General features: G+C 46.9%; 1 protein-coding gene across 1 annotated transcript; it reads right to left on the bottom strand.

Annotated features, from left to right (window-relative positions):
• Nucleotides 1-15477: 15477 nt before the first annotated feature.
• LOC144145442 (monocarboxylate transporter 13-like) lies at nucleotides 15478-69063 on the bottom strand. The gene is made up of 4 exons (XM_077677066.1): nucleotides 68743-69063; nucleotides 42094-42237; nucleotides 37440-38327; nucleotides 15478-15702 (listed from the first exon to the last, which is right to left on the bottom strand). The coding sequence occupies exons 1-4, from the start codon at nucleotides 68969-68971 to the stop codon at nucleotides 15542-15544; spliced, it is 1422 nt and encodes a 473-aa protein (XP_077533192.1). The 5' UTR covers nucleotides 68972-69063; the 3' UTR covers nucleotides 15478-15541.
• Nucleotides 69064-72089: the final 3026 nt, after the last annotated feature.

Below are 72089 nucleotides of genomic sequence, written 5' to 3'. Positions count from 1 at the left end.
TTTCATACTTGCCAACACTGTAAAGCAAAAAGAAAACATTGGGCTTATTTCAGGAAAAATGATATTGCATAATTAGTGCTTGTAGTGTTCCTTTAACAGAAAGTAAGTGTGCGCCCACTTCTTTGCAATAGCAATTAAAAAATACGCGTTAACATGTCATTTCAACGGAGAATACCAAAAAGCTCGCGCGAGTCTCGACCTCGTGACCGCGTTACAACGCCCAACAGTAACAAAAGGTTACACTAGACGGCGCGAGCAATGGGGCGCGGGAAAATTGAACTGTCTCCAGCAGCCCTCCTCAGTGTGTATCTCGGGATGATCGAAGGGGACGGAATGAGCATGAGTGGTTGGCGGAGGAAAGGAAAAAAGGCATTTACCTGGCAGGGGCAGCCGAAGACTATCGTCTTTCGACGACATTTGGAGGGAAGCGAGCACATACGCGGCCAATGTTTATCTAAGTTATGAATTCTCCTTGCCGAGTACTATTCTCTTTTGTTTCACACCACGGGTCATGTCTGCTCAAGGTAACATGCCCTTTCCCTTATGGTGCGAGCCTGTTGCCACCATGCTTCTTCCAAATACATCAATCACTCGCCCGAATCAATCTCGAAAGCATTGTCGCCGATAATATTGCTGACCTGCAAACGAACTTGGATAACATTTCAATGTGCCGTAACAAATGGCACATGTGCTTCAACTTAAAAATTCTAGCAGTTGCAAGGACGGCGAATGCACGCCTACTAACTAGGATTCATTGTTTTGTGCAGTTGGCGGTTGCTGGTGACTCATCCTGATTTTAACACGAAAGTACTTTATGACGGGGTACAGCAAGACCTCACCGACGTCATATCTGTCACGGAAATGACATCGTCAGAAAAAGATCCATTGATCACTCACGATCACTCTGTCCGCAACGGGAGGTCTGAAATGCGTTAGACGATTTCTGATAACATGCTCCATTCACGTGATGCTGCCGTTTAGGCGAGGTGACGCAAAGTAGTGCGTCATGACGCTAATGGACACAGACAGTTGAAGCCTCGATGAGACAGCGTTTACCAGCGTAAGCTCAGGTGTTCATACATCCGCCGCATATGCTCCTGGGATGATGGCCCCATGCACGGTGGAGAAATAACTTATTCCTCCACCCTAGCCACGTTAAGGTGAAGTCTTGCATTAAGGCATAAAAGCAACGACGCCGACTGGAGAATGTCGCGCTCCTGACTGCTTTGGTGTGACGAGAGGTAAGGCAGCGGGAAGAGTAACGCGTTCACGCATTCACGGTCCAAGCTACAAACGCTGCCTCTCGCGTTCCATAAGCTCAGCTCATCGCAACGCAGGCGTCTGGCGTACACGCCATGGCGAAGGACTGAAGTGGTCGCACCTTCGCCAAAGCGACCCGCCAGCAGGACGTCGATCGCCAAGTACACCCACGAGACAGCTGCCGACCCGCAAATCATGCTGCGTTCGTTGTAGAGGACCGTCAATTCACCAAACAATTCGCTGACAGCCCGTTGGGCTTCGTTAGTACAGTTTGCGAGCGCCTGTGGTTCCAATCGGATTTACGCAGTGCTTCGGCGAGTGCAATCTAGTGTGTATTGTTTATGGGTGTAACGGTGCAATACTGATTAAATATAAATAGCGTTCATATCGACGCACAAACATTCAAGTGCTCCTATAAAGGCGCATTTAACTTTCATGTTTTACTGATTTCTATGAAATCGCGCAGCGATCGCGAAGCTCGAGTCGTATACGCCTCGAGCTTCACGATCGCTGCGCCGCCTGCCGCCGCTTTCCCGCGGCGTTGACGGGATTTGCGCTGCGTGACTGATAGGGGTTCGTGCAGTGTTTTGGTTCTATTTCGCTTCTTTTCGCCTTTCCGCGCCCTAAAAAAACTTGTTATGGTGACGACTATAGGCAAAGAGTACGTTTAGGTCACTTAAAAAGTAGCTGCGTCTTCGTAGAGTACGCGATCGCCTGCAAGAGCTACCCGGGGACGCGGTTCTGCGCGCTTTGTCGCCGCTCTTCCGGGCGTCGGCGACGGCAGCAACATATCACCCATGTCACCTCCAAAACATCAGGCACAAATGAATTCTACTGACGCCTCGTCTAGACCTGATACTGGCACAATGAGATGTTGGCTTCATTTTGCAGCGTGGACAACGAATGCGGCTTCGTTTCGCATATATACGCCGCAGAAAAAATGTTTCGGGGATGTGATTACCCAATCCCGGACAATAACTTAATGCCTTTTATAAGAATAAAAACCATGCGAAAATGTTAAGTATATTCCAAGCCTGTGCGTCGTTAAATATGTGCCCACACACGCCATGTAGCAAGAACCAAGGAAATGAAACCACAGAAAAATAATTGCTGTGCCAATGCGGAATTTAGAAACATAATAGCTCTAACGAAAATGAAAAAAAAAATGCTAAAGACGGTCGTCTAAACTTAAGCCAGGTAGGTTTTACTAGACCAACTATACGCGAAATGCACTGCTATTTCGCGAGAAATCGGTTGGGGGGGCGGGGAGGGGGATGCCGTGTACAAATGCGGAGCGGAATCAAGCAACGAACGTTTTCGTAATCCCACACATAAATCTCACGTTCACTTTTCTTTGTTTTTTCTTCTTCAACGAAGAGCTGATCGTACGGCGGACGCATTTTTGGAAGTATAAAGGGTAGGCTGTTCAACAAGCGATGAAATGTGTCGTTGGAAGATAAGGCCCTCTGATTTCAGTTTCTGGCTCATTCTGCAGTCTCCCTGTGCCATATGACGATATTTCGAAGAAGCATTTATTCGCGGTCGCGGATTATATTGTGCGCCCGTCTTCGCGCTGCTCGCAGAGGATATATGTAGCAAATGAAGGTCTGCGGGCGCGCACCTCACGACAAGACGACTCTGGCTTGTGCTGATCCCTGAGTATAATTATGCATTGTCCACCGTACTTTTGTTGAATATTCCCGAAATTAACACAGACTGGCTTGTAAATGGTGGTGATCAATATCTGAGGTATAATATTGGCAAACGTAACTGGTGTGCTGTCAGGTATGAGTGCTCCGCTGATTATGTAAGCGCACAAAACCGATTTAAATCGTAGTGTATAGATGTAGCATGAACATCTGAGGAACCGGTGGTTACAGAGACACGGCTAGTAAATTCATGTCAGTGTAACTACAATCGGCTCCATCATACGCCGGTTCCGCAACGCTGGCCTGTGACCCACAACTGGCGCATATACAGACCGAACATACCACACTAAGATCGCGTCGGAAACATTTACACTCTCGTAAACACATCCCATTTGCAAACAGAGTGACTGATCCACACAAACATGAATTTCAAACGCCCACAAACGGTGAATCTCAGTCGTGAACGAGCCGCAAAAGCAGCGGCGGCACTGGGGAGCGGGGCGCGGACTCCCGCGCCTGCTTCCGAAACGGGCCGCTAGGGGGATTTCAGTGGCGCCCCTACAGGCCGCGCTCGAGGCGTATAGTGTAGTGGCCTGGCTGGCGCGCCGAGAGAGGGTGTTGCGAGCTGGAGAGTAGGCGAGGGGGGAGAGGAGGCGCTACGCGAGCGCCCTCACGCGTCGGAAATCCGGCGCCGTTGCTAGGCACGCTAGCTAGCTCCGTTGCTAGGCTGCGGACGGACGGACGGTGGACGCGTGATTCAGGGTCGCTTAAGAAGTGCATTCGCACTTAAAACTGCACAGCAATAACTAAGCGGCGAAGGTTCTATCAGGTTTGGTAGGAAAAGTGGGTGCTTTGCGAATGGTATGACAACTGGGGTGGCAAAGGCAAAGGGTTCCTCAGCTGCAATTCGTGCAGAACATCTTGGAATCCGAGATTCTCTCAACCTCAATAATGAAAACGTCGAGAAATTTAAGAAAGGCGTTTCTCCCATTTTCCGCGGACTCGCGGATGTAAAGGGCCAGAATGACCCCTTCAGAAGCGACATTGAAGTGCTCCGAAGGAACTTTTATATTTTAAAAAGATGAAAATTTTACAGAAACCTTACAGGCTTTAGGTGGACCATGGGGTAATGGGGGCTATACAAACCAGATGAACTTGAGGGCTTACAGCCAACACAAGAAAGAGGAATATCAAGAGGAATATTAGAACATCACAATAGATTTTAGTAAAAAGTACCCTGAAAAATTCTTAACAACCACATCAAGAGCAAAATTCAAGGAAGGAATAACCATGAATACCAAGAAAGGAATAACCAAGGATCGATGAATATATCGGAGCGCTGTTCATCAGACTTAATTTCCGTTTAGTCGTTGATGTGTTCTACCGACCTCATAACTTGTTAATGGCACCTATCCTGAGCAGGTCTTAAGGATCTGGTGACAAAATTATTACGGTTGGTGATTTTAACATTGATTTTGCTTGCGATGCTCAAAACAGTTATACGCTACTTATTCAGTCATCTTGCTTGCGCAATATCGTCACAGAGCCTACTCGCCTAAGTGACACGTTCAGAATTTTATTAGATCGCCACCCCATCAATATAAAAGCTGGGGTCTGTGCTGAAACTTAGTTTGATTTAATAGCTGATTATTTACCTATATTTTATTACATTTGAGGACATGACCAAGCACGTTGACGGTTTTGGGGAAAAGTTGCATTTCTTTTGGTTGCAGTTCTCTAAACACGTGCATACTTCGCTCAGACGCTGCAAATGTTGAGGAAAAACGCGTGAGAGCATGACAATACCACCTAGCTGACATAAACACGTCTTCCAGTTTAGCTTTGCTTCTTAAGAAAACGTATGTGAGAGGCGCTTCAGGTGCAAAAAGGGAAATACCGCAGCCTGCAAAGCAATTTCTTCGCTCTTCAGGAATTAAGAAATTAAGGACGGAAGTACACTGCTGGGTGAGGAATATTTTTGTAATAGTAATAATAATGCTTCCACGGCCCCTCCCAACCTCATCAAACATTCTTATGACCCCATGTATAGGCAACAATAGGCACGTTAACCGAGCTTGCCGTGGTGGCTCAGTGGGTGAGGCGTTGCCCTGCTGAGCACGCGAACGCGGGTTCGATTCCTAGCCGCAGCGGCCGCTTTTCTAATGGAGGCAAAAAGCGAAAACGCCCGTGTTTACAAGATTTCACCGCACGTTAAAGATCCCCGGGTGGTCAAATTTATTCCGGAGCCCTCCACTACGGCGCACCTCATCTCCTGAGATGCGTCGACGCGTTAAACCCTATAATATAGCAATCAAATCAACGTTAACCGAGTCTGTACCTAAAATTGCGGAGGGTTGCACAGGAAACGCACCAGTAGGGAAATGATCATTAAATCTACGCAATTTCTCCTGTTATCTGCCCTGCAGGATACATGCACTGCAGATCTGCTCCGGGGATGGAAGGCGTTCCAGTGTACAATTATACCAACAGAGCGGTACTGGTTGAACAAAATATGCTAGCTCAAATATCCCAATTCCAGAGCGTTGACATCCCGTAGAATGTTGTCGCCCCATTTTCCTTTAAAGAGGTAATGACACAGTATTTTTCAGGCGAGATAACTTCATAGATAGAACGTATATACATCATCTGGAAAATATCAGCGGAAAATGGAGCCTAGAAAAATTAAAATCAATTTTAAAGCGTGCGAAACGCCACCGAGCAGCCAGCGTCGGGACCTCGCGCAATCGACGTTACCTGGATGTGGTGTAAATAAACAACACCCAAACACGTCACAAGTTTGTGTTGGCCGCTTCAACACGGCCGGCGTTCCTTCCAGCGCGCCGCTCCGATCGGAGGTCAGAACATCTGCTCTCGAGGAACGAACGCTCCCATCGTTGACAGTGGAGGCGCCGGGATTTCGTTGGCTCATCGGGCTGCGGTCTGCGACCTAAGTTCTACAGCGATTCTGGACACTTTTTTTTATTCCTTTTTATTACACTGGGCGCGAAAACACGCCGGGGACACGAAAAGCACACTGACTGAGCCGCACACTCGCTGCGCAGGCGGCGGCCCCGGCCGCGAAGTGGCACAGGCCAGCGCAGGTAGCTAGAGCGATAGTTTATTACCTCAACAACGTGAGGGTTCGAGCTAGTTGGTACTCCATAGTGAAAATTTAAAGCGCAACAAATTTAGACACAAGACGAATGACACAGGGACAAGCGCTTGTCCCTGTGTCATTCGTCTTGTGTCTAAATTTGTTGCGCTTTAAATTTTCACTATAGCTTATTACCGCTGCACGAAATGAGACTCAAGGCCAAAGAAGGCAGCACACGCGAAAAAGGAGTTAGTGATGCGATGGCGGGTTGCATGAAAAATCGCTGTCTCCACCGCTTACGGGAGCAGCAATCGAATATTCGCCGCAGTGTTTAGCATAACACATCTGGGCCTGTAGGCAGGCTGGCTGACTGCTCCCAGCGTGCGTCTCCCCATCCACTGTCTCGATCGTCTCGCACCGTTCTCTAGCGGGGGCAGCAATTTGCCCTCGCAGCGCCTGCGTCACGTCCATGGTTGCTTTTTAATTAGACGGCTGACGATATCAGTACGTAGAGGCAATCGCAGAAACTGCCGGCGACGTAGGTTCGACAGAGCTATGGCAGCTCTGCTCTGTGATATCCCTCTGACGGTCACCTGAAGAGGTTTGTTTATACGCAATCCAATGTTTCGCTGCACCCGCTGAAACCGAAACTGCGACTGCCTGCCTTTAAAATATCTCTAATTATACAGCCGTCATATGTTGAAGCAAATAAGGTTTCCACAGGTTATAAGTAGGTCATTAACTACTTATAGCAACTAAAAAAACCAAGATGCAAAATTTTTGTGTCAGTGCCCCTTTAAACAAGATGCACATAGGATATACATAATTACATATATAGCAGCCCGTAACCCGCTTTGCACAAATTTATTCATTCATTTTCTCTCGCGAAGCAGCCAGACAAACATAATATGCATACCATAGCAGGGACCTCCAGAGCCCCCCATGCTGCTTGGGGTTATTCTCAAAGTACAAAGAAGTCACATCCATAGATCTCCACTAGAATGTGCAATGACGTCCAAAAAAAGTCTTCTCCAGACCATACTCTGCCTCACAAATTGAAACGCTTTAGTATAACCTGCACCTACTCATCGTTGGGGACCGATCACCTAGTTATGCAAATAGTCATCTTCCTCAATATCACAATCATGGTGTGACTGAGGGGAACCTATTTTAATGATTGAGATAATGTTTCCAATGTCCGTGGTAACAATCCTTTGCATGAAGTTATCCCTGACAACTTAGAAGAAAAATACAGACCCTACGAGCTTAATTTCTCGAACTGAGGACAGAAAACGCCGACCTCAAAGAACATAGTCTCTTACAGAACAGACAACGTCCACACTCATCCTCTGAACAAGAAACATGCAACGAACAATCCTGCCACGAATACTACCCCACACAATCCCCACTACTCAAACTAAAGGCAACAAGAGTGAGTGCAAAAAATGCAATGCAATAGATTGAGCTCCAGAATTACGGCCACAAAGGCAAGAATACCTACAACTTCACGGATAAGTGTACATGCACAAGCTGCCATGCAGGATTCTATACCTGCTCTTGAAAATGAACGTGTGACATGCATAAAACAGCTTCTACCACAATGACAAGCAATGCAAACATTCGACCCCTGCGTCACAACAGGCTACCAATAGAAATGGAACCAGACACCAACATGGTAATCAGACACTGCCTGGCAATGGAATTGCAGAGGCTTTCGCATAAAACGCACCGCACTCTAAACACACCTGTCCATCATGCAGAATCCCCCCCTTGGCTTTAGCACTAAATAAAACGGGTACTGTTGGGAAACGAACAGCATACCGTACCTTTCAACCCCCGGCGTCCCCGCAGCAAGGAACACTCGTACATCGAAACATCAGCGGAAAACGTCGGGTCTTCTCATACATAAATATTCCACATAACTTCGTCACACTATATCCTCTCTTAGCGGAACACACCAGGTTACACGTGCTGAATGTATGCAGCTCCACAAAAACATCCAACACAACTTCAAACATGACCTCATGGGAGCACTGCGAGAAGCAGGCAATCAACCCCTCCTCTTAATGAGGAATTGTAATGCCCTTCACGTGTCATAGGGCTACACGGGAACAATAAAAAATGTGATTGATCCCTCTTTCATAGCGATGGGTAAAACGCTGCAGTGAGATGTGCCTTCACAGGATCAGTTGATCTTTATTCTGCATCGATTCGCAAACCACGCAAACGAAACCGCACGGATTGCCAGTGAATCGTTTGGTGAACTCACGGTGCGCTGCAGCTGAAGAGCATGATTTGCTGGGCTGTCTTGTGGGTGTGCTGGGCGAGCGACAACATGCTAGCGCATCGCTTTCGCAAATGTGCGACCACTGCGTCCCTGCTCCATGGAGTGTACGGCAGACGGTAACGTTGCGACGAGCTCAGCTGGCGCCAACTGTCGGGGCTCATTAGCATCGTGATGCACTACTTCACTTTACTTTTCGCAGACTGCAGCACCATCATGACAGAGGAGGTTATAGGAAAGATATATGCGCGTTCATACGGCAGTTAGTGCTTCAACTCGTAGCGGAGTCAGTGAAGCGCCTGGCACCTCCTGTTGTGGCGACGGAGTCCCCGCCTCGAAACCTGGCGCAGCCGCATTTTTCTGGCGATGTCATTTCCGTGACGGATATGACGTCAGTCAGATCTTGGTGGAACGCGGTATAAAAGACTCGTGTTAAAAAGGCTGACTCTCCCGGAAAACAGTACAAGAATTACAATTGACTCTACCCACAGGACCGGATATACCCACGCGTATAGGCACCGGACACTGAAGTTTGCCCGCGACTGCAGCGCCACCTCTCGCCGCCGCTTAGCAAATTTGGGTCGGTGGATGTCGCGACCGTCCGCTCAGCACCGGTGAAAACACGCGGTCTGCATGCGGTTCGACGCTGTGTGGCGGAGGTTTTTTTAAGAAACACTTATAATTGCAAGTTGCAAGGTCCGAAAAGATCGAAATGCTGCATGAAAGAATAAGTGACATCACCGCTACTTCTGCGTGAAGGACTGCCACGATCGCTAGGGCAGCCTGGCATCGTTCTGTTTGTGAATCGCATGCCGTAGTATATGCATACCACAAGGTATTACGGCTTCCGCCACTATTGTTTTATCAGCAGTAACCCTTTTTTAGCGATATTCACGGCACCAAATGGATGCCAAAAGGCGGCACAAGAATTTGTTCACAGCACTTCGCTGCCAAAAGCAATGTCAAGACGTTCAATACGCATCCCGCTTACTACCCTACTTTGTTCCCCGAAGTCTAGAGTTCGGCCACGCATTCTAAGCGAGAGCGTAGCAAGCTATTAAAGGCAAGGTTGCGTTCACACGCGCTGACTTCTTACTGCGTTTTGCGTACTCTGAATGTTGAGGTTATTGTTGAAGCAGAGTATGGGGAGGCAGAGGAAATATTTTTTGGAGAATTATGAATGCCTGAACAAACTGTATCACAATTAGCCGCTAAGACGAGTAACATTGCTTCCAAGAAGCCGAAACTAAACGAAAAGTTCGTAAAGACAACCGCAGCTCCGTAGCAGAGTTTCCACTGGGAGGAACTGCGTTTACTTTGTCATCAGCTAATAACGTTTGGAATGCGTTGTTAATTAGTGAGAGCACCAACTGAGCTGAAGGAGGGCCACCGAAAGAGTAACTGTAGTGTGGTTGCGCGAACAGAGGAAACAACAACACAAACACGCTTCTGTCGTGGAGCGCCGTCGTATACACTGGGGTCATTTTATTAGGCTGTGATACAAGAAAAATTTGGTACTGACCTGAATTGGCGCACTAAATAAGGTTCTCCTTCTGAGAATGGGACTTGGCGACGATGTCATTCCTGTCAATTTCTTTCGCGGCCTGCACGCGCGCGGGAACGTACAATCTCTGTCCCTTCTCGCCGACGCAAGACCGACAGTAGTAGTTCAGCCCCGCAATTGTCCGGGAATCGCACAGAAGCACTTGAGACATGGGGAAACTATTTGCCAGAGCAGTTTTCGAGCACGAGAAACCTTTCAAAAACAATCGCAGAATCGCACAACCAAACAACCGAGCGCCTTCTGTCTGGCTCTCACTGACAAAAAAGTTTGCTCAAGTTTCCGCACGGTGGCTCTAGTTGTACTTATTCGTCGCGCCCTCTGAGCAGGTACCGGTCCCTATAGGCAACAGTGCAAAAACGGGCATAACGCCTGATCTCGTGTTTTCCCACCGTCTTCATGGCATCACCGAGACACCCACCCTAAATGCACTTGGTAGCGGCCATTACATTTTTGAAACGACCTTCGCGTACAAAGCTACTTTAATAGAAAAACGTAAAAAACACATATCACTGATTAGGACATTTTCCGCACCTCGACCCCAAACTTCCCACCACCCTCCAGCCAAACGGACGAAGAGCTAGAAGGGTGGCTCAACCAAATCATACAAGCAAATGAGGTGAACAGAGAACCTGTAGATCACGAACTACCAGCTCCCTACAACGACGCACGCATACTCGATTCGTGGAAGCTGTATCTCAGTATAAAATGCAGGTGGAGAATACAAAAATAGAGAAACGTCCTGAAGACGCCTTCTCCCATTCTACAGGGACATCATAGAACATGCTGCGTAATGTATCCCGGGCACATTGGCACCAAGTATGCGACGAAATTAGGGAGGACTGTGTATGAACCGCACCTGGGCCCTCCTGGGACCAGCCATGTTCCCCGCAGATTCCACATCGTGCACTACGCGGCGTATAACCCAAATACTGCAGAAGCAGGCAATCACGGGACAACTCATGCAGACACTACAAAACATGTACATCCTCTCAGCAGCGGAAACCTCACAACTCTATACAATATATCGAGACGCACCGAACCTCACATAAGACAGAGAAATCACAGTGACATATTAGGACTCCTACACGGAGCAGGTACGGGCTTAGACAAAATAACCAAGATACTAAGACACCAGAAGATCAAGCTCTCGACACAATCACGACACTGTCCAACCACCCCTGGACGGCAGGAACCCTCCAAACTACCTGGAAACATTGCAACATCTCGGTATTCCTTAATCCTCCCAAATTGATAAAACGGGAAAACATCTCGAGGACATCATGCATAACAGTATAATCAAGCACCTTGAGGAACAAGGCCTCCTACATTACCAGCCTCATGGGTATCCCAGCTGGGCTATCACCTCAAGACGCACACATGCAAATCCAGCACGGCATCATTCAAGCCCCTTTTAAAAACGACAGCGCCGTGATCCTCGCCCTAGCCCTTCACAAGGCTTTGATCACATCTCCCTCGCAGCAATACTACAAGTGGTCTCTTCATTCAACCAAGGGCAACGCAGACACAAGTACCCGCTCTTCCTTCTCACTGACATGACAGACCCACTCAGATAAGGCCCCCTAATATCTCCAACTACCAATGCCGGCAAGAGGCACTCCTCAAGGCGCTGTCTTCTCACCGTTGCTTTTCAATCCGGCAATGATTCCCACTGCACGCAGCCTAGAAAACATACCAGAACTAAGATCTGCAATATAGCAGACATCACGCTAAAGGTACCCCACGCCAGCGACGCCCACATCGAGGAAGTCCGGCAACCGTGAACCACGGAAGCCGCTCACACAATACAAGACGCAGCCTTACTTGGTCGGTGTAGAAATGCGATCTATTATTCCAACACCCTCAGTGTTCAAAATCTCCTTCCAAACACAACATTCATATAACAATTAATAATCCCCCCATACCGTATGCAAGTAACTTACGGGTCCTACGTTTCACGATGCAAGCAAATACCGCAAACCGATCACACAACAGTAATAACGAATTGACACCCTACAGGCCATAGGCCTCATAAAACGAATAACAGACATCCCAAAATGTCAGCAATGGAACGCGTCAGACTTTTTAAAAGCTTCATAATAAAGCCGTTTCTGCTACCACCTACCTTAAGCGAATCTACCAAAAGCCAGCAAAAGCGACTTGGACACTCTACTCCGAAAAGCCTACAGAGCCACGTTGCTGCTGCCCTCCTACGACCAGGCTGCAAGAGAACTTTCCCTGGGTATCCACAACTTCATAGACGAGCTTGTCAAGACCCATAGAACAGCCCAAATAAACAGACTGTCACAATCCCTCCCGGGATAAAAGATCCTCTAGAGGACGGACCACAACCCACCCATATACCCCTCAATTCATATCAGTTAATCCCGAAAGACAAGACCGCGATGAACTCGGAGCTTTGCGTAACATCTCGAGCAGTAGTAACCGGTGCTAACCATTCGAGCACACGCTGAATGGCTAGTCTATCGAGTAGACAGACAAGTTCTGTGAAGGACATGGATAAGAAGCAATCCTCTGAAGGCGAAGACACACTGTGTGACCAACGTAAGAAAAATTAGGAGCTATTTATCTCCCAAAAGACATACGTCAACAACTCACAATCAGGTCAATTCCTCGAAACATGCGCCGAACTTTCGATTCGGCCAGACGACAAGTTAGAGCAAGACATCACAACACACGCTACCCATCCACGTAGCACATTGTGTGCGTGGACGCAGCGCAATAGCTTCCAATGAAGCCTTCACTGCGATAGTGGTTACCGCACTCGGTGATTCTCTAACCAATTACCTCAACATCCTCACCAACTCCTCGATGACAGCGGAGGAATCGGCTATTGCCCTCCCCTTCGTCATACCCCCCACCTATAAAAGTTCTCACCGACTCCCAACAAGCACTTTGCAACTTTCCAAGGGCACCATCTCTAAAGTAGCACTACAAATCTTGTGGAAGAAGCTTTCTACACCGCCTGTGTCGCTGCTGTAAGCTTCGGCTCACACCGGCATAGGTGGTAATGAGGCGGCTCTACCATCAAGCTCAAACATTGACCACCCGAGCAGGCCCCTCTATTCCGCCTAACTACGGTGTCCTAACGGCTCTTGGTATGAACCACTAACATATCGGAAAGTCGTCCAGCACTACCCACTCCTCTGCAGGCACTATACTCACGGCACCCGTCACTAGGACATGCTGCCACGAACAGGTGGCGCGTCCTACACGCTCACTGCTTTCCCCACACAACCACGCTCGCACACACGCACCTGTACAAGGTTTCCAACACCACACTGCCCTCATTTCTACCACACTGCACATTGCTACCACTTTCCCTTCCACTGTTAGTGTCCACACGACCCGTTTCCTTATGCTCCACACCCCACTACTGGGGACAGGCATTGTGGAGCTGTAACCTGACGTTGCAGGAAAGTCTAACCGAAACGGGCCTTGCAGTCGCTGGAGCCATACGAGCTTCGGCCATCCCTTCCCCTCTAATCCACAGTTGTAAAATAAAGTGGTTCTCTCTCTCTCCCCGGCGCATTACGTAAGGTCTAAGACATCTTGTTTACCGACCATAAGAACTTGACATGAAGCTTTCCTTTGTGGTTGATTATTTATTTACCGCGCATTTTCAACAATTTGTGGGGCTCTGTTTGCACCCTACCACCATCCTATTATCTCCAGTACTACGCAGTTGGTTTTGTGCTCTATTTTATTTGAGGTCTGCTTGCTGCTGTTGGGAAATCACAGTATGTACGTGTAAAGTAATTGTTCCTTGTATTTATTGCTCATTGCCAAATTCTAAAAGGACGTTCATCCCAAATAATCATCCAGTTGGAAGTCGCTACTACACCGTGAACACGTAATTCCACCGCCTGATGAAGTTTCCTTATCCGTGTTTTTGTGATGACGATACCTGTCGATTTAATCATGTCCTCGTATAGGCAAAAATTTTATTGGCGACACAAATTTCTGGTTAGGTTCATGGGTGTACAAACAGCCATATTCAAGGACTTTCTCAAATTTGGCAACAACTGATGGCAATCTTGTATTAAATAACGAGAATAAATGATGTATTTTATTGCAAAAAAGAAGAGAAGTTCTGTTTGATAAAAGTTTGGTTTGGTATGAGCTAAGGCTTCGCAACTACAATTTATTTGGTCACATCACGTTGGCGGTCTTCATAGTCAGATGATCGCTGGACAAAAATTGTTCTTCTGTGGGCTTGGAGAGAATTCCACTCGGAAGTGCACTACAGTGCAGCAAAAAGCAAATTCCCTATGTAAAAAGCTAGAACCGCAATTTTTCCCACCCTCCCCGTTTGCTATGAAAGATCGCAATACATATCGGAATAGAAGGTTAAGAATCTTTCTTTGTGAAAGTGGGAAGATGGTTTGGAAGAAACGCATTACAATAAGTGTTTCGGGTTCACAATGTTTTGGGATTTCACCAGAGCACATGACCCTACACTCAAATTCTGGGTCCCTGCAAAAAGGGGGAGCATTCGGGTCAGTAGGGTAGTGAAATGAGAAATATTTGTACGTTTTTAAACTGGTCATCCCGTTAGTCGTTTAGAGGATCAAATTATTTTTAATAAAAGCAACGGCTCTGGATTGCTCAATAATTCGAGAGCATTACTTAACTTGGATAGTCCAACACGCGGCGTGGTGGCCAAGGCATGCCCACGCAAAGTAGCCTACAGACAGTAGAGACAGCAGGCGACTGATGAAAAAATAAGCTTGGTGTAAAAAATGTGCGGAGGTACGCCAAAGTTCTCAGAGAACACCTCTAAGCCGGGTAGTAAACGCAATTGCAACAACATTTGTCTAAATTTTGAGCTGTGTGGGCCAATACTCAGCGAATAATATGAAGGAGCGGAAAAACGCAGATGAACAGCCAACATAGCAACAGAGACATCAACCGTATTCGCCCACACAAATACAAATCTTAAAGGCAGAAGCCAATAAAAATCATAAAGGCAGAAGTGGATCGCAATGCAATGCGTCGGAACGGACAAGGATGCAAATGATACAACGGACAAGAATACAAGCGTTTAGGCGGAAGCAGAGCGCCTTCGCAGTTGTTCAGCCAAACATTGAAGCCTTTCCATTCACAAGCGATCAGAAGTGACTGATGCCCTGGCAGTTTTGTCTTTGAAGTCTGTAGCGGAAGAACGACGCAAGGCAGACCTAGGCCATGGCTGCCCTTAGCGGGGACGATAACTTTAATGACAGGGGTGATTTCATGACGACAAGGGTAATGCCTGGCTCATACCCATCGAGAAATTCAACAACATCTGCATCCACGGGGACATACGCATTTGCACCTCCATCTTGAAAGAAGGTAAAGAATAACAATTGTAATGTGATTATGCAGCCCTTATCACTTAAAAGGTGAGAATAAATGTGGCAGCACCCTACAATACCGGAGAGCAGTCTTCTCCGCCTTCCCTTCCCGTAACCTCTGCTGTAAAATGCCGCTGCCGAAGACCACCGGGCTTGTGTGGCGGTGGTCTTCGGACCCATTCGCATAATATCAGATTCACGTGAAACAACGCTGACCCGCCCACGCAACCACAGGCAGCGATCAGGGACATACAGTAGTAGTCGAACTCTAATTATTCGGACACCGAAAAATAGTGAGGCAGCCATAGCAGCCATCAGGGTATGCGAACGAATTGTTTACCCCGCAGATAGGGCTCCCTCGTGGTTGACCTGCCACTCTCTTTTTCTTGCATGGTCTCGGTAGGTTATGCAAAACAAAGGCACTGAAACTACAATATTCACAGCTCCAAAGACACGGTAAAAGTTGTCGTACGACTCCAGAGTGTCCCGGAAGAAACCTGCAATCGGCAACAGAAAAGGATGCATGTTTACACCAACTCATGAAAGAAAGTGCGGTTCGGTAGGCTACACGGTAAATATAATCAGGCTGCGAATTCTTACTAACCTTTTCTTTCATCAACCATTATAACATTTTAACTTCTTCCTGCAAGAATTTATGAGGATGTGCTGACGAGTAATAGCATATACAGCGAAAATTAAAATCCCTTCTTAATTTTTCATTGCGCCGCAGGGAAAGTTCTATGGCACCCTCGCCTTTGCTTCAAAATGTTGTGCCGATAAATGGGCGCGAATGAATTAACAGCTGCTATTTTATACTTCTGGTATAAAAGAGAATTATCGCCGATTGTGCCAGTTGGGACAGCAAGTAACTTAACCACACGATACTCAAAATGTCGCAAGCACACACATTAATTCCGAAAAGGGAGAAAAAATGGTTCTTTTAGCTCTCTACTGCGGGTGCAAGAAGTGGCGTTGTTCTTATTATTACGCCATTCACCCGCTTTTGTTCTAAAGATGACCCTCGTTTTCCTGTATCTCGTGTACCTGATTTTTGTTTGGTAACTGCAAGTATTAACAGTATTCAAACCAGTAACGAAATACAAATGCTAGCTTTCTTTGCATAATATGAAACTGCATGAGTAATATATCTGCCCACAGAAATTGTAACGCGAAAATGCGACATCTTTGCGAAAAAGGGTATTCTGAAGGATTTCTTTGTACACTGCAACTCCAAGAAAAACATCGCAGACGACGGGACTAAGCGAGACTACGCCACATTGGCTATGTTTTCCTCTTTTTTTCTCATTGTCTTTGCTGTCGGTCTTGATATTCTTGCATAAACTTTAAAATGTTCGACGATGCGTGCATATAGATTTAGCGTCAAAAAGTTGCAAAGGTACGTGCTTACGAAACAAATCAATTTGTGCCCAACACTTACTGCTACGTCAGCCGGGTTTGGTCATGGTCATGATCATGGGAAGCAGCCGATAAAGCAACGAAGACTATTTTTATAGTATTTGTTTGGAGCTAGGTCACCGAAGTAAGATCTACTACAAAAACGGCGCATCTCCACTCCGGGGACTTTAAATGACATCCAAGTTGCGCCCCGAGTGACATCCGATTTGCGCCACGACCATCATTCTATTTGAGCCGTGAGTTGCACATTGATTATTCCATAAATGAAACTGCAACTTATGACTAAAATCAAATTTCGCTTGATTTTTGCTAGATAAGGGTGTGCGCATGGATGGACACGGACGGACATCGTGAGGTCCTCAGGTACTCCTCACCGTTACCGGCGAGGGAGTAAGCCGTTTGAATATCGCGTACTGACTCACGGTCGTAGCCCAATTGGTAAGACGACTGACACTAACGCTGTCTGGTCTACCAGACACGAGTTCGAATCCTGCCGGTGCCTGTGTGATTTCTTACGATTCTAAATGCTATGCGCACGGACGCGGACGGACATTGTGCGGTCCTAGTGTACTCCGCACCTAAAATGCAGTGAAAGATGCCAAATAGTTGCCAGACTCAAAAGACCGGTGTTGTGTTTTGCTCTGCCATTTCGGGAGTGCCTAGTGATAAAACTACCTGCTCAAGTCATGGTTGAGTTCACTTGAGTAGCGTAGGTCTAGTGGGTCTGCTTTGCTAATCACAAAATGAAGCCGTTGTTGATAAGGTGTCAATAGGAGCCCTGTCTTTTTTGCTTCATTTTGTAACAGTGGCTGTTTCCACGATTTTACAGCAATTAAACTTACTGTTTGATTGCCAGGTGAACGTTAGGTGTAATTAACCTCACTTTTGTGCTGAATGTAATGAACAGGAGCCATGTTGAGGACATATTTGGTACGAGCAAAAAAATGCAGTAGCCCCGAAGCCGCGTTTGCTACTTAGCTATCGCTGTCACAAGGGGAATGTCTTTGGAGGCAGCTTCGAAGCTACAATATCTTATCCGCGGAAGAAATCTAACAGTGAAAATATCAGTAGCAATAATGCCGGAGTTGTCCGTGTGGGTGTCATGCACAAGAAATTCCTACAGGTGGAAATTTAATATGGGCACATGCTGATACCGACCCCACAGTGTTGGACTGCTGAATTCCCATCGGTTCTCAGTCATTTTTAGATCACCCTACAGATCTGTATATTATACTGTGGGCAAGCTCAATATCACTAATAAAAACTTAGAAAAGGTCGATACGGTATTACATTGCTCTGTGACGTCGGACGATGCGTTAAACAGACGACCTATTGAATCAAACTGGGGAAAGACATTTGCTTTGTATGTTTCAGTTTATCCAAAGCCCGACAACAGTTTTAAACTGCTATCTGTCGCACCCAATGCATTTCTGTCTTGAAATCACGATTACCATATTGTATTAAGTATACGGGATTTACGTATCACACATCCATCGGGCGCCTAATATGCTTCTAAAAAAGAGCCTTGAGAAAAGTAAACTATGTTCACTCTTGAATGTGAACAACTTCGACTGAACCCTGTCTGGTTGGGTTAAACTTAACGAGGCAAATACACGAACCAAGGGCGTTTATTCAAAGCGGTCCCAACGTTTCGGAGCCAACTCGGCTCCTTCATCAGGGGTGACTGTGTACGACAAAAAGCAGCGGTTATATAGGTGTCTTCTTTTTTTCTTACTGGAATCTTGCCTTTGCGTGTCGGAGGCCGTGGGCGCAGATGGTGGGAAGGGCTCCGAGGGATCTATTCAGGCCAAGCCGGTTCCCTTGTATGTGCCAGGACTCAAGGAGTAATCTTTGTGAGCAATTGGTTTCGGTGCCAATCACCTGCGCGCCGTCAAAGTTACTCCTGTGGTCAGCTTTTTCGCAGTGCTCGGCCAATGAACTGAGCTGAGTGTCGGACTTGTGAACGTCGCTTTTGTGTTGGCGGAGAAAAAAAAAGAAGACACCGATATAACCGCTGGTTCTTGTCGTACACAGTCACCCCTGATGAAGGAGCCGAGTTGGCTCCGAAACGTTGGGACCGCTTTGAATAAACGCCCTTGGTTGGTGTATTTGCCTCTTTATGTTCACTCTTGTACTCTTTCTATACCTCTATTTGGTACTACCGCAATAATGGCTCTTTTTAACCTACGAGACTATTATAGTGTTCTACTGGCACATAAAACAATTTGTAGCAACTTCTTTTTCTCCGAAACACTCTCCGAAAGACCCGGCACCAACAGCGGCTCTGTCTACACGGGCACATTTTCATATCCTCTCTTCAATAACACATACGGGAAACGCTGTTTCAAGTGCGCGGAAGCAAAAATTTGGAACAATGTTTTCTCACCACATTTTAACTGAACAAAGGTAGATCGCTAATAAATACCAGAGATATCGACGAATAAACAGTAAGAAAGAAGAGAGCAATATTATCACCTTGGATCTCCTTGTTCATGATTTCTATCACTTTCTATGGTAACACCAATCATACTTTTAATGTTTTACCACTATCTTTTGACCATGTACTTCATTTCTGACGGGTACTTTTGTATGTTTGTTTGCGTTATTGGGATATGAAATAGATATCGCTGTCCTTTTCTGAGTCTGTTCAGAAATAAGTGTTTTTTGCAGAGTAATCCATCATGAATGCACCCTTTCCTGTTCTGATACTCGCTTTTATTATTATTTACAATGTGCATGCTGTATTCTATTCGCAATGTGTGATTTTAGGAAGCGTAATCCTCGATTATATCTGAGTAACAACTCTTTACTAGCCAAAAGGCTGAAGACACACAAACCTGTGCATGGAGTACGGGGCATTGAGAAAGAAGGTAATGAGACCAGTTTCAATGTAACTTTGATGTCGTGGTCGTGCGACATCAAGCCGTCACTCCGTTCACGCAACAGCGCACCAGCTGTGACAGAGTTCCCTGACCCGCAAAGTTTCCAATCCAGAATTCATGCGTGAATAGCGCGTCTACTAAATGCACCTGACGTGTCTCATGCCTTAAGACACTGGGAGACACTCCATTTGTTCGCATTACTACAGGCGATCGAAAGGACGGAGAGAGTCATCATTATCACCATCATCATCATCATCATCATCATCATCATCATCATCATCATCATCATCATCATCATCAGCCTGGTTGGGTCAACTGCAGGACAAAAGCCTCTTCCGCAATGTCTGTCCAGTGCTAGCCGAGTGCATGCTTTCCCACCGAATGTTCGCAGCTCAATTTTCTATAGAGTCCTCGGCCGACCCCTATAGCCTTTACGGTCTCTTGGGAGTCACTGTTAAACGGACCGTGCACCTGTTCTCCCCGAGGAGCATGATGTGACACGTCCATGCCCATTTCCGCCGCTGAATTTCAACCAGAATGTATTCAACCTTAGTCTGTTCCACAACCCACGCGGCTGATTTCCATCCCTCATCGTGACCCCTGACATTCTCAGTTCCATATCCCACTCAGCTGATCGAAGTTTCCTTCCAAGTCGTTTAGTGAGACCCCACGTCTCTTCCCCACACGTCATTACGGGAAAACGCACTGAATAAATACCAGCCTTTTGGGGGACACAGGAAGCTTACTAGATAGGATATATGAATTCTGACCGAAAGCTGCCCAGCCCACGGTATTTCTGCGGGTAACTTCCTTTTCGTGGTCTGGGCTAGCAGATATGATTTTCCCGAGATACCAGTACTCGCCTACTGTTTCCATAGCTATGGTATCTGCCCTAAAGTCAGGTGTTTTGGCATGCAGATTGCACAATACCTTCGATTTGTTTGTTTATTTTTAAGCCATACTTTCGGGGAACATTTGCAAATCACTGATGCTTCGAGTGAACAAAACGTCTGAAGACGACCAATGTCGTCTGCCGACGTTAGGTGGCTCAGATTTTCCCCGTTAATTCTCAGCCTTCTTCTCCCCCTCCACCTAAGTTTTGTGTACACTTCTCCAGACACGCTGTCAAAAACTAGGCAGACATTTTGTACCCTTGCCGACATCCCTTCATATAGGAAACTTAGAAGTTCTTTCATGAAGTTGGATTGCACCCGCGGGTCCGCGATAAGCAACTTTGAAGAGCGCATTGTATGGCTCGTCTACTTTGTGTTCACATAATTTTTACTGCTTTGTTACTGCTTTTATTACTTTTATTACTGCTGATTACGGTCTTTATTACTGCTGATGTGGGCAGTGTGTCAAATGCTTTTTCATTTTCTTTGATAATTCTATATACAGCGGTGTATTATATTCCACACATTTCTCCATCACGCCCTGTGTTCAAGATTTCGGCGCCCGTTAAAGATCCCAGGTGATCAAAATTATTCCGGAGTCCTTCACTACAGCCTCATCGCCTGCGTAGCGTAGGGGCGTTAAACCTGGAATCAATCAATCGAGAATTTACTTTGTCAACAAATTTTAGGTAACTGCCATCAGCCTATGAGTCTAAAACATTTAAGCTGCTTAGAATCCTCTTTCGTATGTAGGAGAACTGAATAAGTATTTTTCTTCGCCTTTCACACCATTGAATATGTTAAGCGTTGCGAAAATAGGACCACAAGATTTGTTAGCACGATGGGACCTCCGAGGCAAAATATATAAGCCGTAACGACACCAATGGGCTTTCCCACACTCGTCCGGTGACATGTGGCCAAATGGCAAAAGGCAAGCGCCTTTGTTCAGTGCATCTATCTTCTTGGACTTCGGCAACTCGGACCTGTTGCTTGTTTCATTTACAAAAAAATGCCTACGTCCCATAATGAAAATGAAACAAATATAACAGGGTAAACAACCCATCCGCTTCAACATACAGGGAACTTCGGGGACTACGTCAGTATGCACCTGGGATTTCCTATCTAGAATATGTTAACTACGGAAGCTTGAGTTTTACCAAGATGCAAGATGCGATCGTATACAGCAATTAAAGACCAGAGTACAGGAAGCGAGCTTTCACGACGAAGTTTGCGTAGCGGGAAATCTGCCGCGGCAGGACGCCGTATGTTCTTCGGGTTGAACTACATGCAGCGAAGACATGGCGCGCGCCTGAGCGACGCCGCTGCATGGGTTGCTCTCAAAGTGGCTCACTGAGCCTTCATACCGGGGATCAACGGAACCATTCCGTGAACAGACCCAGTGAAGCAGCTTCCCGCTTTGGTTGTACGTCGTTTGACGATTCTGCGTGAGTTGGGGGCGTTTGTTCTACTGAGATACTCGTTTTCACTTCTCAAAAGCGCTGAAGGCAGTAGGAAAACATACGAAGGCCCAGGGGAGATTCGAACTAGCGACTCTCAGAACACTAAGCCTACATTTTACCTCTACTCCATGTCAACTTTTTTTTGTTTTCCAAATGGTATATATTACACTACGTGTCACTGTAGGAAAATATATTTACAACAGATCTTTACAACAAAGTACACATACACATGAGTTGATTACGTACACATACAAGTGAGTTCACTACAAGCTGAAAAACAAAACTAAATACAATGAACAATTATGTACACTATGGTTAAAACGGGGGCAACATCGAACAACTAATAAGGAGGGGATGCCAATCCAGGATAAAATCATTTTGGCCATGGACGTCTTCAAGATTACTGATCATATGGCAGAAGTGTGCTCGGGAAGAAACCATAGGCCCAGCTGTCCTCTCAAACATTCGTGTTTTTCATAACATATCCAAAGTGATTATAGATAGAGAGAGAGAGATAAAGGGAGAGAGATAGAGAGAGAGAGAGAGCGAGCGAGAGAGAGAGAGAGAGAGAGAGAGAGAGAGAGAGAGAGAGAGAGAGAGAGAGAGAGCTCTTTATTAGAAGAAAGCAGAAAGGTCTGCAGGCATGTATTGGCCTACATGCTACTCTGCGGGGATGGGGTGAAGGGAATAAAGGCCGCAAAAGAAGCAGGGTGCAAGCGAGGGGAAAAAGGAAGAGGTAAAAAATAATGTAACATGGAGTGTTCCGTTGGTCACGCAAAAGTGCAGGTGGTCTCACAGGATGACGACGCATAGTTCTAAATTGCCTCTGCGACGCAGATGTCGTGTAAATAATCAAACAGTGCATCTAACACGTTTCGCTGGGAAGATGGAGATGACCATGGTCCAAGAAGAGCTTCCAATGATAAAAAGAACTCGATATTCTTGGCGACGGGGTTCCTTTGCTGGTTGTACGCCGAACAGACTAATAAAATGTGCTTATTAGTTTCTGGCAAACCACAGTTATCACAGTAAGGGTTTGTGGTTTGACCGAGGTGATGTCGGTAGGAGTTCGTAAGTGCTGCGTTGAGACGCAACCGATGGTACAACGTCTCAAGTCGACGTGGGATTCGGCCTGGGAGCCTCATTCTCAGGTCAGGGTCTATATGATACAGAAAGGGGTGATGAGTTTTGCGGAAAGACCAGAGGCGGTTTCGGTTCCCTAAGGCGAGCTGCTTCGCTTACGCTGCAACCTCGTGCTTTGTAAAGAACATTCTTCTTACATCGCGCAGTTGTAGCCCTCTGCGAGCTTCCTCATCTGCTTTCTCGTTGCCGATAATGCCACAATGTGCGGGTATCCATTAGAAGGTCACACGATGCCCAGCGACGTAGGCTAGATGGTGCAGGTAGGTTACTTCGCGGGATACATGGTCTTGAAGGCTGAAGCAACTGGTGTGCCGTGGGGTTTGCAGCGCTGTTTTCGAACCCGAGAATATAGCCCTTTCTGCTGATGGCTGACGAAGAATGTAGCCGAAAGCTAGCTTAATAGCATGAAGCTCGGCCGACGTGGAGGACGTTTCACGTTGAAGACGGTAAGACAGCGCTTGGCTGGTTGACGAAACCTAGACGCCCGATGCACTACTGTCAGGTGTAGATGAACCATTCATAAGCAAGTGGGCCATATGTGAATAACGGCCACTGATGTGGGCAAGCGCGTGTTGAAGGAGGCAGAATTGAGGGAGAGTTTGCTTTGATTTCACACCAGGTATTCTGAGTTTTATGCACACGGGGAGAGAGTCCAGGGGGGGGGGGAATCAGACGGCAATTGTTGGTCACGCTTGGGATGGTACAGATATGTTAATAGAGTTTATCATCTCTGCGAAGCTGTTGCTTTCGTTGTGCTGTACAACACGGGTCAAAATATTGGTCGTGATTAGAAAGAAAACAATCGTATGGCACATCACCGTCTTCGGGTGATACGGGATACCGTATACCATGCGGGGTCAATTCAATGTCCTTCTTAACAGCTATTTGGAGGATCTGCCAAAATAGTTTGGCATTATTAAAATCTATGAATCAGTCTCAATAGTTACCGGTACCTCGCAACAGATGGCGCCTAGACCGAAAATGCAGCATGTCAAGCCTGGCTTTAAATACTTACGGTTGGCTGCTCCTGGTTATTCGTTTTATTATAGCGGCCCTCGCTGTGATACCACCTCTTCCTCACTTGTCGATCTTGCAGACGGGCCCCAGGTTGCTGTTAATACAAGTTATGAAGCCGGAACGTTTTTATGTAACATACTGAAAGCCATCGTACATGCCTACCTCGGCCACTCAAGTGACCGCAGTTGGGCAGGTACCGTGTTTCGCTTGCTGCTTGAGCTATCAGAATTGCGCGGACTTCACCATTTTCCTCAAAAGATCTCTGATCTAGCATCTGTTCTTTTACCTCGAGTGCGTGCGAGCGAAGCGTACTTTTAGCGAACTGTTTCGCTTTGAACTGCTTCCAAAGCAACCGTCCGCCTGTGCTCCGTACGCGCCATGAAAGGAAAACAGGAAGTCCTGGGTCCCAATTCTCTAAAATGAGGGGCCGTCGTGTTGAAACGACGTGGTAGCGCCACGCAAATGCATGTGCTCTGGGACGAAGATGCTTCCTTGGGGTGTTGAGAAACGCTATAATAACTGCCTAATATAGACGTGTAAAACGCCACAAATTTGCACCAAGGACGAAGGAGGACGAGAGGGACAAGCGCTACTTCCAAGTAGCATTTATTCGTAACCCAGGGACGCTGGTTCTACTCGCGACCGCAGCGGCCGTTTTACTGGTGGAGACGAAGAGCAAAAACGCCCTTGTGTTCAAGATTTTGGGCGCATATTAAAGATACCAAGGTGGTAAAAACTGAATCCGGAGTCCTCCTCAACAGCGCCTCTCATTGCCTGTGTAGATTCGCTACTTTAAACTCCATAATTAGTCAACCAGCATGTATTCATGAAAACTCTGTGCACATCAACAAGCGATCAACAACCCATCTGTCAGGCAACCACATAACAATATATTTTGACACAGCTCATGCTCTTACAGATAGCAACTAGGCAACCACGGACAATTGTGTGACACCCAGTACCACAAAAAAAAGCAAGGCAGAGAAAGCTGGCTGCTGCAGTTTGGATTTAATACGGGGCAAGATTCGCAATTCATTTGCAGATAAACCCACCCAGAGACGGCATGCTTATGCAAGCGCGACCAAGGCGAGCCATTTAAAATGTTCCAATGCTTGCTTTTGCGAGATGGTTTTTATGCTTTGCTATCCCTACAATCTTGTTAAAGAGAGGCTCCCGAAATCGTAGAGCATATTGTCTTATACTGCACAGATATAAGACCATGGTGGACGACGGGGAAGCAACGTTGACGGAGTCTTTGGGATTTGGTGTGAGGGGTACCCTCAACTTCAGGGCCACAGAGGTGACGAAGAGACGCCTGGTTTTCTGATGGAGGCGAAAAGCAGAACCTCCCGTGTGTACGAGATTTTGGCGTACGTTAAAGATCCCCAGGTGCTCTAAATTAATTCGGAGCCCTCCACTACGGCGTGCTTCATCGCCTGCGTTGCGTCGGCGCGTTTCACCCTACTATCAATCAATCGTTAAAGAGAGGCGTGCATTTGCATTTCCGGCAATGTGAACTGAGCTGCTCAGTGCAACGTTACTAGATTGTCCAGTGTGTCCGTTCTTCACGTCCCTCAGATGCTTCCGCAAGCACAGGTTCAGGCATCGCGATGGCTGCTCTACGTATTTGTTACTGCATGGTACAGGCATTACACGTCTACGATGCAATACAAACTTTCCAAAAAGTCAGCCCTAATCTGCACAATACAGTAAATCAGGCAAATAAACATGAAACACGTGTGCTGAAAAATTAAAGAGGGTAGAAACAATACAACGCCAGACTAGTTGTCCAGTTTTCTGCAACTAAAATGTTCCAGTCCGTCGTTTAGAGATTTAGAAATGTGTATTCCTTGTGAACTGTGTTCGTACCACGCAGGGCGAGTTTTTCCGGTTGATTTCGCGGAAAAGTTGGTGAGGCCTGAATTTCATTACAGACTGGATATTCTTTGACAAAAGAAATGGCAAATCCGATTGTGGTGTGAATAGCCGGTCAACGATGAGGTTTCAACTGAGAAAATAATGCTAGCTTGTTCGATGGCAACAGCTCTACCATAAAACGCTCACTATGTGATGGTACCGATTTCAGGTCCTTGCAGTGAACTGCACAACACAAAGCCATTTCTCCAAAATGCGGCTGATCTTCAAGGCATCTTTTCATGGCGCCACCATTACTTCTCGCATCTATGATTGCTTGCAAACGTTACTAGGTTAGATGCTGGCAGCTTACTGACAAGCAGTCGATGGCAGCATATTCATCGCAGGATGTGCAACCATGCACTCTCCGCTTCACAAACTGTCACCCATGTGGCAGTAACCAGCGCTGCGGCGCACGCACTGTGCCTGTGAACGCGTTGGCGGCGGTGGACCATGATGATTATGATGATGATAATGTTTAGAGGCCCTCCCTTTGTATCAGGACGTCGTTTCTCACCAACCGACTGGCCTGTGTTATTCTGCTTATTTGTCCTACCCTTCACTAACCTAATGGGTTATTCACTCTCCCCCCAGTATTAAACTCCCACCGCTTAAAAATTAAAGCCCCCCCCCCCCCCCGTCTTCCTGCCCTTGCACACCTGTTTACCACTCCCCTCTTCGGTTCTAAATTCTGATTCGGTTTATTACTCTTCCTACGTCCCAGTCTCTTCCCTACTTTTCATCCACCACCACTCCAGGCGTCTCTTCGTCACCCCTATGGCCCTGAAGTTGAGGGTATACCCCTCACAACAAATCCCAAGGCCTCCGTCAACGTCGCTTCTCCGTCGTGCCGCCATGGTCTTATATCTGTGCAGTATATGACAATATGCTCTACGATTTCCCGATCCCTGCCGCAGCATACGCAAGTTTCGTCCTATTGCCTGTAGTTAGCGGTGTATGCCCGTGTTCTGAGACACCCCGCCCGCGCTTCGAAAAGCAGTGCACTGCCTCGGGTATTGACATTAAAAGCTTCCTTCCTGATTTCTAGTTTCTCTGTTCTATAAGACTCCATGGTTTTTTTTTCACTTCCATTCTCTGTACCCAATTCGCCGTCTCTGCTGCTTTTACCTGCTTTTTAACTTCTGTGTATACCCCACCTTTCCCTACTGAATTTACGTACCGCTTGGTTAGCTGTCTGGTCCTCCGTTTCCACCTCGTGTCATGCTCCTCATATACGGGTACCTAAACACTCTCGCGGCACATTTTTGCTCCGCCATTTCACGTAGTCTCTCCTCAATCTTTATCGTGCTTTGCGCCTCCGTTGCCTCAAAGGACGACCAGCATATACCCCCCTCTCCCGCTTCACTCGTAGTTTTGGTATGGGCCCTTAGTGCCAGCCTGCCTACCGCCCTCTGATTTGCCTCCAGGCCCGCTTGCGCCTCTGATATCATGCATATAAGCAATTTTGCGAAAGTCAATCCTGGTACCATGACCCGCTCCCGACCCCCCTTACCACCTCGTATTTGTTGTATCCCCAGAGTCCTCTATGCCATATTATAGCCGCGCGCCGTCTTTTTTATGCACTTTATAAGCGACCCCAAACCATCCACCGCCGGCGTCGGCGGCGGCGGCGGCGTCGGCGCCCGCAGTGCGCCGAGAAACAGCATCCGGCGCCAGGTTTCGATCCGCGGACTTTGCGGCCGCAGCGCGACGCTCTACCGACCAAGCCACGGACGCGACGTGATATCAGCGTTAGTGACGCGCCTTATATCTTTAACGCATTCAAACTACGTCGTCAGCGGCGTGCGTTGGCGACTCAGCGGCGTTATAGCGGCTTGATAACTGCGTGGTGTACACGTGATACTACAAACCCGATGGAAGAGATGGAAGAGAAGGCGGCGAGACGGTGGGCTGCGGGGGCCGAGCGCAAGCGCCGCAAGCGGGCCGACAACCGTGCATTCGCACTTTCACATTCTCCCCCTCGGGGAAATGCTGGGGATTTTTTTTTGTTTCGACGTGGGCCTCAAGCACAAGCGTGTAGTATGCGCCATCGTTAAGCCATACTCCAAAATATTTACTCCTTTGCCAGTAACAATTGTTGAACTGATCCGATTTGTGCTCCAACGGTGCACCAACGGTGCATTTGTGCATTGTGCATTTGTGCACCAACGGTGGTCTGGCAGCGCCACTAAGAACTTGCGGCGGCAGGCAGCAAGATGCCCCAGAGCTAAGGCCGTAAGGGGAGCGCGGAAAGGGAGTCCGGCCGTTCTAACGGCCGCAGAGAACCCGGCTGCGTGGCCGCCACGCCGTTGCCGAGTTCTGCTTGCGGTGTCTTTCCTTTCTTTTCCGCCGATGGCCTTCCGCAAGCGTACAGAAAGAGCGACTGACCACGACACGCCAGTGCTGGTACAAGCGCTAAAAAGTGCCGTTTAGCACTTGTGAAAGGTTTTCTTTCTGCATAACTGTACGATTCACTGTTTATTGCTCATGTCAGTCGCTCATACATAGCAATGGCGCTGTGTTGTGCGCCTGGCAACAACAACCATGCCGAAAGCGTTGGGAAGGCCTTCTTCTCGATACCGTACGGGAAATAATTGTTCGCAGTCGCCTTCAGTGGCTGCTGTGTTTAGGCCATTCAAGACTGGCATCCCGAGGAGCAAGAGTATGCGATGTGAAGTTTTCTTTATTTCTTGACACTGACATGCCTTTATTTTGTTCGTTGAAGTTATCGTTTGCTTTTTTAGGTGGCGGTATTTTTTGTATTTCCACTTTGTCTAATTCAATCGTAACAGCTTCACGAAACACACCAACGTCTTTTTGGCATGCGTTGCCGCTAAGCTAACTGAATTTTAAGTGCGAATGCACTTCTTAAGCAAGCCTGAATCGTCCGCCGCCGTAGTCCGCATAGCAACAGCTGCGGGTGCGCGCGCTCCTCGTCTTCCTTAGCAACGGGGGGAGATGGGCGCGCGCTGCCTGGCCGCTGACATGGCACATACCCACGTGGGGGATTGGCCAGGAATCGGGCGTGAGAAGGGCTAATGCACCCGCTTAAAGGAGTACTGACACGAAATTTCAAAGATGGGCGCGCGCTGCCTGGCCGCTGACATGGCACGTACCCACGTGGGGGATTGGCCAGGAAGCGGGCGTGAGAAGGGCTAATGCACCGGCTTAAAGGAGTACTGACACGAAATTTCAAAGCTGAGATCCGCTCTAGCAATCAAGTACAACGACAACACAAATAGGTGTCTGTGAATAAATGCATCTTTCTTTCTTTGTAGTTGTGTGTGTGTGTGTGATCTCTCTTTTGCGATCATTACCGAACCGCGCAAATTCAACTCGTGCATTCGCACTTTCACATTCTTCCCCTCGGGGAAATGCGGGGAATTTTTTTTGTTTGCATCCCCAAGCCTAAAACATTGCGATCGCCATGAGATGCGTTTTTCTTTTATCATTTGTGGCGGTTTACTCCCGTCGCCTTAAATCTTTCGTTACGGTGGAAAATCGGCCGACTTTAAGTGCTTCCACAAAACGTTTTTTTTCTCTTGAGCTACTGGACACACGTGGCATTGCTATGCATGAAATTGTAGCTTATAGATTGCTCTTCCAAACACAAAGCAGCAGTTTTGTTAAAAGTACAATTACTTACAGTTTATTCGTCAAGTAATCAGAAAAAAGCCCACAAGAAAAGTATACAAAAAACACAAATCGGCACTTTTACCGAGACTCAAAATTATTTCAGGTATTTTAAGTTATAAAAATTGTTCCTACGTTCCTTGGCTATGATTCAATATCTAAATCAACAGTGTACACCAAGTTTTAGATTTTTGAGGGCCCGTAAACCTAGCGCAACTGACCGCTGTGTCACGCCGCAAAGGCACTCAAGGGTGAGTGAGTCTCTGTAAAATGTGCATCCAAGTACCGTACTTACCCGATTCTAACGCGCACTTTTTTTCCGGAAAAATAGGTCGTAAAATCGTATGCGCGTTAGAATCGGATACGAAACCGAAACCGAAACAGCGGAAATTTCGTCTCACCCATCGCCATCACCATGTCAAGACGGCGCTGAAGCTTTCAGCAACGATTTTCGGACGCAGAAAGGATAGGCGCCTAGGCTTTTCTATCGGCGTTCACACAAATCGTCAAATCGTTCCACTTGCGCGCTTGATAACAGCAATGGCAGCAGCGGCTCTCACGCGTTCAAAACGAGCGGTCGGCAGAAGCGTGCGCCTCTGGAGAAGCTCGCGGTATGGGCGTGTGAGGCGTGGGCCACGATCCCATCGACCATGGTTGAACGTTAGTTCAGAAGTGTGGCATCGCGAACGTGCTTGACGGCACCGAGGACGACATGTTGTGGTCAGCAGAGAGCGACAAGGAGTGAGATGAGTGATGTTGAATTCCAATGGCAGATCCGGAGCGGTCACCGTGCTCCACCGCAGAGCGCGCCGACTCCGCGAACAGCAGGTACTCCGAAGCTACCTTTGGAACGCAGCCGCTCCTGCCGGAGTAAAGTGCCGGGCCGTGACGGCAACAGGAAACCCCCGGCATCCTTTGCGTTGCACCTTCCCCGAAATCGTCTGGTTTCTGCGGGCGCGTTCATCTCGCGCTTCGCGGCTGTAGGAGGCGGAGAAGGCGAGCACTGGCTGGAAGCGCAGACGGCGGCGACGTCACGCGGCAAACGTAAGCGCCCGAGGGAGTTCCGGCCGACTCCGCCGATTTCGGCGGAGCAACTTTTCTTGCTCCACGGAGCGATCTCGGCTGTGACGGCGCTCCCGATCTGCCATTGGAACAGGATTTGGTTGCTCCCAATCTGCCATTGGAACGCGTCTGCTCCAGACAGAGCAGAAAAGTTGCTCCGAAAGTGCTCCGGATCCGTCATTGGAATTCAACAGATTACTTCGGGAAATAAATCACCCGTTTCTCTCGCATTCGTTTTTCTTGCTCACACAGTTCCGTGCGCGTTACAATCGGAGGTGCAAGTTTTTTCGGTTTTTTGTCTGAAAAATCGGGTGCGCGTTAGAATCGGGTAATTACGGTATACTCTTTTGTGTCCTCGCACAAAATCCTAATCAGTTCGGTGGTAAAAAACAAGAAAAAAATCGAGCGCTCTCGCCAAGCGTCGCACCTGAACCCTGCAGCGCTATTCTGACACGAGCGCCAGGTTATCTTGAAGGTGATAGCGCGATACGGCGCGGTGCATTTGGCAAAATATCCCGGTCGTACCTTCTCGAGACCCTAAACAGAAAATCACAACCGCAGTCGTCAGATAAGATGCACGTTTTGTTTATAAATACAGCGCGGAGTCACCACGAACTTACCCGCCAGCGCTTGTTGAAGTGCGATGCACCTGAACCGGAGCTTCGTCGTCCTAACTGAAATCTGAAGATCCCACATCATTGCTTGACCCCTCACTGCTGCTGGAATCAGAAAAATCGACAGCAGGAGCTGCCGATGTGCTTGCTACAGCAGTCCGACTGTGCTAGAGTGATCTAGAATATTCTAGTTCCCTGTCCCTGTGCGGAGCGCGGCGCGAACCCGACGCCATTTCTCCTCCACCTCCCCTCTACTTGGTCCCTAGGGATCACACCCCTACCGTCGGTTCAAATTTCTCTTGCTCACCGCCACCACACGACGCACATAAACAAACGAAACCGAAATTGAAAGAGAAGTTGCCAATGGACGCACCAGATGGCGATAGTTGTCTGTGAAGCGCGGGTTTCAGATTTTGCGGGAGATTTAAAATCATCGGACGCCGGCTTCCGATTGCCTATGGCGCCTTCGTGAAAGAGTTGCGTTTCCATGGAGGCTGCGTTTTAACTTAAAAATTGCGGCGCTTCAACATTGCACACAACCGCCGGCAACGTGTAATCGAGAGAAGCGGCTGTTGTGGTCTATTGTTTGAAGAAAGCGCAGACTTTACGCGACAGAGTTACTTGATCCCGCAAGTGGGGCTGTATACATTTGGTCAACCAGCGGGAAAGGTACGTAGGCTGAGAGAATTAAGAGCAACATTACCTGATATTTTGATGTACAAGATGCGGCTAAACGAGTGCTGAATGATGAGTGCCCAATAAAGATGAGGGCTGAATAAAAGTTATAGCTGGTTGTTTGGTTTCTACTGCATTGTTGAGTACCCTATATTACTGTAAACATGCTCTGGCCTTTGAGCCAGAGTATGCTTTTTTGCATGAGCTGTATTGGCTGTGAAACGTAGAAACTATCTACATTTAGTGAGTACTTCTCTTCTAAACGAAGGTACATTTAGTGAGTACTTCTCTTCTAAACGAAGGTAAGAAGAATGATAAATGCTAAATAAATGCCCTTTTCTGTGCATGAAGAACTATACGTTTATTGTTTATTGCTGTTATGGTACTTCCTGTATATGCTCCGGCATGCCATTCAGCCACTAAGAGCATATATTTCCCGTTCAAAGCTATTGGCCAGTATTATTTTCGTCTGGTACTGATAATTATCCACATCCCGTTTTCGCGGCATGAAGACAGATTGCTCGCATAATGAGGAAGTTTATGCTCATTGGCCACTGGTTTTAACCAAAGTTCTTAATATTCGCAGGTAATATCAGAATTTTTTGTGAAGTACCGATGTTCCAACCATGATTTAGCAACGTCACGGCAATGTGCGGGAACTGTAATTGACGTTTATTGGGTGAATACATCGTATGTTTCAGACGGGCAAAGCGCTCAGCATACGATTCTTACCCCACTTTTTCTTTAACTCCAGTGTTTGGCACGGGTGCCTGATCGATCACTGCAGTGGTCCAATTTAAGTTATTTGTGGCTGATATGTTGTCGTTAAGGATACCAGTATTCATTTTAAAGCAGCTACGCGTGCTACTGCGTTTTGCTACGCACGTGCGTCGTGAAACAGTTCTCAGCATATTGGGAACAGTGGATTGGGGACTTCTCGCCGCTGAACTAACCTGTACGACGAACGGCGAAGAAGGTTTGTACACCAGCGCCACAGGAAGACGTCAGTTGTAATAATGCAAATCGCACGTAAAAATGGCTTTAATCCACGCTCTGAATGTTGTTGGAAAGCAAAGTTGTAAACAACACACAAAACTGCCCATACGACTTCACTTGAATTCACACACGTGGCTCTACAAAGAGTGAAACTAGAGATTCTGCCAGCCGTTGCGTGGGATTCGCGGTGGCGGCGTCCCGAACCTAGCAGCATCGGCCACGGCGGGCTAGAGCGGCGGACACCGCCACTCTAGCCCGGCCGTGCGTCGACAGAAAAAAAAACGGAGAGGAGCGTCTTTCGAAGAATGAGACAGCGGAACGTCGCCATACTGATGTGCTAGCTCGGGGCTTCACCACCACGCAACACAAGCGCAGACACCAAAACAATCCGACATGTGAGCTTAAGGATTCCTGTTTATCAAAATGTAAACTAGTTTAGTAAGTTTGAGAATTGCGATAAAGCTGAGGGAACCTTTATAATCGGTATTTATCGGAACCAGTTGCTGCTTTCGTCTTTTGTAATACATAATAAAGCGAACGAATTGGCATTCACTACTTTAGAAAACGGAGACCTATTCATTGCAAGTAATGCGAAAAGATACGGTTTATCTAGTGGCCTCATCTTTGCATGTGGTCTCTACATTTTGTTTTCCCGCCCTGCAAATCAATCCTTAACGAACCTGTGCCTTACCACCACTTCATTCCGTCTGGTCCGGGTTACCCAGGAGGGCCTGCCGAACAAGTTGATCAAGCGGTGCGAAAGAAGTGCGCAATGAACGCGAAGTGCGCCGAAACAGGCTTAAAACAACCGTCGCTAAAGCAGGCGACAAAGCCGACAGAATGGGACCCGCCCACGCGCCCGCCGGGTTGAGCAGGCTCCGGCGCGCGGGGAATGCTAGGTAATAGCGCCCATTCGCCAAACTATCTACACTTCTCCGTGAGCAAAAACCGCCCTCCCTCGCCGCATCCACTTTGGGAGTTTTGTTTTTCTGGCCCACCCCACAACGGACCCGTTGGCCAGTAGAGGTAGAAATCTTTGCTTTTAAACGCAGCGACGTCAGTGCACGCTCGCTCTTCCCTCGCGGCGGAGAGCACGACTGCTGCAACCACGCCGGGTGACTTTCCGACGCTGCTTTGGGTGCTAGGCGCTCAAGATGGCGGGCGAATGTGCACATCTGCTACTGTACCTCTGCCCTAGGAGAGAGCATGTACAGTGACTGTGGCAACAGAGCGCACGGCAGCCGCCAGCCCGGCCGTGCTCTACAGCGCACTAGAGTTCCCGTATAGAGTTCCTGTAAATCGCGTAGCACAGTGTTGCGCGTCTATTTCCCACGTGCCGTGGATTCCATTTTACGACAGGCGGTGGTGACGGCTGCGCAAGCGGATAAACAGCCGACTATCCTCCCAGCAGCTGTGGCACCCCACAGCTGTTGGCGCACGCATGCACCGAGTGCTACCGCCGCTCTCGCTGCGCGGCGCATAGAGTTTCTTAATAAGTATACTAGAGAGGAAACTGCGCCTGATAATCCATGTCGTCCGGGGGGTTTACGGGAAGACCACCTTTTTGGCTTGGGTTTGACATGACAATTGGATTCTTAAGCGCTTTTGGGGATTTGCTTTCTTCACAATGCACTAACACGTCTACGACCTACGAGGAAGCCGAAATCCTTGCTGTTCTGTGGTAGCCGTGTTTGGTGAAACAGCAGGCAGTGCGTGATCGCACCTGACGTCGGTCATGCCGCAGTCGAAGGACGTATGACTCAGCGTGTAATACGCCGCCGCGTTTGCAGCTGACTTAAAAAAAAAAAAAAAAACGTACTCCGACGAAGACAAGATACCACAGATACGGGCGCCTGAATCCGTCCTATCTTGTGAGCGCCCACGACTGTTTAACGCCACGTTTTCTTTTTCATTCTTAAACTGCAGCTGACGGTCGGTGCAGAGGTTCACTACGAAGATGAAGTTTTCATAAGTACGCTGCAAAAACTTTCCGAACTCTTCAAACAACATATTATTAGAAGTATTGGTAAAGTTAATAAACACTCTACAATGAGTTTCCTCCCAAAATATTAACATTGTTCGTAACTACCAACTTGGCCTGCAAAACAGCAGTAACAAACGTTCCGCCAAAAATAAACTTTACCTCTTTCTTAGTTTTAAAACAGCCCTTTTTTGTTTTCCACTTACCTAATGGCAGACTATTTCTCGCGGTTTTCCATAAGTTTGTTCCAATTTGCGGTCACTAAAATGTTTCAATCCAAGCCGATGATGAAATAACGCGACCTCATGATCTAATGGCAGTCCATAACGACACAGACGACCTTGATGTGAGCAGCATAGACGTTAGCGCCAGATTCCTCTGTAGTATATATTGTAAGAAACTTTATGGCGCAGCGGCCCGGTTGCGGCTCCTACATGCGTGGGGGGGGGGGGGGGGGGGGGCGCCTTTATTAAAAAGTTCTTCTGCAACGTGAGGCGCAAGCGAGACGTCTGAGGCATCCACCTGGGTATTCACGGTTGCGCATTCACAACGGATAAAAGTGTTTAGAGGTACTGGAACATTTTTGCTGTTTTTCTATGTCAGTTGAACGTCCTTATTGAAAGTTAAAGGTATAAAAGGCCGAAATCGTGGCGTGCGAGCTCGCTCAAATGGAAATAATTCTCAATGCAGCAAATTTACTGAGATGTGTCTGAGTCAACCGTTTGCGCGTATGCATTATTAAAGCTTGTCAAAAAACTATTAAGAAGGCTTTGTAAGTCCTCGTAATTATGTTAAATTGACCTCTCCCACCTTCAACTTGCCTTCGTAAAGTGAAAATATGTCCTAGTCGCGAAAAGTTAGCACAGTCACTTTCCCTTCATTTAATATTTTGATTACTATGTTAAAAAGGCATATTATGTGTATAAAGTTTCCAATCGGCGTGGTTAGACACATAAAATGTCGCGAAATGTAGGTCATACGTGCAGCTTTGTTTTACAGACAGGTAACGTTCAAATTTTGATGTTTGCGTTAGAAGGTCGCGCGTAAAAATGTTGGGAAAAAATTGCCGGAGGTTGCAAAAAACCTACATTCTCAAGGTTAATAAAGAGAACCTGGTTACTACGGATGCACGAAAATGGCTCAACACTTCTCGGTCTCCTAAATTTATCAAATTTATTTGCACTTTCACTCTGCCCTTTTATGGAAATGTTTAAAATGAAATTTTATGATTCTTGCCATTATTCTGCTCTCAAATACAACTGGTTTATTTGTGTATTGCGCATCTTACAGCCTCTTATGGGAATGCGAAGTTCGTAATCCAATATTGCATATAGCAAGGAACTGCAGCATATTTTCATAGTTGAAATGGTTATTTACGTGTGGCTGGAACACGATGCGCCCTTGACCCAGCTTCTGGTGGGACTAGAAATTTAGAGCATTGCTTAAACTGTCTTGATGTAAGCGCTTGAACCCTTGCCCTACATAGCCGGTAACCAAGGGGAATTTTTTAAAATTTCAAATTTTCAATCGGGGAGAGGGTGGAATGTGTTGGCCTGCAGCCATTCCATGTATCTCAGAGGCATAAAATTAGGAAGTTGTTATTTCCACATACTTTAGCTTTTACAGTGGCGTATACCACCGCAATCACTACCACACTAGAGGTTTAGCCAAGACATTACTAATGAACATCTGCATTCACATGCAGTACCGCATGCTTCTCCTATTTGAAAAGCCGTGACGCCTAGCCTTTCACATTTTAAAATGCCAACATTAGGACATCAGCTTTTTTTAGACATCCTCACGCATCTTGCATGATTGTTTCGCATTCAGTCTGAGCTGCTTAGAGCTTCTTTCTGTTTTAGTGACCCTGTACGTAGTTGCATCACAGCATCCAAAGGACGCCTCCGGAGGGCAGTCACTACAAAGGAGCGGCATAGGACACATTCTCATTTTTATAATGTGTGGGCATACGTAGAGCGCACACTGTGGCAAGACAGCTTCGAAAAAAAAAAGGTATGAACAGGCAAAAACAATACAGCCTCAGTGCTTCGCTTGCATTGCTTTGTGCATCGGGCTCCAGGGTAGATAGAGTCTGGTACCATTGCGTAGCCGAGGCGCGGATGATGCTTCACCTCACCGGACGTGCATGAAAAGGTATCTAATAGCGTCAGTCACTGATGTGTTTGGTCTAATCAAGTGAATGCTTTTATACTCACAGAATTACTTAATGCGAATACCAAAATATAGAGAACAATGAGAAATAGATAATGAAATTTGCCGTAACTGTGACCTGTCTGCCACGTGGTGACCGGAACATGCTTCAGAACTCGTTTTAGATCCACAGGTATGAAGCCGCGCCGTTTTTGCAGTAACATGCCCTCGGAGGTTCATTGGAGTGTAAAAGATTTAAATGCTAAGAGAGACCGCGATTAGAAGGAAAATGGTATTGGTTAATGCAGTCAGTAAAGTGCCACATTGTCTTGGGGAAATACCAGCGTGACAAGTTGAAAAAATCATGCAAACTGGCTGATGAAAAAGTATTGCTCACCTACAATAGTCGGGTTTCCAAGTGATACGGGGATTAGCGCTAGGCCAACGAAACCGAAGAACAATGGCAGCCGCTCGAGGCCCAGGTAATCCATGATGAGAACAGTCCGCATGCAAAACACATACCCCTGACACGCTCCGAACAAGGCGTTCAGGGTTGCGAAGCAAGCGAAAGATGTAGTGAAAGTCATTGCGAACAGTGATAGGGACGCACCAACCAGCCCTGCAGCTGCAAACAGACAATGGCCGAAGGGAACCTTGTCCGAAAAAAATGGTATCACAAGCCTTCCAAAAAGTTCGCCAACTGCACAGTACGTCTGGAGGTATTTAGCGCTCTCCAGGGGCGTTCCTTTGTCCCGCCCGTAGTCGACGACCGTTGTGGCCTGGATCATGACAGTCCAGTCGACGGTAAGGTATACAATTACAAGGGCATAGAACTCGGGTATAGTCAGCATTTTTGCTACGCTTGTCCAGGAAAGAGCAATCACATGAGCGGCTGGTTTAAATTGGCAGGCTGATGATGCCGGGATAGGCGGGTGACTCTGTTCGGATTGCGGCTTTGTGATGGTGCTTATCGTCTGTCTCTCTTTCTCTTCTCCCGAACCGCTTGCTCGGGGCTTCTTGGCAATGTGAACGGAGCAGAACCTGAGTGGGCGAGGCTGCCTAATCAGCATTAGCAGTGGTGCGGCTTGCATTGCAATGGCTCCGCATAAGAGCAATGCCCCCTGAAGACCGTAACGGCTGACAAGGAGAGGCATGATGGACGGCGCCGCAAGTCCAGAAGCCGCCAAGGCTGCATACCTTAGTCCCGTAGCAGTGCCCTTGTACTTGTCAAAGTAAAGCAGTGTGTACAGGGCGAAGCACGTCAAGGTGGCACCATGTCCCGCGCCTGGTACGAAGAAAATAAATACGCGCAAAGTTTAGTGCAGGTGCGTAGGATTCACGGGTAGTTTATACAAGCTTACTTGTCAGGATAAGTCACACGCAAAAACTATATGGTATTTTATTTTCGCTTTACGCTGACCTATGTGCTAACGGAAGTACGCAGCAATGCTTGAGTGGACCACTATACTAACGACACTCACATGTATAACACGTGTTATTTCTTACGTGTCATAATTATTTCAACGGGAAGCCGTACAAAAATTCAGAACTCTTGCCTGTTGCCAATACAAGGCCTCCTACTGAAAGCGTGTGGTTAGGGGAAATGGCTCGGACCCGTGTTTTATTGGAACTGCCCTGAAAACAATTGTACCTGCATCTAGCAGTGCGCTGAAACGCTTGCTGGATTATGCCACTGTGGTGGTAACGACAGGGTCCAACACTAAGTGTAGCCTTGTGAAGAACACCCATTTCCTCCTATTCAGTCCCGTGGACAGTGAATGGAAGCGGTGGACGGCTCGGTCCCCTACCACAAAATAGCTCGTACGTCGAACAGCTAAACTCATTGCGAGTGTGGCACCCATGGCGTCCTAATATTTTACGCCAATAAAAGATACTTCTCTCTCTCCACACATGAGAAGTGTTATTTCAGTATGTGTGAATGATAACTACCTCTCAGAGTTTCACAATAAATTGCCGGTAGCACAAGGCGATGGCCGGGTGGGACGCTATACTAATCCCATGAATAGGTATAACACTTGTTGACTGATCTATACTTGTCATGATTAGGTAGTTCACCGTGGAATAGCACTCAAATGGAAATTCGTGCTTGCTTTCATACATGAGCTACTGCCGGAGGCGAGTGGCTAGAGGTAACGTCTCGAACTCGTGCTTTATATCAACTATCCCGAAAAAAGTATACAAAATGATGCGCTAAGAGCACTACTTACTCATGGGCAGTATAATCTGGGAGTTGTGAAGGATCCCATCAGTCACACCTTTAAATTGAATAACCTGGGCTTATATGGGATTCGTGTGGCTGCGAAATCCCCAATAAACACCGAGCGCTATGCTACGGAGCAAAATTGAAAAGAATGCCACTTCGAAAGGGGTGTAATTTCAAAACTGCCGCTCGCCTTTTTATACGTTCGTCTGGGCAAAGTCCTGATAGGGGTTTTGGGCCATTTTAAATTCAGAATTTATAGGCAGAAACCAGTTGGATATATCAAATGGCTCAAAAGGTACTGAGAAATCTGTAAAAATAGGTTATTTGCCAAAAATTTCTATATTTCCTATTGCCTGGCTGTTATGGAAAAATCTTGTAAAACGGTTTTTACAAATTTGTATTGGTTACCTATATAAACAAAAACGTGTCCCATATTTAAACACGCCTGTCATAAAAAATTGTGCTACAATTATTAGCGCTTCTCATTTTTTGAGCCCAGGAATGTTTCCAAATATGAGCTATATTTACCTGGTACCCTATTTACTCATTTATGTATATATTTATTTACAGGTGCCCTCAGGGCGGAATCACTGTAGACGGTCGTGGATTTTAGGATTCACGAACAACTACCGCTTACACTGCATATCAAGCAATCATACAAAAAGTAGGAATTGCGGGAGAACACACTATAAAAAGTTCAAAAAAGGTGAGTAACTACAAGGCGAAGCAAAGAACGCTTTTACGCGAAATATCAAGCCAACACAACAGGAAATTAGCGTTCATTCATGGTTATTGGAGTGGTTTTGATTACAAATAACTAATAAAAGGAATGTACTCCTGAAAGGTAGAAATTTTTACCCCCAACAGTTTGGCTTGGCACTTACGTTATATGTTATGCCTTTCCGGCATGTCAAGGGCGTAATTTAAAAAAAAATCCAGTTTTTCCTGCAGGGGCGTCGAAGGGCAAAATGCTTAAAAACGAATTTATGCATTTTAGGATAAGCATTTATCAACAACAACCAACCAGATTCACCCGGCAACGAAACAATAAAAGAACCAGATTTCTCCGAAATGCAGGGACGCGCCATTGGTGTTAAGGCAAAACCATAAAAAGTACTTCTATAGAATGTTACGGGCTAAATATATCAGCCACAAGGAACTCAGATATTTCAACGAACGCGCGAGAAAATTACGAATTAGGGAAAACACAGTTTTTTAATTCACTCTTTTAGGGGCATAATTTCTGAAAATCACGCCTTTGAGAGCCCTACTCCATGAGAGAAATATACTCCGCAAGTCTGAAGTCTCTAGGATCAACCGTTTTGGATGGGCGATGAATCGGTCAGTCAGTTAGTCGGGCCCTTCCTTTTATAACTACTGATTGTTAAGCATATGTATCCTCCGTTCCCGACATTTCTGAAACCATATACACATTTGTTACATAATTCACGTTTGCTTTTTAGGCAGTGCGATACGAATACTTGTAACCCGATGGTGCAAAAACACTGCCCTTTGTATCTAGACTCAAAACACATTTCCAACCCTTCGATTGTGTATGCGTGCGCGCGTGCGTGCGCGCGTGTGTGTTTTTGTGTTCGCGCGTGCATGCGTGAGTGAATGCGTTCGTAATGAAAACGATTTTTACGCGTGGATTAATGATAATAATTATTGCAGCAATGTCATCTCGCACCAGGGACATCCTGAGTGTTAACTTCCAACTGCGGATACAGGCTCCGAATGTAAGCTATTTTACAAATTGTTTCTTTAGGTTAGGACATAGGGATAACTTGCGATTGGTTAGAGGCAATATAAGTATTTTAGGCTCTCGGATACCTTAAACAGTTTCCTCAAACTGTTTTGTGAAAGTTGACCTTTTTTCTTTGGAAAATTGTTTGTTCTCGTGTATTGCGATAACTGCCGACAAAGTTTGTGTTATGATTTACAATAGTAAATAAAGAAGCGAACCCCGTTAATGGTAGTTGTGCGTCAAAAGTGCTCGTAGAAGCACAAATTACCTTTAGCTCTGCCAATGCGGCATGAAGTAGCGAAGGAATTAATCATTGCCTGCTTTTTCTAACAGAAACTATTCTAAAAACAAGCTGAGGGCTTGACCCATACCTACAAAACGAATTGTTTGAAATGTGGAATATTGTGTTACTAAAAATTTTCCTCCTGCACTGAATTTCGCATAAATATTTTGGCTACCTAATTCAACCGTGCATTAGAAACCAGTAGTTTTTCTATTATTATTTTTGGCCAACTTTTCTTCATTACGCGGGGCACCGTTTGTCGTTGCAAAAAGAAATAGGTCTTGGCGTCTTAGCCGAACTGTGCTTTGTGTGGGCGTGTGTGTTAGCGTTGACTAGATCAAAGATGAGTACCTGATTGATTTGCATTCCTTTGACAGGCAATCTTTCACTCAGGAGGCCATGTACAGCAGACGAGGTTTTTCCTTTATCCCGTATGGGGTTATCGCACTAACTTTTAACATGGTAGTGGTCGGGGAAAAGCAAAATATTTAGCACGAACTTTATCAGCATCTGCAAAATGTCGTGATTTTTATATTCATTTCACATGTGGGGTGTGGGGCGCCTCTTATCAGGAACGGTCCTATAAGAGGGACGTTGAGGAGGTCTCGCGGCGCGGGAATTTTTTTGAAAAATGATTGGAAAAGCTGCTCTCCTTTGTGGCCTTGCCATCGTTGTGGGTACCTCTTCTTCACAGAAGTCCCTACTATTGAGGGGTCGGGTGTTTCCTATACGCGAAGAGTGATTTATTTGGCAAAGCATTCTCAAACAGCTGTCAATGGGCGGTCACTGATTCTCACCGTAGACACCTCCGACGGCGACGCTTAACCACACCAAGTCCGGGCAGAAGGCGCCGCCGATCAAGCCAACGCAAACGGCAGCGGCTGCGAGCATCGTTAGTGAAAACAGCGATACTTTGGCTTGGACCAGAGCGAGGGCGAAACCTGCGAAGAGAAAGCGCATGCAAAACACGCTTTGATGCGCAGCCTCGTGCAGTCTAACTTGGCCAAATGGTTTGGAAGTCGGCCGCAGCTTGCTTGGAATGGATTAAACTCTAGCGTGTCCAGTTTAAAATCGCAATGAATAGTGTCCGTATAGCAGAAAAAAAAAATGATCTTCTGGGCATTGTTTGTTGCACTAGATATTGGCTGGTCCCCTTGGTCTATCTACTCGGGCGTTTTATTCGTTCCACGAAGTAAATCGCAGGCACAACAAAGGATAGTTAGCTCGGTCGCCCGAAGGCAATGAATCGTCTGCGTCTCCCTTTTTCTTTGCATGGAATTCATATTATGGAAGCTAGGATAACTTGGATCGATAAATACGCTGGCTCACGGAGATGTTATCACATTACTCCCGTTTCACAACGTTATTTCTTAACCAACCCAATAAAACCCTCGGGATTCTGGACTGCACATGTCAAAATGATGACATTTTCGCTGTTTTGGTGGTGAAATGTAGAACATTTTGACTCTTCCCTTGAAAAAATTGTGTGTCGAGTGACTACTAAAATATATATTTTAAGAGCAATATGAAGGACCCACTGAGAAAACTAAGTGCTTCAGTGACTTCAAGTTCTGCTTAGCGGGGTTTCACCGCACAAGTGAAATACACTCTAGGTATTCTTAAAGCGTTGTTTTAAAGGAAAGCTTCACTAATATCATCAAGGGGTTTCACCATTTCGGAGGGTTTGACCTTCACTTGACCTCAGGTGCGCCGCACGTGACTTGCCTGGCCAAGGTCCACCGGCAATCGCGTACACTAGCCGCCCAGCTCTGCTGCTACTGCAGGCTTGGCGCATGCACTTGGTGCACGCGCCTGGTCACGTGACTCGCAGCATGCATGCGAGTTATGGGAGCTTGCCCATAGGTGAGAGCGGTGCCGGGTCGCCTTCTCTTATCTAAGCAGTGCGCGGGAGCTGGAGGTTTCGATCCGTCGGTCGAAAGCGGCGTCTGACCAGACCTCTGATTTCACCGGGAGAGCTGCTTCAGTGGAATGACAAGAGCGCGCAGCTAGCGCCGGTGGCCGGGGTAGAGCGAGCCCTTGGGCTTGGAAGACGCCGGAAGCGGTACCACAACCGTAGATAAAGGCACGCTTTAAACGAATAGTGTAATAATTACAGCTAAATCCAAGGCTAAATTATTGAAACCAAGATTCAATCACGCAAAGCCAAGCTTTCGCTTGGCAAATCCAAGGTTACTTACGCAAGCCACAGCCATTTTTCTTTCCATGGTTTACCATGGTCTTTGCTGGCTTTAAAAATATCTAACCAGCCGGTCCCAAGACATTGAAATTGATAGTTTTGAATCCACAACCGTTTCTGTTTCAATTGGTGTACCCCAAGAGTTGGTCTTTAGACCACTTTTCTTTCTGATTTATATCAATGATATTAGTTCACGCACGAGCCCATACAAAAATATTGTATGGTCGGCTATATAAAATCCTTTTACTGCAAAGCAGTATATGTCTAACCCCACAGTTTTCATTCCGGTGTCATCGATTTATGCGGCGCCGCTCCGGTGCTCCTCGTCACCAACGCTGACCCCTCTTTCGCAACTATTTTCCCACTCGCCTCCACCGATGCCATTTGGAAAGTGGCGCAGTCGGCAGATAACGACGGTAGTGCTGTTATCAGATGATTCGAAAAATAAACAGAAGCTGGGCTGGGCGTAAAAAATGCACTGACGATTATTACACTCCCAAATATGAATCTTGTGCGCAGCGTGAGCTGTTCTCGGTCACGGCAGATTTCTGCTGCGTCTCAGGAAGTGTTCGCGTAATCAGCGAACGTACGGCAGCGTGCGCTACTCTACTGCTACCAGGCAGAGCGCCGACGCCATGGATGAAAGAAAAGGTTAGCAGAGGCCCTGAACTCACATTTGTAAAGCCGCGTCCGCCATGACATGAGCCCACTGAGCCCAGCACTCTACCCCATTCTACCCTGCTGTTCCCAGTTTGATAACAGCTTCGCGGTACGGGCGGCTCGCCAAAGCGAACGCAGACGACGGGAGCAGTGTTTGGGTCCGTACAGCACGGCGGCGGGCGTTACGTCTCAGCTGCGAAGAATTTCGCTTCGCTTCACAATGGAAAGCACCGACTGTGGCTCTCGCCAACGCTGAGCGTGGAGGCTATTGCCGGCAGCAGCCGGCGGCGGCGGCTGCTCACTTCGCCGATCTCGAGGTGACGCCAGCGCCACTGCAGCCGTGACACGAGTGTGGGCCGCCTCCAAAGGTGAAGTTTTCAAACTGACCTAATCTAAAAACGTTTGCCGTAGCGACTGAGCTGTGTTGCAAGCGTAGCGCGGCCGCTAGAGTCAAAGCACCGTAAAAAATGTCCGTGGCATTTGGCCAGATTTAGCCGCCGCCGCCGTAAAAAAAACTAGGCAACGCTATCTATGGGTCCAACAAAAATGACGTCACTTCCTCCACACTTTTAGCAATGCGTTGAGATGCTAGGAGCCTCTCCTGAGTATTCTTTCCTCCATGGCCGACGCCACCGGCCAGCATGTTGCAAACCATGTTGGAACCTTCCGGGCAAAGGTCACGTGGTTTGGATTCGTCCAGCACAAGGAAGCAGCTAGCATGTTGCTGCAGATCGTATTTGAAGCTCCTGCGCAAATGTCACGTGGTTTGGATTAGCAGACAACGGAACGGCGTCTGGGGAAAGTTGGTTGGGGAGGGTGCTCCTTGGTGGCGACGCATGAGACATGTGTGAGGGAAAGGCAGTGAGAGAGATGACACCTTAGCCGCGCGTGTCGTACTCAACTTCACCCTTCGCTAGACGCTCCTCTCCGTTTTCTTTGATTCGTCGCTGCTGCGTTCGCTGACTTGGTTACGCGGACATAAACAGACGCCACTACCGCGAAGTCCAGGTAATGGCTGCCAAAGGGCTGCCCCCTAAAACGACCGAAACCCACCGTCGCCATTTCCGCTCAAATTCACTTCGTCAGGTAGCTGCGAATTCCTCCCGGTAGAAGAGAGGCTTCGCCAGTTGGAACGCCGGCTTGAGCCCATACTTCGTTTTCAGGTAGGAAGACGTTCCAGGCGGCATTTTCGCCGGTGTCTTTCACGCCTAAGTATGCGCCATCACCGGTTGCCGGTGTATGCGTGCACGGTTGGGGATAGAAAATGGGGGCGTGCACGCACATCTAGGCTTCATGCCGCTACCGATGAAATGCCGGTTCTGTTGGTGGAAGATTTAGATGTCGAAATTACATGGCTCAATACGGTTAGTGGTAGTAGTAGTAGTAACTTTATTTTGCCCAAAAGGTGTGGTGATTGCACCACTGAGCTATTCGCTCAGTCATCTAGACAGCGGGGCTCCCGGTGTTTTGGGAGCTCGGTGTCTTCAGCCAACTGGGCGAGGGCTTCTTGCAGGTGGGGAGCTGGGCTAGAGATGGCAGCCTCCCACCCTGTTAAGGATGATATGTTATGAAGTATGGGATGATTTCTTCTACGTGATGCGGGTATTAATGGACATGACCAAATGATGTGGTGAAGTGATGCTCGTTCCACAGAACAAAAGGGGCAAGCGTCCTTATATTCGCCAGGATATATGATGGACATGAGATGTGGAGTGGGGAATGATAATGTTTGGAGCGGCCGGAGAAGGACTGCATGCCTTCGACTGAGCAATGGATGTGGTAGTGGAAAAATTGCCCGATCCTGGCCGAAATGGTCAAGGATATCGCCGAAAGTATGGAGGCGGTCCTTATAGCCGAAAGGTTGCGGGATATCTTCAGGGGTCCTATGAGGCTCTCGGCGAACCATATCTCGAGCAGTCTCATTGGCTCTCTCATTTCCCATCAGGCCAGAATGTGCCGGTGACGAGATTATGCGGAAGGTCTGGCTATGAGGTGTGGGCCCTTGCGAGAGGGTTGTCAAGGTTGTAGATGATACCCTGCCGTTTAAAAACTTTAGTACGGCGGATTTAAAATTGCTTATCATGTTAAGATGTGGAGACCGGCTGTGGGCTAGGGCTAGACCGATTGCCATTTCCTCTGCCTCTGTGCAGGAAGTGCAGCTTACAGATGGTGCAGCGATGGGGCTGCCCTTGGAGTCGACCACCGCTAGTACCGATGCGTTCCTGTCTTGATATGGGGTGGCATCGGTGTATACCACAGGAGACCCCGGTGGGTGTTGTTTGGCAAGGGCCTTCGCTCTTGCCTCACGGCGTTCCTTATTGGGGATGGGATGCATTCGCCTAGGCGTTGGGGATAATCTGATGACATTCCTCAGAGGAGACGGAATGGCAACAAGTCGCGTGTAGTTTGGTGTTTGGGGTACCAGGCCTAAAGACCTCAAGATGCACCGACCGGCAGAGCTGCGAAAGAGCCTCTCTAGCTGTGTGGTTCACTGTGCCTCTATATGTTCGGAGAGGGTATTGTGTATCCCGAGGCGTAGTAGGTTTGCAGTTGATGTGTGTTGGGAGAGGCCGAGCGCTCGCTTGTGTGCCGTACGGATGAGGCTATCAACTTTCTCCTGCTCCGTCTTCCGCAGGGTGAGAAACGGCAATGCGTATGTAACGCGCTAGATGACGAAGGCCTGCACCATCTTTATGAGGTTGGACTCCTTGATGCCCTTGTGCCTCGTCGAAATCCTGGAGATGAGTCGGGTGGTTTGATATAGCCCCTTCTTGATCTCTCTGAGTGCATCTGTAGGCCGGCCATTAGCATTTAGGCGGAGTCCCAAAACCTTTATGGAGGGAACTATGGCAATGTTGGCTCCTGATGATGTGGTTACGGTTATTATCGGTGGGCTTTTATGATTTGGTTTGTAGGTGAAAACCTCCGATTTTTTGGGGGAACACGATAAGCCACGCACGGCTGCGTACTCCTCAACGGTTTGGGTTGCCCGTTGCAGGGCGTCCTGGATTTGGCCGTCGGAGCCTCGAGCAATCCACAGAGTGATGTCGTCTGCACATATGGAATGATGTAGGTAGGGTATGTCCGAGAGGAGGGCCGGAAGGTCCCTCATAGCGAGGTTAAACAAGAAAGGTGACAGTACTGATCCTTGGGGCGTTCCTAGGCTACCCAGTTTAATGGGGTCGGATTGGATGTTTCCGAAATGAAGGGTGAGTATACGAGATGAGAGGAACGATTTAATGTAGTTGTACATGCACTCTCCAAACCCATTCTTGTTCACCATCTGTAGTATGGCCGAGTGTGGCACGGTGTCGAAGGCTTTGGAGATATCTAAGCCAAGGATAACCTTAGTTGTGTGCTTTGGCGCGTATGCCGAATCCAAAATGTGATGTTGTAGTTGCAACATAAGATCCTGAGTGCATAGACGAGGGCGAAATCCTAGCATGGTGTGAGGGAACAGCTAAGTCGCTTCGGCGTGTTCCGTGAGTCGGGTCAAAACAATATGCGCTAGTAGCTTCCCTAGGCACGATGTTAGGGATATGGATCTGAGATGATCGATGTGTGGCGGTTTTCCAGGCTTTGGGATGAGTATGGTCTTGGCCGTTCACCATTTTTCCGGAATTTTACCCTGTGTCCAACATTCATTAAAAAGTGCCGTGATTCCAGTGATGGATGAGTCATCCAACTGCCGAAGAATCTTATTAGTAATCTGGTCAGGGCCAGGGGCCGACCTAATGTTTAGCTTATAAATGGCAGCCTTGACCTCGGCTTCTGTAAAAAGTGCATCTAAGGTGGCGTTGGCTTCTCCGGTGTATGGCGGGTGTTCTTTCGGAGGGCCTTGTGGTATGTACTTGTTGGGTAAATGTGTAATGAGTGCATGTCGCGTCCCCGGATAGTTGTGTATCAAAAGGGGCACCGTTTGGTTCTGGGACGACTTGGTCGACGTCGGATCAAGAAGGTGGCGTAAGATATTCCAAGTCCTTTTGGTACTGAAAGTGTGGTTTAGGGAATCACATAATGAATACCAGTTTTCAGATACCAATCTAGATGCGTGATTTTCAATCTCCCGATTAATGTAACCTATTTTTCTGCCTAGGCCACGGCTGTGTTTCTGGCGGATGAATCTGTTTTTGAGGCTGTCTCTAGCCTGGATGAGGTTGGGCAGACGCGAGTCTAGCGGCGGTAGGCTGGGGTCTGATTGTATGATTTTGGTTGCTTTTGCAACCCTGCTGCGTAACTCCTCCTCCCATTCTTAGAGAGTGTCGAGTGTAGGTGTAGTGGCTTGTGTTGTTTTACGAAAGATGTCCCAGTCGATGAACGTGTTGTTTCTTTTTTGATGAGATTTTAGGTAAGCGGGTACCTCGATTTGGATGAGCTTATGATCACTGCCAAAGTCCTGCCCAGTGTTCGCCCATTTAACCTCTCCTGTTATGTTTTTTGGTGAATGTTAGGTCAGGTGTCGTATCTGCACAGACGCTGTTTTCGTGACGTGTGGGAAACAGGGGGTTGGTTAGGTGTTCATTTTGTGCAGTTTCACACAGCCGGCGCCCTTTAGGTGTGGCCCTTGGGTAGCCCCAAGCGCAATGCTGCGCATTTAAATCGCCTGGGATGACTATGGGTCTTACCCGCTGTACGCAGAGCTCCATGGATTAGGCAAAGAAGAGGGTCAGAGTCCTTTTCCCTCTGACTGCTGTAAATATTTAGAACAAATAGGCTTGTCCGCCGATTTACGTTTGTGACAATTTCGATAAATGTGTGATCCACCTCGCTGTCTATGTCGTGTTCTTGCGCTATCACATTACGGCGAGTAAGAATGGTTGTTGGAGGTGGATTTCGGGACTTAGGCATGAAAGTTTTGTAGCTGGCTAATTTGGCTACTGCGCCAACTTCTTGTAGGCAAATTACGTCAGGAATCGAACCCACAAGATTGTTTTCTAAGGCCTGGTGAAGGATGCCCCTCTTTCAGCGGTATCCTCTGCAGTTCCACTGCCAAATGATGATGTTATTCAGCGCCATGGTCTTTTTCGTCTAATAATGAGGGACGATTGTATGGTTTGGATGCTTTCTTAAGAGACGGTCGAGATTCTATTTCTGCCAGTCGTGCTTCCAAGGCTGATAATTTAGAAAGGATAAGATCAGCCTGCGCTTGGAATATTTTGTAGCTTGGGCTCATGGCCTTCTTAACCTCCTTAGAAATTTTCTCAATGCCTGCCATAAATTCCACTTTTGTGACATAGATGGAGCTATAGTTCGATTCCTCTTTGGAGGGACTACTCAGGGAATTTGATGCAAGGACGATTTCGCTTTCCATGGGGGAGTTGGAATCGCTATCTATAGGGCCATTGGTATCGGCCACGGTTGCGTTGGTGAGTGTGGCTATCTGTTTTTGTAGTTCAGCTACCTTGGCGCTAAAGTTTTCGTTTTCTTCCAGGGTGTTGAATAGGAGTTCTTTAAGTTCAGCTACCTCGCTATACGATGATGGTGGTGATGTTCCGGGAGCTACCATCTCAGCCCAGGTCACCTTTGAGGATGTTGAATTGTTGATCTTCTGGGAGGGATGCTTGGGTCCGTACGCAGGGCCCGATGCACGGGTAGCGCCAGGTTTCTCCTCCGTGCTAGCAGGTGGATCAGCAGCGGCCCTCTGCTTCCGGAAGCCTGGCGGCGTTGTCTTCCCACGGGGCGCTGATGGATGCTGGGCACCGTCTTGCCTTGGTATCTGGATGTTGGATGGCTTGCTTGAAAAAGACGGTGGCTTGAAGCGTCGCGTGCAGCTTTTGTCTCCAAAAGGGTGGTCTCCTTTGCAGAGGGGGCATTTAGGCGTGCACGAATGTGGGTTGTCTTCTGAGGTATTCTGCCCACATCCCTCGCAGCGGCTGGGTGTCGGATTCGGGCACACGTCAGCCCTATACCCCACTGCTCCGCAGGCAAGGCATGCTTCCGATTTTTGCTTGTGTATGTAGCAGCGAAATTCCGCTCCGCCGAAGTATATAAGAAGGGGGACTTTAGGTCTATCAAATGCGATGAGAGCGGTGTTTGCCGCCCCCATACGTCTGGCGTGTATTGCCGGGGGGTTAGCAGAATTTACGATGTTATCAATGATGTCTTGCGGTGTGTCCTCGGGCGGAATCGCGTGTATCACTCCTTTACAGGTGTCTTCCGGGGAGGCCACATAAGGGTGGGTGCTGTAGGCGCGATTCTCAATATTGAGTTGGTGCACCATGCTGTATGTTTTCGCCCTCTCTATGCTTGGGGTGCTCATAACAAACACGTTTCTAGCCGCGTTGGGACGGTGGATGTCTTCTGAGGTTTGTAGTTTGGTGAGCCCAGCAGCAACGAGGGTTCCCGAGCGTAGGATGGCGGCGCTTATTTTGGAAACATCGAGTCCTCCTTGCAGGCGGAAAACGACTTTCACGTGCTCCCGTGGTAGTGGGGTAGACGTAGTGCATGCTTAGCAGTCCCATGCTTAATCGGATAGGGGCTCACCGTTCCCTGCGAGGGCTTCTCGGCGCGTAGGGTTTGAAGCCTTTTCTGACTGCGGTTGCGGTAGCATACCATCCAGCCTCGTTGTTCGGTTACATCGGAGGGGTCGATGTCCTCTCCCGGTAGCGTCGAGGTGTCCATGTCGGTAGTCGGAGTCGCTTCATCCGAGTTCGAAGCGGGCGCCATGCGTTGAGGTGCGTTGATTGCCGACGTGGCTGCCGTTGGCTGGCCGCCGCGCGGCGGCGAAGGGAGGGGGGTTTTATTAGGCCTAGCGGCGCAGCCTAGCGTATACGGTTAGTCGGCTGTCCTTAATCGAGTGGTTCGAGTGTGGATTGAAGTGTTACACAGACATCTTACACACACAGTAAGATTCATGCGAGGGGGAAGGAAAACGGACAGTTTATACGCAAGAATAGAGCTCGACAGCTTCCAGGTTTTAAATCGTAATAAGACGGATGCATGCCGTTCGTTTGGAGGAAGAGCAAATATTGAAGCGCCGGCCCGAACACAAGCGCGAACGGGCGCAAAACAACGAAAAGCTGCTGCCACCGCGGTTACCGGCTCAAGTTGAGCTCGTCGAGTGGAGGCGAATCTCTCCCAGATGAACAGCGAATTGCCCGTTTTGAAAGCCGCCGTGGACCAATATCACTTCTTCAGAGGCATTTAGGGGATATTTTCGACGGCGTCTGTCACTTCTAAGCACGCGCAGATGACCGATTGCCGGTTTATGCGTGCGCAGGCTTGTAGTGGAGAATAGTGGGAGGAAGGAGGGGAGGCGTGCTTGCGCAGCTCTAGGTTTCTTGCCCATACTGATGGATAGCATGTCCGTTGTGCTGGTGCGAGGTTTAAACGCGGACGTTAAAAGGGCCCATCGAGACCGGTCCGGAGTCCTTAGTGGTTGAGCGGATTGGGTTTGTGTGTTAGGCTATGTTCAGACTACCGACGCAAAAGCCGTATCGTTGTCTATGGACGTAAAAAATGACATGTCACGCATTTCGGCTGGCTGAGGCGTGAAATGACCTCATTCTTTAAAGATATTACGACAGTTGCGTCGACAATCTGAACCCGTCCTTACACAAACAGTAAGATGCTTAAGACCCGGGAGGGACATAGGCAGTTCCATGTTTATCTGAAAGAACAAAGCCTGGATCCTTAATAGGTTCATGCAGCTTGTTGGCTAGGAAGTATGCTCGATACCAAATTACGATACACGTGTTTTGTTTCGTGCACTCCGTGGACTGCGTTAAGCTTTGCAGGTTATTCTTCTTCACAGAGTTGAAGCGCACAGATTTTTTATGCTTGTCGTTAGCTATTTGGCCCAATTATCTTTAAACGTCTCTATGGTTGTCTTGAGCGATTTGTATGGACAAATTCCTATGGGTATGGCTGTCTTAAGCGATTCGTATCGACATTCCTATGGGTGTCTTTAGCTTCTTTTATAGCCGGTTATATGGTTGTCTTTAGCTATTTGTATCGGCTCTCCTATGGGTGGCTTTAGCTTCTTCTATAGCCGGTTCTATGGCTGTCTCTAGCTATTCGTATCGACATTCCTATGAATGTCTTTAGCGTCTTCTATAGCCGGTTCTGTGGTTGCCTTTAGATATTCGAATCGACATTCTTATGGGTGTAGTTAGCTGCTTCTACATCCGGTTCTATGGTTGTCTTTACCTATTCGTATCGACATTCCTATGGGTGTCTTTATCTTCTTCTATAGCCGGCTCTATTGCTGTGTTTAGCTCTTCTTTCGATATTGCTATGGCTATAGAAGAAGCCAAGCCAAAGACACAAATAGGAATGTCGATAGGAATAGCTAAAGACAGTCCTTGAAACGTCTAAACATAATTGGGCCAAATAACTTAAGACAACCATAAGAAGAATTTTCAAAAGCCGACCATACGATATTTTTGCACGGGCTGCAGCCACAAGAGAATCACCACTACTTGAAACACCAACAGCAGCAGTCGCTGCGAAATTACCAGCACGCTGTTATGCTGGCATATAGCCTTGCGGATCTCTAGATCTTCTCCTGCGTTACTTAGGTTGTGTGACTAGCTGCATTCTGTAATATATGCTCCGGGAGAACTTCCGCGATATAGGGGGAGTACAAGGTTGCGATTGCAAACACTTCGCCAGTTTTAATTCACAAAAAGCTTAAACATCGGCATTGAAGGAAAGTAAAACAAAGGGGTTTTTCATCGCATTTATTACATAAAGGGTAGATATCTACGCTGCTTTGCCGCCAGTAAATAGTTGTTCACATACACCGATCGAAACACACAGCACACGCATTCCAACACTCTGACTCACACTTACGTTATTCACCCGACAACCCCAGTACGCGGTACATTCACCGCGAACGCCAGACGAGACACAAATACCTACAGGTGCTGGGTAGTTTACAGAAAAGAGAGCACTCAGAAGTCGTTCATTACACTGAGTACTCAACGCACAAAGTTGCAAGTACGGTAGCTAAGATGGAAATGCACTCTTAAAAAACAATGAAGATGGTCGCACGCAATGCAATAATAAAAAACGTTTTCCAAGTCAGCTCAATTGGTTTCTTGTAATTTTTCTCAGTTCGCGAAAAAACAATTATCTTTGTCACATCACCACGACCAAATCTTTACTTCTGCGTACGTTGCAATGCCCATGCGGCGCAGGGTAGTTTGAAAACGTATTCTTGAACACCAAAAAAAAGTCCTGAATTTCTCGCAGGATCACACCTCTTCAGTTTGTAAGATGACTCACCCTGGAGTTTTGCGTACGATGAAATTCCTGTCACAGTATCGCAGGTACCCATTTTCGCATGACTTGAAGTTGATGTTGAATTAAACGTAACACTGTCACCGTAAACACCAAAATTTACGACAGCGAAAAGCGACAAATTTGCTTGGCGCCAGACCATCTACGCGAACACATTGCAGTCGTATCGTAAATTCCCAGCACCAGGCAACACGTGCCATGCCCGCGCAACTGAGCAGAAGCGAAATGTGGCTGACTGACTCCATCTTGGTATAAGCAGGTCCATCCCGCTAGCAAATAGTGCGGAGATACGTGGCCATCTTTCGACCTTTTTCTAACCTGTTCGCTGCTAATTATTTTTATTTGGTACATACAACATCGCTTAACGTTTTGTTTTATTCATCTGGAAAAAACTACATCTGTTCTTAGTAGACAGGAAAAATTGTCGGCCACTATCATTGCTGCGCGGGGCTAACACAGCGCTCTTCTTTTTAATGAAAGCTTTCCTTTGCATGGCCGGGCTACAGCGGCGACGCGCGCTGCGTGCACGCCGCCCCTCTAGCCCGGCCGTGTCCTTCGGTACCCATCGCCAAATCCAGAGTGCCAAACAAACAATGGAAAAAAAAAGAATCTAGGGTGTCCCCTCTACCTTTTCATCTCTTCCCAAAATTTTGTTTTCGCGCCTCCTTCGGTCCGTCGTGGGTCACTCTCCCCCTTTCTTAATGAGTAATCTCAAAGTGGGCACCGCCGGAAAAGGAATGTGGTTGTTCGCAGCCGCCAGCATATTTCTGACCGTGTCCGCGTGTACCGTAGGCCGCGAAAGTTATCTACAATCTGCTTCAACGCTGACAAAGCCGTTTTCAGAGGAGCCCGCTTTTTAACTTGACCTCGGCAGTGAAGGGCCGCAGAGGAAGAATTCTTCGAACTTATACGTCTTCCGGTCAACGTTTATTTGCAAGCTTTGCCGACGCGCAGTATCCAAAATTGCAAGCTGAATTTGAGCGTATTCAGTAGCTGCCTTTAATTGTACTTTTCCCGTATTGTTGATAATTAAGTACGTAATGTAATTGAAGGAATACTTTCATATAACCGGCCGATCAACCTCATCATCGTTATTCATTCTGTGTTTTAGATGTAGCTAGATAAACCATGAGATTATGAATTTCGCATCATCAGTCATATTAAAACAGGATTTAATGGTTGCTGAAAATATATATCTATAGGCTAACACTTTTCTATTAGCGGCTGGAGACTTTAAGCCATATGTCCCTATGTACTTAATTAAGGAAGATTCTATGGATGCAGGCCTGTAAACACTGCGCTAAACGCTTTTTTAAGGGCGGCTAAAAGCTGCCTAATTGTCACACGTCTAAAGGTTTACAGGTACATATTGCGCTGCAGCCAGCCGCAGAAGCTTGTGTGGCTGCCTCTCATCAGTTTTAGGAGAAATTTCTTCCTATAGCTGGCAAAAGGGAGCTGAATGGTTTTGTTTGTAAACGTAGAGCGAAACAACGGCCTATAGCCTGTCATATGAGCTTTATGGCTTTCTCTCTTTTGCTTTAGGACGAATTCTTATCAATAGCTGGCAAAAGATAGCTGAATGGTTTTGAGTGCGCAGAGTTGGAGCTAAACAACGGCCCATAGCCAGCCAAATTAGCTTTTATGGCTGTCTCTCTTTAGCTTTAGGGTAAATTCCTTCCTATAGATGGCAAAAGACAGCTGAAGGGTCTTAAGCCTGTAGACTTAGGGCGAAACAACTGCTTATAGCCAGCGAAATGACTTTCTCTCTGTAGCTTTAGGACAAAGTTTTTCCACTAACTAGCAAAGGATAGCTGGATGGTTTCAAGTTTCTAGACCTAAAGCTAAACAATGGTCCATGGCCAGCCAAAAGAGCTTTGTGCGGCTGTTCTATAGAACAAAAGCAATACATATTTCTTTAGCTGGCTACAGTAACCTAAATAGCTGTGACTCTATAGAGTAAACACACTAGGATGTTTTATAATCGTCTACAGAGAATCGTATGGTTTACATTCTTTAGTGCAGGATGCATAAAAACTTCAATAGGTGGCTATAGCCTAATTTATGAACCTTTTATGGGTGACCATAGGGACCCGTAGGTAGCCAAAGTTCACCATAATTTTTCCATACACGCCCATAAGCCGTTTTTGTATCGGAGCTACAAGTATGAGGCTATGCGTAGACAAATGTGTTTTGCACAGAAAAACATGAGATGACTGACGGGCTGGCGTTACAAATTTACAGATGAATTCTGTTTTTGGCGCAGCCAGTGGCTTTTGATCCTGAGTGTATCAAAATGAAAATTATTCAATTTTCCCGACAACGCAAACCATTCCAAACAAAATATAATGTGAATAACAAAGCTAGCCCTCAGGCCACCAAAACTAAACGTTTAAGAGTCGCATTTTCTTGCTACATAACACGGAAGCAACCCATAGAATCATTAACCATGAAGGCAGCCCGCACGCTTAACATCACTAGGTGGAATTTTAGCAGGCTCCGCGCTCTGTAAGAGAACTTTTATATGGCAGAAATATTCGTCCAATCCCCGAATACGATTGCCCAGTATGGGACCCCTGCATTCAAATTCAGATAGATAGTGTGAGGCAATACAGAACCGCGCTGCTTGTTTCGTTGCGAAGAGTTACGTTTTTTAAAGCAGTGTCGCTTGGACAAAAATTCTCTTAGCTGGCCTACACTTGCATCGCGTGGCGCATTTTTTCGTGTGGATTTTTAAGAGACATGTACTTCAAACGACCACCACTGAACAATGATGCTTATCTGGTGCTGCCCAAATATATCTCCCTGGGTCTTACCCCAAGCTGAAGGTAAGAGAAATTCCCGCTCATACAACAAAATGTATGAATTCATTCCTCCCGCGTGTCATATTTCCGGGAACCAGCTTATCGGGAACAGTATCCAAGTTGCCAGCGAATTTGTACACTATTCTTCCTAGCGTGCGCGCAGCTTATTGCATACGTTTTCTTTTATACGTGAACTTCTGTGTATGCTTATGCATGTACTTCGCATACTGGCGAGTGTTACGTTCTGTGGTGGCATATTTACATTTTACAGTGTTATTTGTTTCCCTCTTGGAAGTCTTTATTCCGGTCATTTTTTGTGAGTGGAGTTTGTGTGTGAAAATGCGTTTTTATTTTAGCTCCCTACTGGAATACGCATAGAGGGGAATGTAAATATGGTAATCAATAATTAAAAAAAACAAATGATATGCTTAGTGCTCTTAATCCAAACTTTCAGCGGCTTTTCCGCTTGAGCTGTTGACCGGTGTTAGGAGGATCTATATTTGTGAAAGCATCAAAATAAAAATTGGCGCCCTGCCACGATCGCCTTGCAACATGAAGGACGCGGTATACATTCTGAAGCAGTTGAAGGCGCTGTAGAATGCTGAAGAGATACGTTTGTAGTACCAATACGCCGTGACAGCAAAACTACTCTGTCCTGGAATACGTACTGGCAACTCGCACTTTAGCTAGTCACTACCTGTGCATGTTTTTACTATTTGGTGGCTTGGTCATAATTAGGTCACGTCGGATTTACACGCCTTCAGGTTTTGATGCACGCGTTTCTACGGCTGAGGAGGAGAAGGTGTTCACCTTGGGGAAGAGATCTTATTCCATGACCCCTTAAGACCGTCCGTCGTCTTGAGCCCTGTGTGCCAGCCAAAGCTGGTCGTCAGAGTCCGAGCTGGACACTGCTCTCTCGCAATGCTCAGGGGAGGGGAAGAGCCGGGGGTTAGGTTGGGGTTCCTATCGCAGCCCCACACAATATGATAAAGCGTGCCCGGAGCCTTACAAAAGCGGCATTCCGAGGAGTAGAGGGTGGGGGCCAGAATGTGGGCTCTAGTTGGGTGAGGAAAGGTGTTGGTTTGGATGCCTCGAAGGTGGTGTTCTTGTTTTTTTGTAAGGTTTTTGTGTGGAGGAGGTTACATTGTTCGCAATCGGCCTTGTTAACTGTGCTCGTCTTTTACCCTTACTTCAGTAAGAGCTTGTTCCTCCTAACTTCAGTAACTGGAATTTAGGACTAATTCGAACTGTGCGATACGGTCCAGCCATGTACCACAGAAGTTTTAGAACTGGGAATTCCGTTAATTTGAGCACGTGTAGGTTCCCCACGAGTAATTGGAACGACGCTAAACAATGCGGGCGGCTTGGCGCATGGAACGCGGCCGAAGAAACGTGACCGCTGCCCACGCACAAGGCTACGTCGCCTGCCGAACGGAGAGAAGAAGGAGACAGAAGGTCAAAATAGGATAAACCAATTCAAATCCCACATGGAGGCGTTTTCCCAAGGTTCCTTTTTTGCGATGTGCGTCGATGCGAAGGTGATTGCAGTCGTGTGTGCTCCGATGCCATATAAAACATCATTTCTCCTGTAACAAGTACAGAAAGTGTCGTCGTCCGCGACGTTAAGAAGGCGGAGGGCGAAGCATGGGAGCCGCCCTTCGCTCGGGTGTCGTGGTCGGATTGAGTCCTGCCCCCGAAACTTCACTTTTGGTGAAGGTGAGCAGGGCGCCTTCCGCCCCTGGATTTCCATTTCAAGGGCAAGAGCGGACTGCGTTCGCGGACCATTTCAATCGCCAAATTGTTGAAATGCGCAACTGCTTTCCAAAATTACTGCCTGTTTTTATTGTGCAGTGTTATAAGTTGGAACTTTAAATAATTTGAACTCATTGATTGTGGGGTTTAACACGCCGACGGAACGCAGGCGATGAGGCGCACCATAGTGGAGGGCTCTAGATTAATTTGGACCTCCTGGGGATGTTGAATGTGCGCCGAAATCTCGTACGCACTAGTGTTTTTGCTTTATGCCTCCATCAGAAAAGCGGCTGCCGCGGCCGGGAATCGAACCCGCCACCTCATGCTTAACAGCGCAACGCCTTAGCCACTGAGCCACCGCGGCGGCTGAATTCAAACTCAGGTGGCGTCACTCTTGCGGTTCGAAGTTCCAAGTTAAGAGCGAATCACTTAAGGCACTCGGGCTCTCGGCTCCTCCTGTCTTCTTATGTAATCATGGTACTAAAACACAGGGATAGTCGTTTTCCAACGCCTCGCACTAGAACGTAACGCGTACTAAACGAACACACCGGGACACTCGTTTTCCAATGCCTCTCGCTAGAAGGTTTCATCTCTATGGACAAGAGCGCTTACAAAGAGACACACTGGGACACTCGTTTTCAAACGCCCCTCCCCCCGCAGCGCAACTTTTTAGCGCACTTCTTAGCATTCTTCCACGTGTGACACGAAGACATCTTACGGCCAGTCTGCCTGTCATTTAATTCGTTAAATCCGGTTCAACGGAAGAGAGAGCGCCCTCGCCTCAGCAAGCGCCCGATTTCTCCTCCCATCTGCGATGCTCTGGCGGCCAATCAGCGCGCGCCGCGTGGCCAGAGAGGGACTTACTATCTTTGAATACACTTGCACACTGCATGCTTCACCCTTTCGCAGGTTTCACGTCAGAGGAGATGGCCCGGCATTTTTTAGTGTTTTAAATATACTCTAAATTTAATCTTGTAGGCATTTGTACACAAACTTATATTTGACTTTTTTAAAGTCAAAAGTCAAAATGCATTTACTAGGTCTATTAATATGCCCAAGCCTTTGTAAGCTTTGATGATAACTGGGTCCCACGCTCGCCTTGGTTTACGGAGTTCTCTGGTTAAAATTGACTAACTTTTATACCTCCACTCAACTACAACTTCGTTTGAATACGGCCCCTGAGGAATACGGCGTCATGGGCGCAGGCCTTGACGTCTTTCTTACTCATAAAGAGTCATGTAGACAAAATACAGCTTTGTTCTGAGTTTCAAAGCAGGCTCTGCTTTTGGAGCATTTTTTAAAGCGGCATTCGAATGAGTTTGTTGCGGCAACTGAAAGAACGCCAGCCAATAGCCGATACACCACTGTCACGCGTAACCTTGGTGACATAACGGATTATGGACACAGAGAGATGAAGTGTAAAAGAGTTTTTATGACAGGTGATGGTATAGAGGAGATAGAAAAACTATATACTACAAGTGTCGAAAATACGTACGAAAAACCCCAAATGTTCTTTCAGGCCTTCTACTACAATACTCTCCTCACTCTCTGTCCGTATTGGTTCCTAACGGCTACTATCATACTCCAGTTTTCCTTGCTTAGCTGCCACCAGTTCCTTGCGGCAGTCGGCTGTCCAGTGTCGCTGAAGTAGCGTCCGTGAGCAGACGTACAAAAGGTGGCCGCAGGTGCATATGTTGCCCGTGAATGTCGTTGCTGAGGCCAGCGGGGCAGAGCCGCTGTTGTCGAGGCAGGCTTGTGTCGACTGTTTGAAGAGGCCAGCGGGGCAGTGTAGTTGGTGCCTTGCGGGTTCCTAGGCCCGGGTCCCGCCTCCTTCGTTCGCCTCGAACCATGATTTCTCTTTCCACCGGCTCCTCGTCTTCCTTCTCCTTTCTCTTCTTCTTTCTACTCCCACTTCTAAAAATTTTTTCGTCTTCTAATTTTCCTCGCACCCAGGTTCCTGACATCTGCCCCCGCCGTCAAAAGTTTTTAAACTGTTTCCAAGATTGACGACGATGACACGCACGAATATTACAAATCACAGTCACAGTTACTTTGTCACAGCACAGGTTATTTCAGTCCTAAGCACCACAGAAATCACACTCTAAAGTACAAGCAAGAACAATTGGGATAAAGTGAACCTTTCTGCAGACTTTGATATCAGTCGCCTTCTGTAACGTATAACCGAGGCTATTCCTAAAGCACCAAACACTTATCACCAAGTCGAGGCAATCTACTCATAAAATCTGCTCGAACGTTATCTCATCGTGTACCTAGTGGACTCGCCACACACTAATTTTACTCATCTTTCTCACTTTGAACATGCCACAAAATACTCAATTGTTTTACTAATCTAGCCCTTAACCCTATTCTGTTCACCCAGCACTTCGTTTTCATATGCTGATATTCTAGGCCAACTCCATTTCTAGGACCTACACCGTCCTGTTTCCAATTGCCGCAATTGTTGTGCACATAAACCTGTTCAGCAAAACTTCTTTTGCCAATAGGATGACTGTAGGTGCACCTCCCAATTCCTCGAACATCGTGATGTCCTCGAAACTGTTGAACCGTTGATCAGCGTCTCCACCTCTTCGGAATTCCCTTCGATGCTCTCCTTGGCTATATCCAGATCATCTTTGTTTCACTGTAGCGTCCATCCACTATAAGGTCCCGATTGTCTGCGGATATGACTTCATACTGCCTAAATGTTCTGCCTTCTTGAAAGGTGCTACCGTATGCACTGTTTTTACTCTTTCAACTCCAACCTTGTCGTCTGGAGAGGGCGCCAGGGATATTCGCAATCAGATTGCCACCATCCACTACTACTGTTATTGCTGTCGAGTTGCGCATTTGGACCAGTGAGTTCAAGTAGTGACTCTTTGTTCTCAATTGCGGACATTCCACGCGCTGTTCCAGACATTGCTGCTGCTAAAGAGATTCTTTTTTTTTCTTTTTCTGTTCGTATGATTTTATATGTGCCCGCCTTCTATTTTCTCCATTCACCTTCATTACTTGGCAATTATTTGTCGTGTCTTCGTCATTCCATTTCTAATTCCTGCCACATTTCTAGGAGCAGGTCGTATGGCGGTTCCTTGACACATTTGGCTAAGATTTTTTACGTGTAGTAATGGGTCACAGCTTAAACAATAGCTCCCGGCCAGCAGCGTGCCGTACATATACAATAACTACCTGCGCTTCCTGCCTAGAAACTCATTTTGCCTGATCGGATTCATCCTCACCAACACCCTATTAGTTCCGGTATCCCGGAGAACTGAAATTCATTTCGCTCAGAGTTCACCGTCTACAACCGGCATCTGGCATTTGTAGATGGTGAACTCCGTCTAGGTGAATTTCGTCCTGGAAAATTAGGAGTTGGTGGCAAGTGGTTCTGAAAGTGAATGGTAACGAATATAAATTTTAAAAAATCTCTGAGAGAGGAGGGTAAAATGCCACGATTCGAGGTCACTTCTGTTTGAAGAGTTGTGCCGAAACCCCCTAGAAGAAGAAGAAGCGCCAGGAGGAGACAGCAAGGTCCGGAATGGGAAGCCAGGAGTAACGCTGTCGGGACACCGACGTCGCAACCCAAGTCTGAGCGGTAGCGGACAGACGGCGGATCGGTTCCAGGCTTGTTGGCGGCACCAGCCGCGATGGTCGTGTGCGCGGAGTATTTCGTAGGAGGAGCGTCATCGGACCGTCGACTCAAGGATCTACGGCCCCCACTACGGCGACTCTACCAGGAACAGGGGCTGCCTCTTCTCTTGTACGGCTAAGGCGTACTTAGCCGGCAAGCTCCGACTCAAGGAAAGTACGGCGTCAACGGTGTGTCGTAGCCGCGCATCGATAAGTCCTCCTCACGCTAAAGCCGCATCCGGATGGCCCAACCAGAACAACACAGCGGCAACCGTGACTAGGCAGGACTTATGGATAAGAGTAGCTAGGTTAGGACATTGTTGGGACATTTGTCTGATATTCAGTTTAATAGTGGAACTGTAATTATTAATAGGGTTTTGTTGTTTCTTTTGTTACGAATTAGTAGTTCAGTTATTCATTTGTTTTGTTTATTTTGAGGAATCATGTTTGCTTTGGGAGCTTTTGTCTTTTATTTGAATTTGCCTTTCTCTTCGCATGTCTCCGCTGCATAACAATAAGTGACAATCAGAAGGTACGGGACAGTCTCTATTATGACGGATTTCGAGCGTTCGTAGAAAGCCGAGACAGGTAAAGAGAGAAAATTAATTTGAGCAAGTTGCTAAATTATGTGATGGCGGGAGAGCCGTAGGTTTTTACTTGGATGCTTTGTGATACCTGTTTCTACGTACTAAGTGTGTTTGTTGGCTACGTTGTAACCGCATTCGGGATACTAAACACGCCGATAAAAGTTTTGCAGGGTTCCTTTATTATCTCGGCTATTTGCTAAAGTTTCAGATCAAAATGTTACTGTTGTTAACGGTATGAAACAGACTTCTTAATAAAACGAAGTTGTAATTCGTCGTCATGGTACCTTTAAGCAGTCGGCCATGTTGTGCACCAGAGGCGCCGGATTTCCTACGTACGGAGTAAAGAAATGCTCTCGCAATAATTGCTTACCGAGGTAAGACGACCGATGGCGCCCGAAAGAAAGAAAATGCAGGAGGTCGTATTAGAGACACTGCTTCAAATATAAAAAATACAGAAGGTCCCCTGCGGAATTTTTCGGCAAGCGCACTCTCCACGGGCTGAGCTCCAAGCACAGATTTGCCTTGGACTAGTTACAGCTTTGTCCATGTTATGTAAGGGTCTCATTATCGTATGAAATGTGTTCTGTTAAAAGGACCTCAAGTTATTCTACTGAAGATTCCATATGTTCCCTGTGTACATAGCTATGCATCGGATCGTGTTACGGGTTACGAAATAAGAGACAAACGACAGGTACACAGATAAGGCGGGGGGAACAGCTTCATCATAATTCCGCATTAAAAACAGCTATGTTTACTTGTAATTGCTGTAGCTTATAACGGGGACCCTTTAAGGACACCAGCCATGGACAAGAGGCGCTTGGCCTGGGCACAATTAAAGTATTCAAATTCAAATTCAGGTTTATTTACCCTAGCACGATGCTGCGATGTACGGAGAAAAAGCCGTAAGTGGCCTTGACTATGCCCGGTTACGATTATTCACGCCGCTGCCCTGTGCGTGTGTGCTTCAGATTTGGTACAGTGCGGTGAAGGTTCGTGTACCCGGCGGGAGATCCTGCCTTCCTCGAACATGCTATGACAGGCAGGAGTGTTTTCGCCATGCCAGCGCTCACTGCAGTGACTCACGCTCACGGCAGTTGCAAATACAAAACAGACTGTTCTGCGTGTAGAGACTTCAAACTTTCAGTAAACGCCGCTCGACGACACCCCATCTCCCACCCCTTTCAGACTCAACGTGCGCAGCTACAGCACCCATCATGAGACGGGTAAAGAGTGTTCTGGTGCGCGTCTACTCTATTACAGCCGTGTGAAAAGGTGTTTGAACGTTTGCGCTTCGGATTATCAATCATGCAGTTGTTATGTTGGTCATGCTGTCCCCTCGCCCGGAGGGGTGGTGTTCCCGTATGGTCGCTGTTCATCTCTCGCCGTGTAGTACTACAGGTTTTACCTTTGGCTTTTTCTCGTCAGCCCCAAGGCAGCTAAGTATGCTCAGTCCCACGCCAGTGTAATAGGACGTACCCCCATGTTGAAACAGCTTATGTTATACAATGCACATTTTTACGAAACCTGCAGTACGATGCATCCGTCGAACATTAACAAATAAAGATTCGTACGGAGAGTAACTCACAAATTTGACATTTATAGCAAGTCAAACATAGAGAGAAAATATAACATATGAAGCAAAGAAAGGAACATCTCAGAAGCACTACCGGCTTTACAGATAGCGAGCTGCTGATAGCAGCCTGGGATAATGGTTGCAAGCTTGCCAATGAATTTCTCGCTGGGGAAGGCGCGCTTCGTCTGGTGGTGCTAAATTTAATGCCAAACCTTGCCTGGCTTGCTTAGCTCGCTGTGCGACCAGCTACTAGTGCATGGAATGTAGCGGGGCACCAACCAATACCGAATGTATTGATCAGTACCTGCAATACTGGCAAGAACTGAGAAATTACTCTTGAGTGTAGACGCGTTTCTTAACTGAGGAAACTATAGTGTACTGACGTTTACCACACTCCAACCACGCCCACCTGCTCGATAAGCATTCTTTTTTCGGAACATTTCTGTTTATTTCAACATTAGCAAACTGTATAGAGTTTGTTTGACATCGACGAGATTTTTTTATACACGAATGTAGTCTGTTGAGGTGCAAAAGTTCCCAGTGAAAGCCTATATTTCTACAGAGCAGCTGAAACAGGACCATTTTGTTCGGGGAATTTCTGTTATTCTTGCGTGAGAACAATGATTTCCCACCGCAGACAGCACTAATCAATGGCCACGTCTTTGGTGGCTGCAGCTTTCTTACTTTTACAGGAGCCACGCTTCTAGCGCCAACGTGGGGTGGATTACAAGCGCACGAAATGAACAGTGGGTTCCAAAACCGTCTGCCCTGAATGGCTGCGGCGAGAAACGAACTTTTATTCGGCGTATCTATTTGAGCAACTTCACTATGGCGAAACGATGTGAACGTGGTATAAACCACGCTTCCTTTGTTTTTATTTTTCAGGCAATGGCTGTAGTATAAAATGCTCCGAATGTTTTTTTGTATTTTATTCTTTGTGATGTACTGCGTTGTTTGAACGCGTGGCATGTTATGAAACGCGTTGGAAAAAGGGTAGCAGCTGGGGACGCTTTTGCGTACTATATCCGGTTGACGCCAGCTGGCTGCGTGCTTACGCCAAGCTAGCGTAGTAACAATGTCGTGTCTAAAATCTCTTAGTTAAAAATACCATCCAGCCCACGCAAGGTGTGCACTTACCCCAGGATTGATCGGCAAAAAAATATAGGCTACTGCCCGAAGAAAATACAAAATAACAACGACGCAAGGCCGATGAAACGCCTGTGCATAGGGTGTGGGGATTTTAAACGCAGCGCTACAGAGTGGACGGACGTCATAGGGACCGAAAAAAGGCATACGACCAACAACAAATTCCACGCGGGGAATTGTCGAGCATGGGAGCTAGCTCTATATAAAACTGGTCGGGGTTACAGGTAGCAATAAACGTGTCGAAACGCTAAGACGTTACAGTCGTCTATCGCAAACACAGGCAAGGGCGAGTAGGCATGTTTGTATGCAAGTACAACGGAGTACAAGAATTTATCCGGCAAGCTTGTGAATGAGAAGGAAGCGATATCTTTGTTGTTATCAGGTCATAAGGTACTACAAATGCCAGGCAGACAATAGTTCCACATCTCCGAAACACAAACTTTTAGGCATGTCTCAACTCTGTACTGTTCGGGAATGTGAGGGCAGCAAGACAGATAATTTTTTTTAGGTTAGCGAATTGGGCCAAAGTGTGCTTTCTTGTATGTGTTGGATATGCGGGCCTCAAACCAAGAAAGGATAAAGCCATTGCGGTCAGCGAGTAACACGGCCGGAAGGTCCAGTTTGTGAAAGAAAATCTCTGATCTACCCGTGAAAACTGCCGACTGGAGCTTTCACAGAATAATCCTTCTGAAGCGCGAGTAGAAGCAAAAGTTAAAGGTGCACTGCGAAGCACTGAAATCTTTGTGGTAACGTTATTTTTGGTTAAGTTTTCTGCTTCGCAAAACCTTTTTTTTTGTATATATGCGCGATAGGATTGTATACCGGGTTCCCCATCGCTGTCTTATGAATTGTCGTCGTATTACTTCGTCTTATATGTTCCTTGTAGCCTTCATTCTCGAAGAGCATGTAATACGCAGGCAGCAATCGCGAGAAGGCGCAGCCTCTTAAACGGTCTGCTACTGAAAAATCGCATAGTGGCAGCCATTGCCTCAGCATGCTGCCACTGCTGTCAACGCCTTCAGTGGCACGGTGGCGCATATGAGTTGAAAAGAAAGCAATGAGGTTAAAACTGCGCTGAAACCAGCGAAAATCCCCCATACGAGTTGGTTTTTGTTCGGCCACGACTCCAACCAAAGAACACCGGAGGGCTCTGGGTCATGCATCCGGGAAGAAAGGTCCGCATGCCGCTTGCACTTTCTGTCGCTTATTGTGGCTGGTTACCTGAAGCCCCTGGATACTCCACTGATTATTAACTCAATGTACTGAGTAGTACGCCTGAAAAGAAGTTATATTTTTTTCTGATTTATCCAGCTTACAGAATTACAAGCTGCGGATCTTTGGCTTATACTCCGGGGTCCCCTGGGTCGTGCACTAGTATCCTTCGTTGTCAGCTCGAGAAAACTGTTCCATAAATAACGGGGAAAACTGAATATGAACAGCTGTAAAGTAATGAGGAATAAGCATGCCAAAAGCGTCCTCTTCAGCTTAGGAAACGAAACGCCAGAAGTAAATATAACTGCCTCGGACAGATGGTTGGTGCTGACCCCAATCACGGGAGATAAATCCGGCGCAGAATAGGCATACATTTGGGAACGTTCGCAAATTTTCTGAAATAACGACAAGCAAGCTACCTCCGTTACTCAAAAGAAACATCTACAACCAGTGCACACTACCGGTGGTAACATGTGGAGGTGAAACGTGGCGCTATGGACTTGGGCCGGTCATGTAATGAGACAACCAGAGAACCGGTGGACACTTCTGTAACAAGGGGAATGCCATTGAGAATGGCCTAGAATAACGGGAAGACAATTCAGCCGATCGAGGGGAGAAATATATAAATTCTGGAGTAAACTGTACACTCGCGCAGCGCTGGACAGCTGCGGTTGGAGTTCAATAACAGAGGCCTCCGTCCTGCAGTGGAGCTGAGGAGGCTGAAGATGATGAAAGACATTACCAAAACCTACGTCTGCCTATTAACGCAAAACAAAGAATAAAAATGGGTCGCCATCCCTCCCTGCGAAGTGGATGTCTAGCAAAGCTGTCATAAACCATTAAAAATGGTGATGGAGAAGAGTGTGAAGTGTATCTCGGCGTCTCGGCGGGCTTGCCGGTTGCTCTCGGCTAGTGTCACCAGATAAGAATACAGAGTATCGGCACTATTTTCTCTTTTTATTCCGTTCTGTCGCCAAGATGATTAGTCAGTTTGCATTCCGTGGAATATGTGCACACTGCGACGGTTCCTGGGAGCCGCGGTTTTGTTGTTTATGCGTTCATTCTAGTCGTTCAACTCTTACACTTAAATTGTCCTCCCTGCTTCGCGGCTTCGCGCGATTGATGTCGTTCCGAATGGGAAATTCAAACACCCGTGTAACAATATTTCAGCAGCACAATTGTGCCCAATAATGCTGTTTGCTGTATCTTCAATATTGTGGTCAAGAAACGTCACAGTCAAAGTTAACGGCGAGGCCGTAGATGCGGCAATCACACAACGCTGATGACCCGCCGCGCTGGCTCAGTGGCTAAGGCTTTATGCTGCAGAACCCAAGGGCACGGGTTCGATTCTCAGCCGCGGCACTGCTTTTCAGGTGGTGGCAAAAAGCGAAAACGCCCAAGTGGTCGAGATTTCAGCGGCGTACGTGAAAGACTCCAGGTGGTCGAATTAATGCGAACCTCTCACTACCGCGTGCCTGATCGACTGTGTAGCGTCGGCGTGTTAAACGTAATAATCAATAAGTCACGCAACCCGGATGAACGGCAAAATGTACGCCATTGCTGACGCGTGCCCCAGTGGCGGTACTCTAGTACCTTATCTACTCACACTACGGTCAACTTCTGTGGCGGCAAATGGTGGGTCCTGCCTAGCCTCACGCATACACACGGCGCATTTGGCAAGAACTGCTCTATTTATGGACATTTCTCCTGCCTACCGTGCACAGATACTTTGAAAACATTACATTTACTTGGAACACGAGGTGGTGGGTGTCCAATTTTTACAGGTGCCTTAGCATCCATAATAGCATTTCTATGCTAGTTTTCTGGTTACCTTAAACGAAATCTGAGCTCTATGCTGTATACCTATTAGCCTGACGCATGCCCTCGGCGTCTTAGGTCTTGGCGCCTTGGCGTTATTGCCCACAGAGGTCGTTATTGCCCACAGTGATAAAACCATTGGGCTGTAGAGGTATATAGATTTGGAGTAAATAATGAAATTGAAGTTTGAAATATAAACAGTTGGATACAAATAGAGTATCTCACTGTAATCATTCCAAATGCTTTCCTCATTAAACCGCAAAATATATAACGTCCTGCTCTGCCGCTTTCCATTGTGTGTTGCGGTATTGGTGTACTTGTGTCACTAACAATGGCACTAATACGTATAGCTTTGACGCGTTGAACCCCACAACAATAAACACTTGCACTTCCCGCCATCACACCTATAGCCGTGCAAGAATTGCCTTCCTTTAAGGAGCCAGGCAAACCTACCTGCATGCATGAATCCATGCGGACTAATCAAGACTAACTTACCTAAGCCGAAGAATTCAAATAGAGTCCTCAATGCCACCTAAGGACAGCTTCATCATTACGTTTAATTTCTGTCGCCTGACTTGAAAAGAAAGTTTTAATTAAGTAGGTTGCTTTACTGAAATCGCACTTCGTTTCTACGACAGTGAGTACTTCAAATTGCACTGGTCGCAACAGCCGTCTAAGAACCACTATAAAAACCTTTTCAGGTGTCTAGAAATTGCAATTATTTCCCGCCATTTCTGTTTTGAACGATTCTCAATAAATATTTAGTTGAGGGGAATAGTTCCTTATCCTGTCATTTAATGCACGAATCCGAAAAGCAAAGCAGTACGTACCACTTAGAGCCCCGGTCACGAGGGAAGTGCTGTCCACCCACGACGCAGTAGCATGGTCGACGACGTAGTGTTCCATGTAGAGCACGTACAGGTATCCTTTACTAGACGTTACCATGGTGGTCAGAAACACAATGGACGCCGCTACAACGGGAATTCCCCAACACCGGTCTTGCAGGTTGCCAGGCAGCTGGAACTTTGAAATCTGGATCGTCTCGTGCGGCAAGCTCATGATTCGGCCTTCCTGGTGGTAATTTCTACAGCAGAAAATATCAACGCTTGTGTTGCTTCAGTCCTTGTAGTACTGGATGCTCAGTTGCTTGAACTGTGGTGGGGATTTATGCAATGAGTCAGCACAATTTATGGTCAGCCTGACTACGAGTCTTTTCGGTGTTCTGCGGCATTTCAAATTCAGAAGCTCTTCTGAGAAAGTAATACAGTTGAATTTGTTCCTTAGTTAGACTCTTAGCGTCCAGTTATTTTTGATATCGCGTAAGCTCTACTGTCAGTGTCGGACAGCTTCATTTGTTGAGGGCGGCTGTTCTGATGACTGAAACTGAGTCAAATGTCAAGTAGAAATAAAAAAAAACATTCTCAATACACACCTGCTACCGCAGCTGCACCTTTTCTTTATTAAATACAGCAGAGGATGGCTCACTGTATGGCGGGCCAATGACTGCACTGGCGCGCGAGGCATGCTCTACGGTAACGAACAACACTGCATGCCATGAAAGGCAGAACGGCGTGCACTTGATATCTAAAAATAGAATCCTAGCACAAATTTTTTTCTTGGTCAATGCATGGTATTCAGGACAAGTGGCAGATGCATTACAGAATTTCGTAAGAACGTCGAACTATTGTAGAAAGCAAGTGGCAGGCCACAAACACGTTTTGCAGCCAAGAAGAGGTTTTAAAAGTAGACCAATATCTATGGTAAAAAGTAAGTACTTTATAAGACCTATGGAACGAACCAATGCACTTACCCTTCACGAAATATAAAAATACTAAGAAAGGCGCGCTAAAAAGCAGACACTGATAAATGTAGATTCGGATTGTATTTACGCTGTCATGAAGTGCTCTGTAAGCCCATTATTTTCAGCGGCTGGAACGCGGTTTTCCAGCAGTGTTTTGTGTCGCTGTTCTTGGGATATAAGCAAAGGACAATGTTCAACATTGTGACGCAATTTGTTCTACTTGGTGTTCACCAAACATTCAATATGCCACACAATGTGTGACAATGTGTCCCAATATCCGGACCAGCTAATATTGACGGGCTTCGAAAGCTTTAACAGTTGCTCCACATTCCTCTTCGGAGTTATCGTAGCCCAGAAAGCTCCAAAACAAAAAGCATTCCGTTCGCACTTGCACAGTTCGACAATGAATCGACACAGGAATTTGTGGCTGACCTAAATAAATCCATTTCAACATAATCTTGTCTAAGCTTGTTCATCAGTTCAGTTTAAAACGGGCTCTTCTGCGATCATATCCAGTCTGGCTTTGAAAATGGCGATAATGGCAATCATGCCGATAGCTTTCAATGAATCCCTGAAAACGTCCGTGTAAAAATAGCCTCGCCATAACACATGTGATTCCATTAAGCCACAGCATATCGCGTGTCCTAAAATGAGCAGCATCGGTTTTTGTGTGTTTTCGTATTTCCCAGGTTTTTGAACATTACCGCTCTCAGAAACAAAAGTAAACAATATGCTTTAACCGGTACTGAACTCTATATGCCGCATTCCCTCCACTGCTGCCTATATTACTACGTTTTCTTTCGGTCCTAATCCGCGACACCTTATCTGAGCTCAGGACTAAAACCACTACTTAAAAAGGCAAAAAGTACGGTCCACTTGCCGTAGGTGCCTCAAAATAGTCCTTCTACTAGGTCCTGAAGCTCAACATCTTGTTATTACGCGATAGCGTTTTTTGGCTTTTTTTTTATTACCCCGTGGCTCTTAGCCCTCCGAAATCAGCCGTGCACATCAGATGTCCACGGAAATACGTCACCGCTGCCGCACGAAAGCTAAGGCCAAGGGAGCAAGATTCGAGGCCTGCACCGAATTGTAATGTGGAGCAACGCAACTCAGGTTTGGAAAGGGGGACAATGGTACAGCGGCGGATGCGAAAGAAAGGGCAGGCGTTTTCTGCAGGTGCCGTGCCTGTGCGGTAAACTTTGTTTTATGTCCATTCGATTTTAGCATGCTCGGCAGACACGATCGCCAGCTGTGCCGGCAACGTACGTCATACCACAACGCGTGTTTCCGCCAGAAGAATAAAATATTGTAAATTTTGGTAATTCATCTGCGGCACCTACGCGTGGGATCCGAGGAACGTCTTTGTGGAAGTCTCCAGAATAATTTGGACCACCTTACTATATTTAACACGTGCAAAATATCGGCACAATGGTGTTTTTGTCAAAACGGCTGGTACGGCCGGGAATCGATCCCGTGTCCTTCATCTCAGCAGCGCAATGCCTTACCCCCTGAGCAACCGCGACGTGTTTGCCGGCGGAATTTATACCGGCACCAACATTGGGTGGCTTAGCCTAACCAGGGGGAAAACGATTAACACCAATCTCTCAGAAATCAAGAAAAGCATACAAGCAGAAATTAACTAAAATAAAGCCGACTATATAGATTCTAATCACGTAGATTTTCAACATACTTTGTAATATTCCAATGTTTCTATCTCCGCTGCAAGCTCGGTTTGTCAAAGGACAAGTGGCGCCATGCGTACGGGAGTAAAATCACCGTAAAAATAAGTACGGATGAACTCTAAATAAAAAGTCACGGGAGAATGGTCATCTTTGCTCTGGAGACAAGCGGTGGTGCCAAAGTCACAACCGCCAGAGGAAAATGTTTGACCATTTAACCAATCTTTAACAAATCTTTAGCCCACAAACAAAACGCCCAACCAAAGGGACACCAAGAAAAAGTGAAGAAACGATAAGACTCATGCAGCCACTGATCACGAGCCGAATTTATTTAGTCATTTATTTATTTATTTATTTATTTATTTATTTATTTATTTATTTATTTATTTATTTATTTATTAGAGTGCCCTCAGGCCCTTTACAGCGTTACAGAGGGGGTAGGTACAGTGCATGAAAACAGGTAACAGTGTAGCAGTACAGGCAGTATGTAAACACAAGCTTATTTCCGGAAAATAGTTTCCTGCATTACATGTACAGAAAATGCATTATTGAATGATCTTCATTCGACACAATGTGGTGGGGAAGGTGGTTTCATTCCTCAGACGTTTTGGGGAGAAATGAATCGGAGAATGCGTTGGTGCGGCGAGATGGAACGGCAACCTTGAACGGATGGTCGATGCGGGATGACATGTACGTG

The sequence above is a fragment of the Haemaphysalis longicornis genome, unplaced genomic scaffold (assembly GCF_048455015.1).
Source record: "Haemaphysalis longicornis isolate Haplotype H1 unplaced genomic scaffold, Haemaphysalis longicornis Haplotype H1 scaffold_7, whole genome shotgun sequence".
Classification (NCBI taxonomy): Eukaryota; Metazoa; Arthropoda; class Arachnida; order Ixodida; family Ixodidae; genus Haemaphysalis; species Haemaphysalis longicornis.
Note: the sequence above shows the minus strand (reverse complement) of the source record. Positions and strands in the feature narration are given on the sequence as shown.

Bases quoted from the DNA above. Each gene is read 5' to 3' on its own strand.
- LOC144145442 (XM_077677066.1), bottom strand. From the start codon at position 68,971: ATGAGCTTGCCGCACGAGACGATCCAGATTTCAAAGTTCCAGCTGCCT. The intron at 38,328-42,093 runs GTGAGAATCAGT...TCTTCGTACCAG, and splicing joins CGCCGTCGGAGGTGTCTACG to GCGCGGGACATGGTGCCACC. The intron at 15,703-37,439 runs GTGAGCAATACT...TGCCGATTGCAG, and splicing joins TGGAAACCCGACTATTGTAG to GTTTCTTCCGGGACACTCTG.